General features: G+C 60.6%; 2 protein-coding genes and 2 long non-coding RNA genes across 4 annotated transcripts; all 4 read left to right on the top strand.

The window, feature by feature from the left end:
- The first annotated feature begins 3,627 nt into the window (after window positions 1-3,627).
- LOC116578263 lies at window positions 3,628-7,039 on the top strand. The gene is made up of 3 exons (XR_004280795.1): window positions 3,628-4,290; window positions 4,851-4,958; window positions 5,394-7,039. It is a non-coding gene; the product is annotated as an uncharacterized LOC116578263 (long non-coding RNA).
- A 23,277-nt stretch (window positions 7,040-30,316) lies between these two features.
- LOC116577549 lies at window positions 30,317-32,228 on the top strand. Its single transcript, XR_004280533.1, has 3 exons — window positions 30,317-30,404; window positions 31,336-31,424; window positions 31,880-32,228. It is a non-coding gene; the product is annotated as an uncharacterized LOC116577549 (long non-coding RNA).
- A 17,140-nt stretch (window positions 32,229-49,368) lies between these two features.
- LOC116576942 (nascent polypeptide-associated complex subunit alpha, muscle-specific form-like) lies at window positions 49,369-53,982 on the top strand. Its single transcript, XM_032319496.1, has 3 exons — window positions 49,369-52,873; window positions 53,002-53,282; window positions 53,609-53,982. The coding sequence occupies exons 1-3, from the start codon at window positions 52,440-52,442 to the stop codon at window positions 53,980-53,982; spliced, it is 1,089 nt and encodes a 362-aa protein (XP_032175387.1). The 5' UTR covers window positions 49,369-52,439.
- A 143-nt stretch (window positions 53,983-54,125) lies between these two features.
- On the top strand, window positions 54,126-60,335 carry CBX4 (chromobox 4). The gene is made up of 5 exons (XM_032320906.1): window positions 54,126-54,311; window positions 54,458-54,501; window positions 55,640-55,705; window positions 57,901-57,967; window positions 58,230-60,335. The coding sequence occupies exons 1-5, from the start codon at window positions 54,243-54,245 to the stop codon at window positions 59,640-59,642; spliced, it is 1,659 nt and encodes a 552-aa protein (XP_032176797.1). The 5' UTR covers window positions 54,126-54,242; the 3' UTR covers window positions 59,643-60,335.
- Window positions 60,336-68,243: the final 7,908 nt, after the last annotated feature.

Raw genomic sequence — 68,243 nt, 5'->3', positions numbered from 1 at the left:
AAAGTCAAACCAGCTGTTTAAAAATGTACAGTTTGGGGGGCACCTGGGTGGCTCAGTGGGTTAAAGCCTCTGCCTTCGGCTCAGGTCATGATCTCGGGGTCCTGGGATCGAGCCCCACATTGGGCTCTCTGCTCAGCGGGGAGCCTGCTTCCTCCTCTCTCTCTGCCTGCCTCTCTGCCTACTTGTGATCTCTGTCAAATAAATAAAATCTTAAAAAATAAAAATAAAAAAAAATGTACAGGTTGGTGGCATTTAGCACGCAATGTCGTGCAACAGCAGCCCTCTACCCAGTTCCAGAATGTTCTCATCCCTCCAGAAGGAAACCTCGTGGCCCTGAAGCAGTGTCCCCTTAACCACCAGTCTGTCCCCGGTGCCCACAGATCCGCCCATCCTGGATTCTTCGTATCCTAAGCCATTTTTTAAAGGAGCGAAACGGAGATCGTGGGGACCCAGGCCGCATGCCGCTAGCCACATGGACTGGGGCATGATTCTTCATGTCTCTGGGTCTGTCTCCTTGTCTGAAAAATGGGCCTCAGAATGGCTAACGACGGGGCTGTCGTGGACACAGAGAGTGGCCCATACAGAGCCCTGAGTGCGGCGTCTGCCGCTGGAAGCCTCGGTGTGTTTTGGCAGCCGCCGTCATGGGCTTCAGAGGCCGGGATGATATGGGTCAAGGACAGCGGGGACCACGGCAAAGCAAAACCGAGAACGGCAGACCTGTGCTCCAGCGGCCACAGCCCGGCCCCGCCTGCACCTGCTCCTTCCTACACTCCTGTCCGGAGTGGGAATGCAGACCTGCAGCGTCGGGGGGAGGGGTGAGCCTCGGCAGGGGACACTCAGGAAGGAATATTCTGTCACCAAGCAGGGATGCAGTGGGGACCAGGGGCACCTGAAGAAGGAAGGCCTGGAAGGGGTGACAGCGGGTGTGTCCAAGGTCACAGTGAAGGGGAGTTGGGGAAAGGAGGGCCAGGCCTGAGAGCAGGCAGGCAGGGCCTGACGACGGTGAACAAGTGTGTGGCTGCTTCCTGTCCTGGCTCCCCTTGCGGGCGATCCATCAGCTCGGCTGTTACTGTCCCGGCCGGCGAGTGGCCATAAATGGGCCCGGCACCCCCGCCCCCTGCAAGCGGCCCAGGTTTTATGTTGTAAGAACACTGTGGGGCGTCTCAAACACACCGCTAATGACAGACATCATGAAGCAATAAAAGTGATGGGGCTGGTGGGAGGGGGCCGGCGGGAAGGGAGGGGGCCGCCCGTCCCCAGCTCCCCCGGCGGTGGCGGCAGGAGCTCTCCGAGAATTGATTAGTCTTGGACGTGCTGACCTTTTTGTTCTTGAAAAATTGCTTTTGAGCAGCTGAGGCAATAAAAGTAAATTGATTCGGAGAGAACGGAGGATGAAATTTGCGTTAGGCAGGGAGGGGCGGATGAACCTCCCGTGACGTCAGCACACCCTCCTCCCCGCCCCCCAGCCCCTGGGCAACAGGAGGGCGGGACCCGAGGCGCAGGGGCAGGCTGGGGCTTCCCCAGATGTTGGGGCAGAGAAATGAAACTGAGAGTGGGGGGGGGGCACACAGACGAGACAAAGTGGTGGGGGGAGGGGTGACGGGAGGTAAACACCAAGGGGGAACGCAGGGGACTGGGGCAGACCGGGAACGGAAAGGGGGGGGGGGCGCCAGAGTCGCAGCAGGGAAAGGGTCTCCCTCCAGCACTCCCGTGCCCTACCGCCTCCTTGAATCCCCCACAAAGCCTGATTTTTGTCCCCACTTTGTGGACTGAGGAACTGAGGCTGGGGAGATCAGGAAGGTCACCTGCTCAAGGTCACCCAGCTGAGAAGTGGTGAAGCCCGCGGAGCCCCTCCGAGGCCAGGCAGAACTCCAGAGGCGGGCCCTTTAGCGAGTCCCTGTGAGCCCCGGCTCCACACTGAGGGGGTACCCTGGACCCAACACACCCCCCCCCCAGACTCGGGGGCAGCCCCCGGCATCCAGAAGCGGAGGCTCCGGACGCAAGCCTGGGGTCCGGGGCTCCTGGGTGGGCACAGTCGTGATGTCCCCGCCCCGAGGCTGCAGCCGGAGCCTGGGGGAAGGTGACAGCAGCCCAGGTCTGTGACAAGAGCTGTGTGCAGACGCGCCGCTGAACGTGCTGTCACCCCGAATTTCAGCCCCGCAGCCACCCAAGTTCCTCCACCCTGGAGGCCCTCCAAGTTCCTGGGACACACTCCCACTCCCCCATGTGGTCTGAGATCCGGGTCTGGGAGTTAAGCTGTTGGAATCCTGTGACTTTTCAGTGGGAGCGAGTGGCCTCGCGGATGAGTGAACAGCACAAGAGAACAGAGCGGGCGCGGCAGAAGCTCCCCTAAAACGCAGGCACCCCAAGTGGGGAGAAAGCCCGCGCCTGCCAGAGCTCTGCGGGCGATCCTGGGGCTCCAGCAGCCAGGTCCCCCGTGCTCCCTCTGCCCCCAGCAGACCCCACCCAGATCAGTCAGTCCTGAGTAGACGTTGCCTGGATGCCACACCCTGACGCAGTTCAGCTACAGCACCCGGCTGCCCCCAGCACCCCCCTCCCCCCGCATCCCCCCTCCCCCCGCATCCCCCCTGCCCCAGAGTCTCCTACCTCCCCGCCCCCTTCCCCTCTGTCCCCGCCCAGCCTCAGGAGAAGGCTGGGAGGCTTTGCTGCCTCTGCTTCGCAGGGAGGGAAGACACTTGCCAGGGCGGTGTCCTGCCTCCCTCTGTGCAGACACACCGCCGCCCATCGGAACACCCCATCCCACCAGCAGCTCCAGAGGGGCTGCCGGTGCTCCCGGTGCTCCCCGCTCATCTGCAACCCCTCCCCCAGGGGGCTGGAGGGGGCGGGCAGGCCTGGGGGCGCCTGGGTTGCTGGGCAACAGCGCTGTTGCCCCTGGAGACGCTCCCACACACGCCCCCCACCTCTGTCCCGGAGCCGGGGTGGGGGCTGGGACCCTGGGTGCCTGAGCTGCAGGCGTCAGGTGGGGGCGGTGAGGAGGGTAGCCCCGGGGCTCCTCCAGCCTTCTGGGGCGGCGAGGGTCTCTCACACCCTTGCCCCCCGGTGAAGGCTGGGAGCCCGCGGCACCCACCCGGGCGCCTCCCCCGCTGGGCGCACACCCCTCGAGGGAGGGAGGGCGCAGGGCAGCTACGACCTGCGCTTCCCAGCCGGGCTGCCGTCCGCCCTGTCTGTTTGCCAGCAAGCGCCCCCGGGGGTGGAAAGGGGCATTTTTTCACGGAGATGAGCTGTTTCCTTACGGGGAAACTGAGGGTTCTGCCGCAAGCTAGGGCGAGTGCTGGGACTGGAACCCAGGCTGCTTGACGGCCAGGTTCCGCGGCGTCTCCCGCTGCCCACTCCATTGCTGGGTCCGCGGGTGACCCGGCGGGGCCCTCGCCCTCTCTGGCTGTCCTCCTGCACCTGTGGGAGACTGGATCAGAGCGCGGCACCCAGGGAGCAGGCCCGGGCCTGGCACAGGGCCTCGAAGCCACTGCTTGGCCCCTCCTCCCTCCTGGAGCTGCCCTGGCACTGCCAGAGCAGGAATCAGGTCTGACGGGGTGGGGGGGGTGGGGGGGGTGGGGGGGGTGGGGGTGGGGGGGTGGGGGGGGTGGGGGGGTGGGGGAGACGACATGCAGAGGTCAGCCCTCGGGGCTGTGCAGGCTGCCTTCTTGGGTCTGCTGGGTGCTCAGGCCATCCCACTTCCTCCGGAGCAGAGGGGCAGCTGGCGGTGCTGGGCATGTGTCCTTAGACTCCAGGGTGGTGAGCTCTGGAAACAGGGGCCCCAGGCAGCCACATGCTGGGGCGGGTGATTTACGGAGGTCGAAATTGAACCCTTAGCTCCCCTCCCCTGAAGGCCGGCGCCGGGGGAGCTGGAAGCAGCCGCTGGGAGCAGGCCCCCTCCCCTGTCCTGGCTGCTTGTCCAGCCTGTGGTGTCCAGCCCTTGGGGCCACGGCAAGCCCCCCTTCGGGATAGCTTCTGCCAGACTCCAGGAGTCCTGTGCCCACAAACCCTGGGGGAGGCCGGCCCAGTATCCAGCCTGTGAGATTTCATTCCCCAGAGGTTCATTCAGGAATTTTCTGTCTCAATTCTACTGTAATAAAATGCGAATTCCTCTGAAAGCATCACGGGGCTCAGAAGGGGTCCTGCCGTTTTCAGACATCGAAAGTGGCGCTGCCGTTCCCCCAGCAGGTTTGTGACTCTTGATGAATTCACGAGGGACCCCCTCCGGGAAAAGCAGGCCACCCGATCCAGGTCAGGCAGCCACGACCGCATTTGTCTCTCTCCCCAGCGCCCCAGGTTGGTGGAGAGGAGATGGTTCTCTGTAGGGCCACCTTGACTCAACCTGTGGTGGCCCACGCGCCGTCCACTGCCCACATGTCCTGGCTGGTGGCACGAGGCGGAGAGGTGGTCAGGAGTGCGGGCACACTGACGAGGACGGAGGGGACTTGAACCTGCACTGTAGGCACGGGCGAGGGAGCGTAGGCCCCCAGGAACACTTTGGGGAAGTGGCAGGTATTGCTTCAAGCCTGGTCTTGGGGCTCAGCAGATGAGTGCACTGCTGGCTCCCAGCTTCACCTGTCTCCCCCCGCCCGGATCTGTAGGATAGAAACTGATAGAAACGAACACAGAACCTCAAACCAGCTTTACTTCCCACAGACCCCCCGCCCCGGGGCACAGAGCACCCACAACTCGCATTTTGGAGGGATGCACAGTGGTCTGCCATGGCTGAGAATAGCGGGAACCGCCTTTGGGCATCAGTGGACAAGTCACATGAAAACCCCTCCTGTTGCTTTGCAGCCTTATTCAGGCTCGGTCTGGGTTTGGGTTTCACTTGTGCATTCAATTCTCCCTTCCAGGCTGGACCACGCAGCTTTTCCACCAGATCTGGGCATCTCCTTCCCATAACCGTCTCCATCAGCAGCGGATGGGGATTTCCCACCCGAAAGGCCATCCCGGAAGCAACGGTGAGGTTCTGGGAGAGGAGCCCGATCTCCGTCGGGAGCACGGAGAGTCTGTGGCACCGTGTGGGCAAGCAGAGCCCACCGGAGACGTGGCAGCCCCAAGCTCTGTGCTGTTGCCCAACGTTCATTGAGCGCCTCTGTGAGCTGATACTATCAGTGTTGGGGGGACCTGCAGAAGCTGAGGAGGGTCCCTGGTCCCCGGAGGAGAGCCGTGATGGCCCGCTCTTCCGGGTGAGGGGTTGTGGTGCAGCGAACAAAGACGGGGGAGGGCTTTCTGCCCCCACTGCGTCCTTTATAACCCCACCCCCACCATACGGCTCTTCCAGTGGGGGTGGGGGGCTGGTTCTCGCAAAGCAGGCACATGTACAAGTTCCCCGAAATACCCACCGAGGGAACACCGTGTGGTCACAATCAGAACCCCGAGCCCATTTCGTATAGGGTTTCAAAAACACGAGGATCCCAAAGACTTCGTGTGAGTCCATCCGCATGAAACGTTCAGAGGAGGCAACTGTGTAGAGCTGTGGAGACAGAAAGAAAACGAGGGTTTGTCCAGGCTGGGGGGAAGGAAGGAGGTGGGAATGACGGACGATGGGCACCGGTGGGCACCGGTGGGCACCGATGGGCACCGATGGGCACCGATGGGCACCGGGCACTTCTGGAACATTGAACGTGTTCTAGAATTCCGTCATGAGCGGTTACACCACTAAATGCCACTGAATTTTGTACTTTTCAGTGAGAGAACTTGGGGTGTATTAGCATCTCAGTAAAGCCATCGGAGATTTTAAGTCCCAGGGGAAGATGTTCCTGATGGTGTTGGCCAGTGGTGTTTCGTGTTTGCGTTTCAACCGTATCTCAATAAAGCTCTTTCTTCTTTAATCCCCACACAGGAGTGGACGCAGTGAGAGGACCAAGGAAAGACACCAGAACATGAACAGCAGCTTTGTGTGGGGGAAGGAGTCGCAAACGGCCAGGCAGGATCTGTCCAGAGTCAGGTGGAGGCCCCCACGGCCAAGCCCCGGGACCAGCCCATCCCTGCCCCAGGCAGGACCCTATGACTCACCCACGAAGGCACAGAGCGTCGGGCAGCCAGGGGTCAGCTCCTCCCTGGGGAGGGAATGTGGCCCGGCCGGCCGGGCAGGCAGGTGAGGCGGGCCAGCAGGTATGGTGGGCGGGTGAGCCCCACTCGGGCTGGGAGCTTTGGTGGGTTCCCCTCGAGGCAAACGGGCAGGGAAGTCAGGCAGGAGACCGCGGGAACTACCCACCAAGCGGGCGGGCTCGGCACTCCTCCCTCCTTCATTCCCGAGGAGAGTGGTCACCCCTGGCAGCCCAGCCTGGCCTGGTAGCCTTGCCCAGCAGCAGAGCAGGGAGGGTTTGCTCACGACCCTGCAGGACAGGTCAGGCGGCGAGGCTGGTGGGGGAGGGAATCCACGAGGGACCCGGCCTAATTCTCACACCAGACGCCCCGCAAAGCCGCAGCCCCCCTGAGTTTCTGTTTTGAGGGTCTGGAGCCCAGGGCTGTGCAAGAGAGCAAGCAAAGTGAGTCACGGTGGGTGGTTGGATGGGCGGATGGACGGACGGACGGACGGACGGGTGACATGAGACAGGGGTCCTCCACGCCACCTCCGGCTCGCAGCAGGCACACAAGGCCTTGTAAGGAGAAGTGCCCGGGGAGCAGGGTCAGCACTCCAGGCGTTGCCTGAGTCACTTGGTTATTCCTGGCCACGGAGGACATCCAAGGCAGGAGTGGGGCTGAATGAGGGGCCGCCGGGCCGCCGGGAGCTTGGTGAGGCCCGTGGTGAGGAAGTGCAGCCCCGGGGGGCGTGGAGGGAAAGCCTGGGAGGAGGTTTGCAGAAGGCACCTGGGCGGGCCGGGGGTCAGTGTTCCACACGGGGGCCCGCGTCCCAATCACAGACACGCAGAGCCGACGTCTTGGCCTGCTCGGAGCTGAGGAGCTGGTCGGCCCTTCTCACGTCCCGGCCGACTCAGGCACAGAGATGTGACCGTGCATAAGGAGCCACAATTATCCCTCCCTTCCACTGCCCTGTCTCGGTCCTGGCTGGTGCGGGGGGAGGAGGGGCAGATTGGCACCCCCCCCACACCCCACACCCCCAACCCTGCTGCCTCCAGAGTCCGGGGGAGCCCGGGGGGCGACGGCAGCAGCCAGCCCTGCGTGGAAAGCTTGCAGCGGGGACCAGCAATGGGCTCATCTCTGCAGAGAGGGGAGCCGGGGACCCGGGTTCATACGCCAGCTCTGCCTCTCCCTAGCTGTGTGGCCTCAGGCAAGTTAGCTCACCTCTCTGGGCCTTGGCCTCCACTGTGAGATGGGAACAAAAATACTGGGTCTGAGGCGGTCCGGGCGGCTCAGCTGGTTGAGTGTCCAACTCCTGGTTCCAACTCGGGTCATGATCTCAGGGTGGTGAGACCAAGGCCCTTGGCGGGCTCTACGCTCAGTGGGGAGTCTTTCTGGGGTTCTCTCCCTCTAACCCTCCTGCTCTCTCTCTCTCAAATAAATGAATAAAGCTTTAAAAAAAGTTATAAACAGGCAAAGGACTTGGCATGTATTTGTGGTTAACAAGGGGTGGCTGTTGTTATCTCAAAATTGTTGTATTATTAGTAGATGAATGTTCTAGCATCATTTTATTACCGTCCGGTCTTCACGTCTCTGATCCCGGCGAGGTCTGTCCCCAGCCCCGGCCCCCCGAGTCCCTCAGCCTCCACCCCCGCTCCAGGCACTTCATGCCTGCCGGAGACAGAATATCACAAGCTACTTATGATCTAAAAGATTTTGTCCCCAAATCTTTTCTGACTTTGGAAAAAACTCTCAGTATCCTGCCTGCCTCTGCTTTAAACTTGGCCACTAGCTTTGTGACCGTGGCTGTCCCTTGCCTGGCTTGGGTGACATCCAGTGCGATGGTCACGGGTCCTTGGGGGCTGGTGCCTTCCCCGGTTAGGAGGCAGCCAGGAGAGGGGGCTCAGGAAAGCCCGAGGAAAGTGGGGTCTCGGCCTCTGAGGCCAGGCAGCCTGTTTTTGCATCCCTGTTCCAAAAGGAGCCAGGACAGCAGCCCCCGGCCTGCTCACAGGCCTGGAATCCCCAGCGAATCCGGTGTCTTTGGGAAGTTGGACCCAGGCTGGGGATGCTCAGGGGCCCTCAGTTCCCAAGGAGGGACTGAACTGGGGTCAGACAGTCCATTCTGACCCGGGAATAGGGCGAGGGGCTCTCCCTCTGTGAAGTGGGGTGACACCTCCCTGCCTGTTGAGGGCCGGCCCCTTGAGGGGCGTCGAGATGCAAGAAGGTGTATCCGGGCTGGGATGTGGCCGGCAGCTGGCTGGTCAGGTCCCCAGGCTGCAGGCATCCTGGAAAGGGCTTGCCCTGGGGAAGGGCCAGCTCCTCTGGGGCAGTCCTGGGGTGGTGTGGTCGTGGGTCAGGGGTCAGCACACTGACTGGATTGGAAAATAAAGGCCTCAAGGCCTGGCCTGCGAGAGTCATGGATCTTCATGGACAGGAAGGTCCCAAGGGCCAGGTGGTGGCCACCCACGTCCCGCTTTGGGAAGAAGGGGCTGGGTTCCCGGCAGAGGCTCGGCTCTTGGCCCCTTCGGGGAGCTCCTACAGTGCAGGAGGAGCCTCAGCCAAGGGCACGTGCTTCCCAGGGTAGTCGGCCTCCGGCGGGCCCCAAGCAGCGAGGAACAAGCGTCAAGGCCCTGCCCCCTCCGCCCGGCCCAGCCACGGAGCTCCCCAGGGCCGGCTGAGCCTTCCTCGAGAGAGACCCCAACCACGGTGCCTCCTGACCTCACGCCTCCCCCTCACGATCGGCTTCCTGGGAACCCACCCTGCACGCGAGGGACTCGACGGGACTCGAGAGAAGGGGCCCGCGGAGGAGGCTGGACAGAGCACAGGGGCCGCCGAAGCCTGCCCCCAGTCCCACGCAGACCCCTTGCTCAGTTTCCCCAACAGCACAACCCACCCCCCAAGATTTATGTCCATGCAGAACCTCGGAGAAGGAGGCAACAGGGTCCTAGTGCATGAAACTAGTTTGAGATCCGGGATGAAAGCCTCCTGGAGTCAGGACAGGCCCTAAAGCGAGGGACGTCCATGCGAAGGGGACGCAGAGACTCGCAGACAAGGCCATGTGAAGAGGGCGGCCCGGCTGCGCCGAGCCTGGGGACCCCCTGCCCCCAGAAGCTAGGATTCTCCCTCCAGCGTCCAGAGGACCCCCACGATGGTATCGACACCTTGACTTTGCACTTGGGCGTCCAGCCCTGGGAACAACCTATCCCTGCTGTTTCACACTCCCCGGTGTGCGGCGATCGGCGGCTGCAACCACGGGAAGCAAAGCCAGCGAGTGGCCACGTGTCCTGCACGAGCCGCCCCTCCCCCAGATCTTGAGCCACAGGGCAGGGGCGGGGGGCGTGGGGGGGTAGTTTTATTTTGAGGTGCTCTGCAGGCTTTGGCAAGAGAGAAACGGCATGGGATTTAACTAATAGTCGTGACTCCCTTGCAGCTGTCACCGAGCATTTGCTGGGATGGGAGAGGGGACACACGGCAGGGTGACCAGCCGCCCTGTTTTAGCCCCGAGAGACCCGTGGTGGCAGCAGCCCCCAGTCCTCAGCAAGCAGCACCGCAGGAACCCGAGGCCCTGGCAGCACAGCGGGCGAGACAGCGCGGTTGGGAAGGCAGGAGCAGGTGGGTGTCGAGAAGGGAAATGCAGGGGCGCTGGGGGGCTCAACCGGTGAAGCGTCGGCCTTCGGCTCAGGTCATGATCCCAGGGTCCTGGGAATGAGCCCCGCACCGGGCTCTCTGCTCAGCGGGAAGCCTGCCTCTCCCTCTCCCTCTGCTGCTCCCCCTGCTTGTGCTCTCTCTCTCTCAGACAAATAAATGACTCAAATCTTAAAAAAAAAAAAAAAAAAAAAAAAAGGGAAATGAAGACAGTTGCGTCAGCTCTGCGCAATGCCCCCGTCCTTCTGGCAAAGAGGGAACACGCTTGGTGACGAGCTGGGAGACAGACCTGCGTCGGGTCACCTCGGGGATTCTGCGTGCGCGTCAGATGCTCTAATGTGTGCACTTAGGATGTCATCGCACCGTGTGAAGAAAAATGGTGAATTTTACGCTCACAATTTAAATTCTTTTAAGATTTAATTTATTTGACAGAGAAAGAGAGTAAGAGAGCACAAGCAGGGGAGCAGCAGGCAGAGGGAGAAGCAGGCTCCCCACTGAGCTGAGCAGGGAGCCCGATGCGGGACTCCATCCCGGGACCCCAGGATCACGACCTGAGCCGAAGGCAAGCGCTTAATTGACCGAGCCAGCCAGAGGCCCCCTAACAATTTAAATTCCTGATGTTTCTTGACTTCGAGTGGCCCGAGCAGCAAACAGAGGAGCCACGACACGTAGAGAGAGTACACACGGGAAGAGGGAGGAAGCGGATGTCCAGCGCCGTCAGCGACACTCTTCTCCCGGTCTGGGGGCAGGAGTCGTCCACACCAGCCGCAAGGCACGCAGGTCAGACGCACCCCAGCAGCCGGTAGATGAAGGACCGAGGTTGGGAGGCGTGGCCAGGCTGGAGCCGGTATCCCATGGAAGGCTGGAGGGTACCAACCACGCTCTGTGGGACACCCTGGGAGACACGCCCGTCCCCCGCGTGGTGACAGTGCCAGCGACGGGAGGTTCCTCTGCGGGACGGGGCCGACAGACGCTGGAGCTCCAGGGATCCGAAGTGTCAGCACGGTCCCCCTGTTTGAGTGGGAGCCTCGGAGGGCCGAGTCATAAACGTTGTCCTGGCCTCGGTCTGGCTCAGAGCCGGTCCCCCGGCTCCGCGGAGCACCCAGCACCGTTTCCTGGCCCCTGCGAGTATCATGGGCTTTGCACACGCCTTGCTGGGTTAACACACACCCGCATCCGTTCGCTCGTCCAAGGAGTACGAGCTACTGTAACAAGGAAAGCACGAACTTATGAAAGTGTGTCCCTTCCTGCGCTGACCGGAGTTACAGCCCCCCGAAGTCCTGGCCCTCGCTCCCGGAAGGTCGCGCGGCAGGTCCCGCGGCAAGGGAGAAAGGAGGTCACAGGCAGAGTGAAGGTTCCCAGTCGGCTGCCTTTGAGCTGGGGAGACGATTCGGGGTCATGATGGGGTCCGCCGGGATCACAAGGGTCCTCAGAGGTAGAGAGGGGCCGCGGGGGCGGCGAGGAGAGAAGACGTGAGGGCAGAAGCGCTCAGGGTGATGCCACAGGAGGGGCACGGCCAAGGAGCCCGGGCAGCCGCTAGAAGGCGGAAAAAGTAAGAAGGTTCTCAGACCCTCCCAGGGCCTCTGGAGGGATCACAGCCTGACTGACACCGTGCTTCCAGCCCAGTGAGCCCCACGTGGGACCTCCGACGTCCAGAACTACTGGAGAATAAACGCGTCTTCAAACAACTAGGTTCACAGCCATTTGATACAGCGGCGATAGGAAACAACACGTCCCTATCCCCGGCCACGACAGTGTGTAAAAGGCCATTTTTCATCCTGGGGGAAAAAGCAGAAGTTGGTACCTCCTGTGAAGACCCAAAGTCCTCGGCGCTGGTGGTCCCTGTCCTGTGGATGCGTCTTGCGCTCAGAGCCACGGACACACAGACCAGCCCGGCAGGGACCACCCGGCCAGGTGTGACGCCCGGGCTGGGGCGGAGTGGCACGGCCCCGGATCGGCGCTCTGTGGTCCTTCTCTCCCACTGGCACCCCGCGGTGTACCCCTCTCCACATGGACAGGACGCCCGTTCCCTTTCCTTGTCTGGCCCCAGGGCTGTGTTGACTCTCCTGTCCTCCGACTCTCTGCAGTCTGGGGGCCTGGACTTCCGGACACCAGCGTACTGACTGCTCCGCCAAGGTCATCGTGTTCTTCGAACCCCACGGGCAGGAAGCTGCCAGGGGTCTGGAGGTCTTGGTAGGCTGTGTGCTCCCAGAGGCCGGAGGGTCACCCTAGGATGTTCGTAAGGGCCTGAAGTCAGGGGTGTGCTGGGGCTTTAGAGGTAGAGGACACATGGTCGCCCCGCATGCCTGTAGTCCCCAGGAAGGACGCATGGCGGACCCTTCTGTCCTGGTGGTGGCCCATCCCGCCCTGGGACTCCACGAGAGGGGGCCGGCTGGGTGAGGACCCGGAGCAGGAGCAGGTCCTGCAGCTGGGGGACCTCTGACCCTGCAGATCTGGTGAGTTTCGAGGTGGGGGCAGGGGAGAGGCCCCATGTCTGGCCGGCAAGCCCAGTGTCGACCCCAGGCAGGCCTCGGTCTGGAAACCGGCTCCTCCCGCGCTCTCCGCTGGGGAGGCAGAGACTGGCCATCAGACGCACCCAGCGGGCGCTGCCAGGTGCGCTGGGGCAAGTCAGGCCCAGTGAGAAGGTCAGGTGTGCCTAGCAGCAACCCACCGTGAGGGTTCCTCGCAGCCTAGAGCAGCTGTAAGGTGGGAAGCGATCCCCAGGGACCTACTCATGGCCAAGGGGGTGTGGGAGCAGCGCACGACCATGAGGTCCCCGGACACTGTCCCACCGTGCCTCCTGGGAGCTGCTGGTCTGACTGTGGGACAGGGTGGTCTCTCTAAGGTGCCGCTGAGACGCCGGTTAGGAGCTGTGAAGTCATTGCCAGATGCAAGGGTGCAGAGTTCCCCCGAGGTCGACAGCTGTGGTGGGGCTGTGTTCCTGGCTGCGGCCGGGAGCCAGGAGGGGGTAAGAAGAGGGTCCCCATTTGGTATCACTTCCAGGGACCCCCTTGGAGTATTTTTGCTTTCCAGCCCCCGGTGAGTGTAGAGGGCCTGATTCCCACAAGGAGACACTGCCACCAGGGTTCACATCAGCACCTCGGCTGGTGAGTCACCTTGGGCTCCTGTGCCAAGAGGCCCGCCAGCGAGGGACGGCGTCACCCCCCCAGCAGGGTCACCACACTGGCCCGTGGGGAAGAGAGAGCATCGGCTCTCCGTGGGGCAGCGAGGACTAAGAGTGGACCCAGGAAGCTCTGAGCCTGACTTGTTTGGGTAAGGGGCCTTCGCAGACGTACCTAAGCTCCGGAGGGAGAGGGATCCGGATTGCCCGGCTGGATCCGGTCTGAATCCGGCTGACCACAGTCCTTGCGAGAGGGAAACGAGCCGCACATCACAGGGGCATGGGGACAGGGGCATGAGAAGAGAGACGGAGACCAGAGGGACGAGGTCGCAAGCAAAGGACCATCCGCAGTTGCCAGACGCCGGAAGAGGCAGGAGGGACCCTCCCCCGGAGCCTTCAGAGGCCGGGCAGGCCGGCAACACCGACTTCAGACTTCCGGCCCCCGGGACTTCGCCAGGAGAGCCCTGTTGTGTGAAAGCCCCAGTGCGCCTAGTCTGTTGCAGCAGCCCCAGGAAAGTCGTTCGGGGACCAAGCAGGGCTCCCGGTGGGTGGGCTCGTTCTAAGAAGTGGATGCTGGGGGTCCATGGGCTAGACCCCCACCTGCCCGGAGCTGAGTCCCTCCCCACGTGCCGCCCTTGAGATGACTGTCTCTGTATCGTTGTAGGGACCGGGGGGCTGGGAGGGCATGGGGCCGGGTTCAGGGCTCCCTGCGGGGTCGCCCCAGCTCCGGAGCCCCCACGGGTCAGCGCGGCTGCTCCTCCAGGCTTGCCCTGTGCCCAGTCCTGCTTCCCCGCAGCTGTCCGCTCTGAGAATGCTCCCCAGTGAACCCCCTGCACCCCACCCTTAGCCTCCAGGAGCGGTTCCCCAGAACCGACCCATAACGGGGGTTATTTCCACCCGAGGAGAAAAGGTTGCATTATCTCATAAAGGGTGCTGGGATGCGCCAGCACCACCAGGAATAAAAGTCGTATCTGAACCTCACGCCGAACCCTGAGGAAACTCCAGATTTCAAAGATTAAAAAACCCTAAGGGCTCTACCAGAGAGCACACGGGGATTTCAAAATAACCGTTCTGAATTTCACTCCAAGACCAGAAGCCGTAAAGGAAAAGAATAATAATTTTTATTACAAGTTTTATTTTTAAATCTTCAGAGTAAAACCCCCTGTAACCAAAGTCAGAAAAAATTGAAAACCGAGCAGAAGATTTTCAGTGCGTCACAAAGGATCAGTCTCCTTAAAAGCAACAGAATTACGAATCAATTTTTAAAAATTAATAACTCACCCATAAAATGGCCGAAGGCTCTCACCAGGCCACAGATAATGACAGACACGTGGCTCTGGAAATTAAAATTCACGGAACTTCACTTTTTTGTTTTTACGAAGTAAAATTCTCATAGCAAGATTAACCATTTGAAAGCCAACCGTTCAGTGGCGTTTAGTGCAACGACCACCCCATGCATTCCGAACACTTCCGTTCCCCCAAAAGGGACCCCTGTCGTCCTTAGCCGTGTCTCCCCAGGCCCCGGCCAGTGCCAATCTGTTTTCTGCCTCTGGATTTTCCCATTCTGGACATTTCCTATAAATAAAATTGTACAGAATGTGGGCTTTTGTGTCTGGCTTCCTTCGCGGAGCGTGTTTTCCGTGTCTCAGCTGTGCCGTGGCAGGGGGCAGAGCCCCGTCCCCGCCCCCGCCCCCGGGCTGCACCCGTTTACCCACTGACCGGTTAATGGGCGCTTGCCTTGTTTCCACCTTTTGATGACTGTGAGTTTTCTGGGTCCCTGTTTTTTTGTTTTTGTTTTTTTATTAAAGATTTTATTTATTTATTTGGAGAGAGAGCACAAGCGGGACGGGGCAGCAGGCAGAGGGAGAGGGAGAAGCAGGCTCCCCACTGAGCAGGGAGCTGGGTGGGGAACTCGATCCTAGGACTCCGGGATCATGACCCGAGCCGAAAGCGGACACTTAACCGACTGAGCCACCCAGTGCCTGTTTTCTTTTCTCTGGAGTCCCTACCTCGGAGTGGAGTCGCCTTCCCCAGACTTCGATTTCCACTTTTCGTCCCAACCAGCCTGGTGGGTCCGGATCTCCCTGACGACTAGTGAGTGCCGTGGAACGTCTTTTCACCGTGCTTTTTGGGCCTTTGTGCATCTTCTGTGGAGAAATATCTATTCAGTCCTTTGCCCATTTTTTAATTGGGTCGTTTGTCTTTTTGTTGCCGAGCTGTTAAGAGTTCCGTATCCATTCTGGATCGTCGCCGGCCCTGAGCAGCCGCGGGATCTGCAGTATTTCCTCTCGCTCTGCCGGTTCTCTTCACTTTCGGGATAATGTGCTCTGATGTACAAAAGTGTCCAATTCTGACGAGGTCCAAATTATTGATTCTTTTGTTACTCATGGTTTTTTTTTTTTTTTTCATAAATGAAAACTATCCTGAAATACAATTTTTAGCTTTTTTATTTAAAGCTTAGTAAAAAGATCAGAAACTCTGATTACACACCGTTTAGGGGGCACACGAAGCTCTGGTGCGCATACATCAGTGAACTTTGGGGGGAACATTTTCTCAGCTTCTGACCAAGTTATGAAGCTTGATCTGTCTCTTCCGCCAACAATTCCAGTTCTAAGAATTCTTCCTGGATACCCTGACATGTGGAGACGTTATGTCTCTACAACTACGTGCTTACGGACATTGCCGCGTTGTTTGTACTGACCTGCTGTGTGGCCCGGGGAAAACCACTCGCCCTCTCTGTTTCTATTCCTTGCCTGCCCTGGGAAAGAAGCCATGAAGGTCGGACTTGTCTAGAGTTACAGAATGCATTCCAGAGCTGGAAGAACCTTCTGTCATCCGTTCAGTCTGCTCCCTTATGGACAGAACCTGAAGCCCAGAGGGCCAGTCACGTATGGGGGTGGGAGCGCCAGGGAGCACCTGCTGGAAGGGAAGGTGGGATTCTTAGTCTCAGCCCCTCTGGGGAGCCGGGAGCTGGGAGCCCTGGGACAGCCTCTAGCTACCTTGGTCATGGATGCTTCTAGAACAGGCTGTCCCCCATTCTGAGGCTTCCAGGACTGAAATGACCTGTCAGGCCCTATTCTGTGGGAGAAAATGTGGTCACCTGAGCAGGGCCCCCTCCTCACACTCCCATGACCCCTGCACTGGTCCCCGGCCTGCTGGTTTGTGTCTTCACGACTGTCTTTCCCCTGTGAGCTCCTGTCCCGAGTGTCCCCAGACTGAAGGCCCGGCTAAGGCAAATTGCCAATGGACACTCGAGACATGTAAGAATGGACTATTTGAGCTACACCGAGACTCCAGGATAGACAAAACTTTTTCAGCATCATTTTCTTTCTTTCTTTTTTTTTTTTCCCCAGCATCATTTTCAAGATGAAAAAAAACAAAAAACAAAAAACAAAAAACCAGGCTCGAGTCCCTGATGAGGTCTGGAGTCCAGGCTCCCGGAGCACCCTCAGCATAACCTCATGTGTGCAAGGAGGCTGCTGCCTCTCCGGGCCTCACGTCCATGCTTTCAGCAGCAAACTAAGAAGAGGGGAGGAGGAAGGGACAGCCACAGCCGGAACACAAAATCTCTTCCAGAAACCTCTTGAAATCGCTGCTCACATCTCACACAGCAAACCCCAGCTGCGAAGAGTGTGTGGGGGGAGTGAGGAACTTCAGCCTGGCACGTGGCTCTCTCTGAATAATCGGGGTTCGGTTAGGCAGGTGGAAGGGGAGAGATTGGTGGGAACCACCAGTACAGTCCCAAGGCCAAGCGGGCAGTAGACAGGGCAGAAAGATCACGTCCTGGCACCGGTCCCAGCCACATGGCTTCCACAGAGGGCATGGCCCAAGCCCCCAGAAGCCTCGGGGCCGTGGGTGTCCCAAGCACAGCCGCTCCCTGTTCAGCTGCTCCCAGAACCAGACCAGGCTGGGCTGATCGCGGAGTCTGCCTTTCAAGTTTACGGTCAAACTTGGTTCTTTGGATGACAGCCCAGGGGAAGGCTGACCTTGGAGGGCCAGTCCCTTGGCCTCCTGACCCCTGGGCAGGGGAGTGCCCCCTGCTGGGCCACCGAGCAAGGACTTTGGGGCACAGAGCCGATGCCCCATCTCCCCGGGCCCCTTTCCCTCACCCATCACTCACCACAAGTACTAGGCCTGTTGTAAAAACAAAGTCGGTCTCTGCCACGCAGGGCCCCCCCCTCGAGTCGACCCTGGCTTAGCTCAGTTTTCTACTGGTCATGATGGAAAGCAAGTTCAGCTGTACAGGGGGACCCATAAATGCCAGACACAGGGCTCAGCCCCACATCCTAGCCCTGCTGGTCAGGGCACCCCCTTTCCTCCAGAAGGACCTTCCTTTCTCGGGGTGGGGCGGGGCAGCTTCCGGGCAGGCTGTGGGGGTGTGGTAGATGCGCCTCCCACAGACCCCTCTCGGGGAGCTACTCAGGCTGGGCCCCGGCCCGGCATCCTCCCACAACCACACAGAGGGCTACCATGCAGCCAGCAAGCCCGGCCCAGGCTGGCACCCACAAGACCTGAACACAGCCGCTCCCATGAGTTCCTGAGTCTGCAGGCGCACGCAGCCGTGTCACAGCCGCCCAGAGTGGAAGCAGCAGGGCGTCCGTGACGGAGGAGCGGGCACACACACAGCGGCCGAGCCACACGGCGGGACCGAGTCCGGCCTTTGGAAGGAGTGAAGCTGGGACACCTGCCGCCCCGTGGGTGAGACAGAGCGCCACGCTCGGTGAAAGACACCAGGCACAGAGGGCAGCCCATCGCACGAGTCCACGGATGGGAATCGTCCAGCATCAGCAAACCCGCCAAGAGCGGGTGCCTGGCTACCCGGGGCTGCCGGGGCCGGGAGAATGAGGAGTGACTTCTTCATGGATCCAGAGTCTCCTGGTGGGGTAAGTTCAGGAGCGAGACGGAGCTGGGGGTTTCACAGCCCTGTGAAAGTACTCAGGGCCCCTGAGTTCTAGACTCGGTCAGTTCATATTATGTTATGTGGATTCCACCTCAGTTTAGAAGGTAACATCAGTGGTGCTCGTAGTATCGGTGCTTAGTAGCATGGGAGGTGCTAGCAGTATCAGTGTTTAGTAACATCGGTGCTGCTAGTAGTATTGACGCTTAGTAGCATCAGTGGTGCTAGTACTATTGATGCTTAGTAGCATGGGTGGTGCTAGTAGTATCAGTACTTAGAAACATCAGTGCTTAGTAGTATGTGCTGCTAGTAGTATCGGTACTTAGTAACATTGGTGGTGCTAGTAGTATCAGTGTTTAGTAGCATCAGTGGTGCTTGTAGTATTGGTGCTTAGTAGTATGGGTGATGCTAGTAGTGTCAGTGCTTAGTAACATCGGTGGTGCAAGTAGTATCGGTGCTTAGTACTATGGGTGGTGCAAGTAGTATCAATGCTTAGTAGTATGGGTGGTGCTAGTGGTATCGATACTTAGTACCATCAGTGGCACTGGTACGAGGAGTCTTGGGAGTAACACTGCGGCACCAGAACCTTCAGTCCCACCCCAGGCAAGACCCGTCAGGCCCAGGAGGCCAACAGAGCAGCGGCGCTCGCTCACCAGCAGCCCTTGCGCAGGCGCAGGGGACCCCAGAGGCCCTCCTCCCATTCGGAAGCATCTGAGAGACTCTATCGGTGGTGGGCAAGTTGGAAGAACCAGTAGGCGACAGAGGCAGGTGACGCCAACAAAAGGGAGGCACTCGGAGGGCCAGGGAGGAACACCAAAGCCGTAACCACGCGATGCCGCGTAGCCGGGTGTTGGACTTTCACGAACAGTCGTGATAATGCAACCGCTACTGCGCTGCGACTTTAGGACCAGCCGGTAAAGCAAGCTTGAACGAGGACTGGTTACAGAGCGGACGACCGGCCTCAGCAGCCTTGGCCGTGTGGAGCAGCAGAGCTGCAGAGGGAGGGTGTGGCGAGCAGAGGGAGCCACGGAGGGCAGGGGTCCGAGACCTGCTGGGACGGTGTCCCCTGAGGATCTGGAGATAGATAGGGTGAGACAAAGTGCCAAGGGCAAGCCACAGGGCCATTCCCAGAGGGTCCCCCTCCGCTGGCAGGGGTGGGGGGAACCGGGTTCAGTCATCAGCCATCCCGGCAGGTGCGTCTCCGCGGGGGTGCAGAGGGGAGGCGGGACTGTGCATCGCCTCCCGGGTCTGCACCTCTCCCAGTTCCGGCAGCCACAGCTGCCCACAAACTTGATGTCACCGCCAGGTCAGCAAGGGAGCAACCCAAGCTCGACACGGCCCAAACCGCACCCCCGTCTTCCGCACACCTGCTCCACACGCAGGCTTCTCCGCCTTGACCTTGAGCCGTCCTTCCAGGGGCTCAGGCTCCTGTAACACTGGAGTGTGTGGGACCGCCTCCTTCCGCTCCCGACCCCAGCCCACCAACCGATCCTGCTGACTTTGCCTTTGGGGTCGACCCAGAGCCCTCTGCTGCCCAAGGCCACCATCATCTCTTGCCAGGGATGCTGCTGCACGGGTCTCCTCGTCCACCCCAGAGCCGGTCCTCCACGGAGAAGCCCCACAGTCCTCCGAAGCCCAGGTGGGCCCATCCCACTCTGCCCAGAACCCAGAAATAATTCCTTGTTTTGTTCAAGGACAAAAAAGCCGAAGTCCTTACGATTGGCCCCAAGGCCTAAGTGCTGGGGTGAGCCTCCCCATCCTGTCTCTGACCTCCCCTCCGACTCCCCTCCAGCCCCCGAGCCAGCCCGCTACCTCCCTACCTCCCTGCTGACCCCACACTGCTCACACTGGCGTCTCAGGGGCTGTGCGCCGGCTCCTACCGCTGCCGGGACACCGTCCCCTGCCCCTCCAGCCGGCCCTTCCGAGACTTTGCTCCCATGTCCTCTGCTCTGTCCGGTGTCCCCTGACCGGCCCGTTCTCGATGGCACCAGCCCACCCGCCTGCCGCACTCCTGATTCTCCCTCTTACCTGCTCCGGGTTTTCCCGAAGCACTAACGGTATTTGCAGGTGTGGCCCAACTTACATACTCACGATGTCCGCTGTGTGTCTGTCCTGCTGGAATTATGTCCACCCCAGGACGAAGCTCCGGGCAGGCAGGGCTCTTTGCCTCGTTCATGAAGTTTCACAGGAGCCTGCAACAGGTCCCCCACGCAGGAGGCCGGCCCTCAGCAAATATTTGTCAAATGAGCGAGTGAGCAAGTGTGTCATCTGGAAGCAATGGCCAGAATGAGCTAAGGGTCCGCGACGTGCTTGCCTCTGGAGACCGGGCTCAGAGAGGGAAAAGGGGAGGAGGAAGTTTCTGCACCACTAAAAAGATCTGTACATATGGGGGCACCTGGGGGCCTCAGTCGGTGAAGCGTCGGACTCTTGGTTTCTGCTCAGTTCATGGTCTCGGGAGGTCCTGGGATCGAGTCCCCCATCGGGCTCCCTGCGCCACGGGGAGCCTGCTTCTCTCTCTCTGCCTCGCTGTCTCTCGTGAATGAATAAGTAAAATCTTTTTTAAAACAATCTGCCTGGACCTATCAAAGCAGCATGGAGAAACCACCCCACAGAGTAAGCCCAGGCCCAGAGGGCTTCACAGGTGAATTCTACCCAGCCCTGAAGGAAGAAATACCACCAACAGTACACAAGCCTTTTCGGAAAACTGAAGAGATAACACTTGCCAGCTTGCCGTAGGAGGCCTGCCTCGATCGCCCTGGCATGAAAACCAGGCAAAGACGTTACAAGAAACGGGAAACTACAGGCCAATAACCCCCGCGAACATGGGCGCGAAGACCCTTCCCTGAGTGTCAACGAGGACAGACCCGAGGGGATGATCTGTCTGACCCAGCGCGATTTCTCTCAGGAATGAAAGTCTGATTTCACATTTGAAAATCAATCGATAGAGCTCACCGTGTTAACAGACTAGAAGGAGGAAAATGTTATGATTATCTCAAAACAGAGGCAGAGAAAAGCATTCGGTAAGGTCAGCATCCATTCCCGAACCAAACACTCCGCAAACTAGGAAAAGAAGGGGCTGTCCTCGCCCTGGTCACGGGCGTCTGTGGAAGACCCACGGCCAAGCCCATCCTCAACGTGGAAGACCCACAGCTTTCCCGGAGGACCAGGAGGGGGACGAGGGGATGGTCCCACCTCTTCCACTCCGTTCGCCGTGCGAGTCTGAGCCAGCGCAAGAAGTGAAAGGGAAAAACACCCTCAGACTGGAAAGGAGGAAACAGAGCTGCCTTTATGTTATTTAAATAGCAGCGGTCATCCACGCAGAAAATGTAACGGAACCTACAAAATAAACCTTCTAGAACATACAAGTGAGTTTAACGAGTTTGTGGGACAAACACCAGTGTATAAAAATCAACTGTCTTCCATGTAATAGCCACAATCAGAAATTTAAAAAGATTTTAAGTATAATTTGCAATCGTTCCAAAAATATAAACAGTCGGAGACAAATCTGGCAGAAGGTGTCCAGGGTGTGTCCACTGAAACGTACAAGTCATTGCTGGGAGTTCAAGGAAGATCCAATAAGTCACATACGCGGCTCATCAGCGGGAAGACCCAGTCTGGACAAGATGCCCGTGGCCCCGGGGCACCTGGGTGGCTCAGTCGCGGAGCCTCCGCCTTTGCGTCGGGTCATGATCTTGGGGTCCTGGGATCGAGCCCCGCCTCGGGCTCCCTGCTCTCGGCGGGAAGCCTGCTTCCCCCTCTCCCTCTCCCCCTCCACTCCAGCCTGCGTTTCCTCTCAGTGCCTCACTCTCTCTCTCTGTGAAATAAATAAATAAAATCTTAAAAAAAAAAAATGCCCGTTGTCCCCGAATCATACAGAATTATATATGGGGTCAGTGGGATCCCATGCAAACCCCAGCAGCCTCTCTTTGATGGAGACTGAGAAGCTGATTCTAAAATTCACATTCAAACAGAGGAGGACCTAGAACAACCAAACCAGTTTGATAAAGAAGCACGAGGTTGGGGGGGCCGGCATCACCCCGTGTCGGGACTTCTCGTGGGGCTGAGAGGTCCGGACGGCGTGACTGGAGTGCGAGGGCGGACGGAGAGGTCGAGGGAGTGGAAACAGACCTGCCCGCGCAGCCACCACTGACTTCTCCCGGAGGGACGCAGGCGATCGGCGGAGGGAAGTTTTCGACAACGGCGACATTTGGATATCCATATGCAAAAAGAGAGCTTCGACTCCTGCCACCCACCATCTACAAAAATTAACTCAAAATGGATCAGCGACCTAAATGTAAAACCTAAAACTGGGAGACTCCTGGGGGGCTGCGGGTCGGGGAAGGGGGAGCGTAGAGAAAAAAATGTTCTGACCTTGAATTAGGTGAGGATATCTGAGATGCGACACGGAAAGTGGGACCCGTCGAAGAAAAGCTTGGTAACTGGGAGTCGTCCAAGTGAAATGTTTGATGAGAACGTGCCTGGGGCTGGGGGAGGGGGCAACGGAAACGAAAATATCCTAAATGTTCCCAAACCGACTGCGATGGTGTTTGCACATATCCGTGAATACACGAAAGATCTCTGGTTCCCCGCTTCGGTGGGGGAAGGTCCCTGATGTAAGTTGCGACGGAGCCAGCTCGCTTTTATAAGGAAAAAAATTAAAACTTCAGCTCTTTGAAACGGAGAGGAAGAGAAAACCACCAGCTAGGAGAAAATCTCTGTAAACCAGACATCCAATAGTATGTGTCGTGAAAACGTGAAGAGAAGTCTCGAAATTCACTAAGTTAAGAGCAGCCCTCTCCGCCCGGCCCGCCCAGAGCGCCCCCATGTAAGACTCGAACGGACCCCTCATCAGAGAAGATGCAGGGACGGCCAGTAAGGGCCTGCTGAGGTGTGGAGGGTCCCTGTCACCAGAGAAACGCAAGCGCGACCCACAGTCAGATCCCACCGCACACCTGTTTGACGGCGGCGCGAGGTCTGGCCGTGCCGGGTGTTGGACTCGAATCCCCACTGTGGCTTTGGGACGCGCGGCGGCTTCTACGTTAGAGACCCGCCATGGTGGGCCATGGTGGCCCTTCTGTCCCCAGGTCCTCAAGGGGAGGTGTAAGTTTGCACAGACTCCAGACCACGCGGGTCCCTAGCAGTGTATTTATAACAGCCCGAAACTGGAAACCAGCCACCCCGGCTGAGCGGGGAGACAAACCGAGTTATTTCCACGCAGCGGCCCGCCGTTCCGCCAGCGCAGGAGGCCAGATCGGGCCGCGTGAGAGAAGCCAGGCCCGGCAGAGGACGCACGGGAGGCTTCCATCCGCACACAAGACACAAAATGCAAACAGATCTGTGGTGACAGCAAGCAGACCGGGGGCTGCCTGGGGACGGCTTGGGGGCTGAGGGGCCGGACGGGAAACGTCGGGCGATGGATGTGTTCACAGCCTTGGCTGTGGCGACAGTTGCACGGGTGAACACGCAGCCGAGGCTTATCAAACTTTACCCTTTACACACGTCTTTGTCTTTTTAAAGCTTTTGTTTATTCATTGGGAAGGTGGAGAGAAAACACACGCAGGCAGAGAGGCAGCAGAGAGAGAGGGAGAAGCAGGCTCCCCGCTGACCGAGACCCCATCTGCGGCTCCATCCCGGGACCCCAGGATCATGACCCGAGCCGAAGGCAGACGCTTAACCCGCTGAGCACCCAGGCGCCCCTGCACGCTTGTCTTGAATGCCGGCTGCACATTGATGGAGTTTTTACAAGGAAGACACCCTCCCTTTAACAAGTGGGACCACGCAGAAGTCAGCGACAAGAAACCCCTATCGCGTCCCCCACCTCCCGGCATTCCCGTGTCCCCCAGGTCTCCAGAGTCAGCGGCCGGTCTGGGAACTTCACACCACAACACAGGCCTGTGGGGGGGAGGCTTGCATGGGGATCAGGCCGCGTGCCTTCTGTCTGTTGGGCTTTGTTCCCCTTGATGCAGGATCTGAGGGCCATCGCCGGTCTCAGTGGACACACACGAAGTCCCTCCCCAGTCGTGCTGCCGTGGCCGTGGCGTGAAGGTACTTCAGTGGACGAGATCGCCCCCCCAAAGACGCACGCTTCGCTCGTTTCCAGTTCATTCCTGGTTCTTGCCGTGGATCTGCCTCCCATGATGCCGGATGCTGACCGGTCGTACATGTGCATCGCACACGCATAAGCACACACGCAAGCACACATGTCCTCCTGCATGCATCCTGCCTGCACACGTACGGCACGCTCGTCGTACACACACACACCCACGGCCGTGCGCCCATACAATGCACACATGCGTAAGCTCACACGTCCATACATGTACACATACGCACACGCGTCGTACTCACATACACACGTACACAAGCATCCATGCACGCTGCGGGGAGAAGGGCACGTTCCCTGTTCCTGGGGACAACCGAGCAGGAGGACCCAGGACGTGGGCGGGGTTTGGACTGGAGGCCCCAGAAAGCAGAGGGCAGGCAGGTGGGCTCTGGATGGACAGGTCAGCCAACACAGGTCCTGGAAAGGGCCTTGGGGACCCCCGGCCTGCTGTGACAGCCTCTGCTGCCTCCTGGCACCTACGTGGTGAGGCCCTGGGGCTCCTGCACCCCACACCCCAGCACCCCTGGCCACCACACCTCGTTTCCACCCTCCCTGCTACCTGCAAACAGCAGGGCTAGGCCACCAGGTGAGCAAAAAGGACTGGACCCTGCTGCCTCTCCCCTGCCAGCATCCATTCTAGGAGCTCTGATGCCAATTTCTTCCCTGCCAGATGTCTCACAGGGCTGTTTTGGGTGAACGGTGTTAACACGTCAAATGGGAAACTTCTTTTTATGTCTCCCCCCTCCTGAGACTCTGAAGACCTTAATTGGAGAAGGCTCTGGGGCTGGTGGGGGCTGGTTTGGCCTGGCATTTGCAGACCCGCCAGCCTCTAAAAATTGTCTGAAAGTCAGAAAGGTAAAGGGACCTACAGAGAGAGTGTCGTCCACCTGTCCCTCCAAGCAGTTGGCAGCCAACGTGGTAGATGACACAGGCTGTCACACCCAGGGCGACCATGAGGACCACTGCAGACACATACACCCCACACCACTGTGAATCGATCAGGATGGAATCCAAATGTCCAGGCAATCCACGGGAAGGCGAGGAAAGAGAAACTGAGGAAACAATAGAAAACCAGCACGAAAACCGCAGACTTAAATCCCAACACTGGAGAAGTTCCTTTAAATGTAAATGATTTAAAAACACCACTTAAAAGGAAGAGATTGGCAGAGTCTGTTTTTTCAAATGACCCAGTGACACGCTGTTCCCAAGAAACTCACCGCAGACTCAGCAATGACCCTTCACAGAAGAGGGCAGGCACACATGGCCAATGACCTCGTGGACGGGCGCTCAGCTTCATGAGCCGTTAGGTGAATGCGAATTAAAACCACAATGAGAGGGGCGCCTGGGTGGCTCAGTGAGTTAAAGCCTCTGCCTTCGGCTCGGGTCATGGTCCCAGGGTCCTGGGATCGAGCCCCACATCGGGCTCTCTGCTCAGCCAGGAGCCTGCTTCCTCCTCTCTCTCTGCCAGCCTCTCTGCCTACTTGTGACCTCTGTCTGTCAAATAAATAAAGAAAATCTTTAAAAAAAAAAAAACCAAAACACAATGAGATATCACCACACACCTGTCGGAAAGGTTCAAGTAAAAAGTAGGGACCATGCCAAATGCTGGCGAAGACACAGAGAAGCCGGACCCCTCAGGGAGCACCGGTGGGAATGGAGAATGGTGCCAAACCTCAGAAAAATGGCTTGGCAGCTGCTTCCAAAACAGGACATGCGGGGTGTCTGCCCTGCTGGCTCGGTTGGAGGAGCCTGCCGCTCTTGATCTCAGGGTTGTGTGTTCAAGCTCCACGTGGGGTGTAGAAATTACTAAAAAAAAAAAAACAAAAAAAACAAAACTGAACAGGCAACCACCATGGGGCTCAGCCACTGCTCCCTCCAGCCTTCATCCGGACGCGGAAGCTTATGGTCACACACGCACCGGCCACCTCGGTCCTAACAGCGAAACCCTGGGCACACTCGGAGGACCTTCGGCCGACAAGTAGGTCAACTGGGGTCCATTCACACATTTACGTAGCTTTCTTGAGACAACGGAGAGCAGATCGGCGATCCTGGTGGAGGGGGTCGGAGGCAGGTGGTGTGGAGGCACGGGAGGTCCTGGCGGTGCTGGAACCCGTCCACGTCCAGGCTGTGGGGGGGATCCGTGACCCCTGCGGGCGACAGCAGCCTGTACATGGAACACATGCACACAGACTCACCAACACGCACACACACGCGAGTACAGCCGACCGGGAAGCGTCAGTAGGATCGGTGCCTCGTCCCGACACCCGTGTCTCGCTGTGGTTTTGTCCGCTGCCCCGACGTGCGTCTCTGGGCAACACGGGGTCGCAGGTGCCTGGAATCACTGTTGTTTCTGACAACGGCACGTGAATCTACGAGTATCTCAGCATAAAAAGCTTATTTAAAAAAATAAACAATGAACGAAACCAAACCCAACTCCCCCCGGACTGGGCTGTGTTTCGGGTCCGCGATCCGATCGGCGTGCTCCTGTCCCGCTCCACACCCCACCCCCACGTCCCCACCCCCGACTCCTCACCCCGAGCTCTTCCCTCCCTTCCTTGTCCGTCCTTCTGTCCTTCCTGCCTGAGGCTTCTACCCGCGATTCAGCTCAAATCCAGGCAGAGGATCCCAGAGGCCACTGCATACGGGCCCGGCCAGGGGACCGGGCTGCAGGTACTCTGGTGGGGGGAGGAAGCAAGGCCGGCTGCCGTCTCTGGGGAAGCCATCCTGTGCCCTCCCCCAGCGTGTCCAGCAGCCCGGGCACCCAGGAGGCCGGTGGGGGCCGGGGGAATAGTCACTACCTGTACCTGTCGAAGGCTGACAACAGGGTAGGGGGTGGGGGGGGAGGTGCACGGCCCTGTTGAACATACAGCAGGGAGGCTGTGGTCCTGGAGCCCCACCCCGTCCCGGGAGGCAGCACAGGGGCATCTAGGTTTCTGTTAGGGACTGTGTCTACACTGGGTGAGGACCAGCACTGTGTGTCCCACACTCTGCGCCTGCAGAACCCAGCATCCAGACCCTTGGGGGTGCCGACTGGGGGATCCCCCGACCGGGGCCTGGAGGTGGGGGCAGGGGTGTGTGCCAAGAGAAAGGAGAAGGTATCGGCCGCACCCAAGGCCCGGATGGCTTCAGGGCAGAGGTTCCCTGGTTTTCCGACTTTTCTTTCCAGTGTGCGGAACTCCCCAGCCCTGGGCCGGCAAGAAGGGCGGAGTCCCGGCTGAGGAGTCCACCTGGGGTCCTTTAGCCCGGCTTCGGCCTCCAGGCCGGCTCGGGACTGCTTCTCTCGCTCCTCTGAACCACAGTTCACCGCCCTGAGTGCATCACAACCGCCCTGACGATTCTGTACGAACTGTCTCCCCAGATTCTGATGCACATGGTCTGGGCGGCCCTGGTTATGGTATGATTTTAAAGCTCCCCGTGGGCTGGCCCAGGACCCCGCTCCAGGCTCCGGGGTCATGGCCACCTGGGCCCCCCCAAGTTACCCGGCGGGCCCGGGCCTCCGCGTGCTCATCTGTGAATGGGGAGCCACGGCCCCTGCCCGCCAGGGACATCCTGAGGCGTAGGGAGAGACCAGGGCAAGTGTCGGGCAGCAGCAGGGAGCCAGCAACGAGCCCTCCGGCCCTCCCCGCCCTCCCCCGCCCGTCCTGCCCGGAGCTGTCCGCATCCGTGCCCCAGAGGCACCTGTGCTAAGGCAGAGCTGGGACCAATGGCCCTTCGTTCAAATCCTGCTGCCGCCGGGTTTTTCCAGCTTGTGTGTCGTGGGCAAAGATCACGGGAGGCCCTAAATGTGGGGAGCTGTAAAACTATGAAACTGTGAACTTCAGACCCGTCCCAGACCCAGTCAGGAAGGAGCCTCCAGGAGGAAGAGTCTTGCATTTCCATTTTCACCAGAACACCAGGCACCGGAGGCAGCCTGCCGGATTCCTGCGGAATGGCAGATGGGGTCCGGTGTCTGAAAACTCACACCCCCAGGCCTGCTTTCCGCTCTGTGAAATGGGCCGATAACAATGACCTCACAGCACTAAACGGGACAAAGGCCAAGAAGGCAGGGGCAGGGGCAGGCCGCGGCCAGCAGGAGTCCTCCTCCTCCCCTTTCCCACCCCCAACTCTTGGTCCCCGCAGATGGCCTGTGGACACGGCCAGCGTCTGGGGCCGCTGAAGCCCACTCCCCAGGTTCCTTCCTCGGAACTGCACTCCTAGCCTCTGGCCTGCCTCCCGGACAGCCGGTGGGCTGACTGCGACACGCTGGCCTCAGCCTCCCCTTCCCTGGGCCCGTCCGCCCGCTGCACCCAGAACACAAGGGTCTCTGCTGCCCTCGGCCGGGGAGATAGGCGCGGCCCCCAGGCGGGACCCGTGGGAGAAAGGGGGTGGGAAGGAGGGGAATGGGCAGGGGAGTGGCGGTGGGGAGGTCACCCCCCCCTTCCTCTTCTCAGTCCCCGTCCGGATTCACTCGCCATGGGGTCTCGGGGACAAGGGCTTCGTGGGGACTCTGGTCTGCCTCAGAACCTCCCAAATGCTTCAAGTGCTTCCCCCAGGCCTTCCCACGCTGTACCCGCTGCTCTGCGCGTGATCCCCGGCTGCATCTGGGTTTAAGGGCGTTGCTGAGGACCAGAGAGCAGGGGGAGAGCGAAACGGGGGTGGGGGTCTGCTTGGTGGGCCGCAGGGTGAGGGCCACAGGGCCCTGGAGAGCGGGGTGACAGGCCGGGGCCAGAGCCCCATCCCCTTCTGGAAGCCAATACTTGACCTTCCGTTCCCGGCGCTTCACCTCTCCCGCCAGGAGTCGGAGCTTTGCCTGCATTTAAAGAAGCCCTTGAGGGCTCAGAGGAGATTGCAGCCCGCAGTTTAGAAAGTCCTACAGCCTGAGCAGCCCGTGGCTTCCATCTGGCTGTTCGGGTTCCAGGAGGTCACCAGAGGCCTCCCGCCAGTTCAGAGGCCCAAGCCCGCCCTCCAGGGGAGAAGGGTCCCCGGGGAGGGGGCATCTGCTCCCTGAAGCCTGGTCCGGGCCGCTCTGGTCCCTGGCCACCTGGCTTAGCCACCTCTTCAGCCCAAGCCAAGCAGAGCCCAGGTGGGCAGACCTGGACCCAAACCTTCTTCCCGGCTAGGAGGTCCCGGGCAGTCGCTTAGCCCAGTCACATCCTTGGACAATTACTTCCTGTTCAGCAAAATGGGCTCTGCAGCTCTTGTGGAGGGTAAATGAACCTGACCTGCTACCGAGCCAGTTGTCGCGCACACGGCCAAAGCAAAGTATCACCTGGTGTCGGGAATGACCCAGGCAGACTCCGTCCTCCAGGTGTGAGCAGATCAGTCCCCGCAGGTATGTACAGACCAGTCCCTTAAGTCCCTCCAGGTGCGAGCAGACCAGTCCCTCCAGGATACTTGAACCCCAGTGTCCAAAGCCACTCCGCACCCAGAAGGTAGGGCTGCCAGACGAAATATAGGACACAGTTAAGTTTGAATGTCAGATACATAACGAATCATTTTTTAGTTATAACTATGTCCCAAATTTGCATGTCACTGTTTATCTGAAACTCAAATTAAACTGGGTGTTCTGTATTTTTATCTGCAAAATCTGGCGATCTTAATTGAAGGATATCCAGTAACATGGGGTTTGGTTTTGGTTCCTTCAATCCTCTGATGGGAAGAGGCGAGATAAGAAAATTAAGAGAAAAGCAGGATACAGATCTATAAATACACTGTCATCATTACTTGTTTTTAAATTTTAATGTATATTCACATAGAGAGAGACAGCAGCCCAGACGCAGTCCTGGCAGAGGCTGAGATGGACCCCGGGGGATGGGCAGCCCCGTGGGGGGGCCGGGGGGGCGTGGTGGGGGCGGGTGGCAGGCGAGCTCCAACCGATCCGCTGCGACTCACCCTGGACCCCAGGCTTAGAGGCAATTTTTATTTCTTTCTCCCACTTTTAAAAATTTTCCAACGTTAAACAAATTTTTTCCTAACCTTTTTTCAAGGAACACGTCTCACTTGATTTAAAAACTATTTTTAAAACAATCACTCACGTGGAAACTGCTTTTCCGTTGCCGCTGCATTGTTAAGGGGCGCCGGGTGAAAAAAAGAACCTTCACGTGTCACCCTCTCGTCCTGACGCATCTCAAACGCCTTCTAAAGCCGCAGGTGCCGCCCGCCCCCAGCCCAGGCCGCCAGCAGGCTTGACCCCGTCTCTGGGGAGTCTGAGCTGTGGGCATCCGCCGCCCATCAGGGTGGGGCCCTGGTGCTGGTGACCTCGGGGCCCCGGGTGCTGGGGGGGGGTCACTCCGTGCTCCCCCACCCAGGCCCGCCCCCGTCCTCCCGCCACATTTCAGAGCCTCACACTTTGTTTGCACGGTTTCCTAACCTCCCTCGCTCTTCGCCCGTCAGTACTGCCTTCCGCACGGCCGCCCCCAACGGCCATCCTCACGTCTGTGTCTCCCTCCCCTGCTTCCGCGAGCTGCACGGTAAAGAGCGTGTAAAGTCCGAGGGGGCACTGTCGGCCTCCCGGCAGGAAAATGGGTGAACGTGGATGTAGCAAGGCGCCGTCCGCCCTGACTCCCGCAGTCCCTCGGCACGGCCGCGGCTCTCCTCACTGCTGTTCTCTGTGCTGCTGGGTTATGCCGCCTTCACCGGTGAGTGGACATACTGAGGTTTCTAGGTGCCCACTCGGGGTCTACCTTTTTATTTTTAATGCATCCTGCCCCGATCCCACTACCATGGGGGAATGCACACCTGTCCCTTGGAGCTGGGCGTCCCGGCCGAATGAGCTTAAATAAGGGTCTTGAACGTGGGACTGGAGATGACCTGGGCTAAAAGCTGTGTCGCTCAAGGTTCCCATGCAGAGAACAGACGCCCCTCCCGCTGCTTTTGGCAGAGAATGAAGCGAGGCAAGAGGTGAGGGCCAGAAAAGCAGGCAGGACCTTGGCTCCCGCACGGTTCCCAGGACACGACCGAGCCGGCCTGCCCCGTGTGGAAGCAGGAGACCAAGAGACCTGAAGCAACAATCCACGGCTCCGCGAGCCCCGTGCCCGGCCCCCGGCCCCCGGCTGGATTCGCACCGGCCGCCGAACAGCCGACCCTCACCCAGCCTCTCACAAGCCCGCAACCCGCCCCAAGAAGGCGCCCCGTGCGCACGCCCTGGGCCTGCCCCGGGGACAGAGCAGCAGCGCGGCCCCCGCATGCCGCCCCAGCTCCAGACCCCGAGGATCGCGCCTGACGGGCCGCCCCCGAGCAGCAGGGAGGTCTGGCAGCGCGCCCCACGCAGCGGGTTGGGGAAAGGGAGCGGCATCATGGATGTCCGTGGGAGGACGGCCACCGCCAGCCTAGGAGACGTCCGTCAGGTTGGGGGCGCTCCACTGGCTGGGGGGCGGGGGCCGCATCAGTCTAGACTGTCTTCCTCTCCTCCTCAGCGAGTGTCACTCGCTCCATCTGCGGTCTGGAGAGGGCGAGGGAGATCATTCAGGTGCCCCGAAAAGGCCCAGAATGAGGGAGCCCATGACTGCCCCCATGGTCCCTGTCCTGGGCAGTCAGTGTGGACGCCCTTCTGCTTCCATGACCTGACAGGTTCCAGAAGGCTGGGCAGACCGCTCAGAGTCCAGCCGGGCCACGGGGATGACCTGCCACGGTTCGGTTCTCAGGAACTCCGCCAGGCGGTGAGCTTCTGGGTTGGGACTCTCAGCCTGGGAACGGGCAAACGGTGGGCCTCGGGGGCCCCCTGCACACACCCACCAGCAGTCACCGATTCAGCGCAGGGGCCGTTGGAGTTTCTGGGAGACCGTGAGTTTGGAGGACCTCCGCCCGGGCTGCATGTGAGGGTCACCTGAGGGGCTCTCGTCCAATCTCGGGGCCCGGACCCCACCCCAGGCTAATCGAATCTGCCCCTGGAGGAGCCGGGGCAGTCAGCGAGAGAGGGTCGCGGGTCACGGGAGGTTGACTGCTCCGGCGTCAGCCTGGGGGCGGGGGTGGACTGCGGAGGCAGCGGGGACCAGAGGCCAAGGACGGAGTCCGTGCGGGGGGAGGGAAGGAATGGGGGCGAGGCCATGAGCGAGGCCGGCTGCGGGCGGCGGGAAGGACGTGCTGTTCCCACAGGGGACATCTGTTTTCTCAGAGAGGGGACGGTTTCAGCCGGTGTTGCATCGGGGACAATGCTGACTGCCTGGCTCCCCAAGTTCACCCGCACCCTGGGACCCAGGAGGCTCAAAGGGGCAGGCGCTCCGACGGGACCTGAGATCGTCAGCGGCAGCGAGAGGCTCTCCCTCCGGCTCCATCCGAACAGCAGACACTGTGGAGGAGGCTTTTTAACTGCTTTATCATGTTTGGGGAAATCAGTGCATGGTGGTTTTACACTAAATTTAAAAGCTCAGAAGAGAAGGGTGCCCAGCTGGCTCATTCGGAAGAGCGTGTGACTCTGTCTTGGGGTGGTGATTTCCAGCCTCACGTTGGGTACAGAGGTTACTCCAGAACAACATCTTAGGGGCACCTGGGTGGCTCGTTCTGTTAGGCGTCCAACTCTTCGTTTTGGCTCAGGTCATGATCTCGGGGTCATGAGATCGAGCCCCGCAATGGGCTCTCTGCTTAGCTCAGAGTCTGCTGGAGGTTCTCTCCCCCTGTCCCTCCCCAAAAAAGCTAAAAAGAGAAAAATAAAAATCACCAGACACTACTGCCCAGAGTTGGTGACAAGGGGGTGACCATCTCTCCAGGTACCTCTTTGTGCAAATGCACACGCACATAGAAGATGCACGTGTGCAAACTTGCACGCCTATAGACAGCGCCAGTCTGCTCAGTTCCCATCTGTCCGCAGCCTGAGCGAAGAGAGGGTGGCAGAAGCAGGTGTACCTCAGCCTGACCCAGCGACAGCTAGACTCTCAGCCCTTCGTAGGTCTCAGGTCTTTGCGGGGGACAGCATAGATCTTATAGACGCTAATGCTGCGCAGCTTCCCTGCTGGGCAGCCATTCTCCCCCTAACCTCCCAGTGACCCGAGCATAGCCCTGTTCCCCCCAAACATCCTGCAGATGACCTGGTCTCCAGCATTTCTGGAAAAGCCATGGCCAGAGTGGACGCCTCCCCCATACCCTGGTGCTCGTCCTGGCGTTCCAGACCATCTGGCTCATCTCGCTCCTTCCCACCTGACTCTGGACTGGCCACCCTCCTCTTTTCCAAAGTGGACCCCCCATCCGAGCCCCCGGAACCCCCCACCCCCGTTCTGTAATTCCTCTATTCCAACTCCCTCCTGTCATGAAATACACACACATCCTTGACCCCCATGGCCCCTCTGGCTGCAGCCTCCGCTCACCTGATGGACAGCCTGTCCTGAATGGTCACTGCCTGCTGCCCGTGTGCTTGTGTGTGCACGTGTGTGTGCATGTACATGTGTGTGTGCACGATTTGTGTGTACATGTGTGCACACATCCGTGCAGGTGTGTATGTGTGTGCGTGCATGTGCGTGCACGTGTGCGTGCGCGTCCCGTCCTGTGACCACTGTCTGCTGGCCGCTGCTGCTGACACTGCTCTTTCCACGTTCCCTGCTGGCCCCCAGGGCCCTCCTCCGCTCCCCTCCGGGACCCACGAGCCTCCTGTTCTCCTTACACTGGCCTTTCACGGTGGCCTCTGCCCCGTCCCGGAGCCGGCCGCCCTCCGTCACACGTCCCTCCGGACCCTGTCTTTTGTTCCTCTTTCTGCTTTTTGCACTTCGTCCCGGTCTATGGCTTCAGTATGTCCTGGAACAAACGACAGCGGACGGCAGCAACACGGTGCGGAGAGCTTCCTGCTCTCCCGTTTCTCACTGACCCAGGGCCACGTCCCATCCGCTTCAGGACCCCACCCCACCCCCACCCCACTTCGCACACCCCATCCAGACGGGGCCAAGCCTCTGACCCAGATGGTTCCCAAGCACCTGCCGGTCAGCCTTGCCCCCTGCCCTGGCTGCCTCAGCTACACCTGCACAAGACCATGTGCCCTCTGCTGGCCTCCCTGCTCGGCCGGCGTCACCCCCTCTGCCACTGTGGCTCCCAGAGCCTGTGACCTCTGACCACACCCGACTGGGGCGGGGACAGATTCAGTCCGTCCCGTGGCGGTGACCTGCTCTCGTCCCGTTCGGGTCCACCCCGGCCTCGGCTGCCTCAGCAGTCTCTCCCCAGACTCCAGCGGGGAGGGGGGCACCGCTGATCAAGCACAGGGTCACGGCTTAGCTGCGATCGGCATCGGGTGAGCTCAAAGAAATCTTGGAATCTTGAGGACCGTGATCCCCGAAAGTGTGTGCGAGCTGGGGGCTTCTGCAGACAGAGTCGGGGCTCAGGGGCGGCCCGCCGAGGTTTGAGGGTGCCCCAGCGTGGAGCTAGCTGGGTGCTCTTCCTATTGTGCTGGGGCCCAACCCAGCGAAGGGGTCTTGGATGAGTGTCCCGGGGCAGCCGTGTCACCAGAGTGAAAGGTAGGGACAGAGCAGAAACTGCTCGTCTCACAGTTCTGGGCCCAGATGCCGGAAATCAGTGTGCGGGCAGGGCCGTGCTCCCCCAGAAGGCTCCGGAGGAGAACCCTGCTCTGCCTCTTCCAGCGTCGCTGGCTGCTGGCGGTCTTCGGGCTCCCAAATTCCAGGTGCATCTCCCCTGCACCGTGTCTCTGCTTCCAAATCTCTGTTGTCGTGAGGACACCCATCACCGGGCGCCAAGGGCCCCCCAACACCCTCCTCTTCACCCGATTCCAACTGCAGAGACCCGATGTCCAAACAAGGTCCTTTCCTGCGATCCCGGGGGGACGTGAGTGGGGGGAGGCAGGAGTCAAGCCAGGACCGGGGCAAGCCAGCCGCGGAATGGGAACCCCCGAGTGAAGCGCACAGGAGCAGCCTGGGGAGTCCCAGGAAGGGGGGAGGGCGGGAAAGACAACAAAGCAAGAGGGACGAGGACAAGAACAGGGACCCCAGGATGAGACATCCTGAGGGCAGAGTTCACGGCCGGGGAGGTCAGCACCACCAGGACTGCCCACAGATGGCCTGGTCCCGCGGCCCCATGATGGGGGACGTCTGCGTTTTCATCCCAGGCATCCGGCTGCCGAGAGTCCTAGCGCGTCCCGTCTCAGCGAGAGGCTGCCCCGGCCGGGCCACCCGCCCCCGGAGAGACACATGCGCAGACCATCCTCGAGGACGCAGCCTGTAATTACCCCAGCTGCCAGCAAAAGGCATCCACTTAAATGATACGCAGGCGCTGGGAGAGGAGGCCGGCTGGCCCGGAGCTGCTCCAGGAGGCGCCCCCAGACATCTCAGAGAGGCGTCTGCCCAGGCCGGCTGACATCGGCGGCTTCCTGCCCGTAACCAACGCCCTGACCAGCGCCTGGAGAAGAAACTCAAGCTCCAGCCCCACCAGACAGCCTACGAGCCTCCTAGGATGCAGGGAAACTTCTGTGTCCCCAGACGGGGGCCACTTGAGGGAGCCCGCAGGTGCAGGGTACAAGTTATGAATGTGACCTTCCAGACCCGGGCACCCAGGTCAACAACCCCAAGGGTGCCTATGAAGGCCACCACCCATGCTGGCCCTGATCGCATTTTCTAGGTCGATCTGGGTGGGCCTCCCAGGGGAGGTGGGCTGGAGGCAGCCTCGAGGAAGCCTTCTCGCCAAACCTTGTGCCAGTCCTGACCACACCGGGCAGACAGACGGCCACGTGACCGCTGACACCGGTCCAGCCCCTGCCCCCACCGCGCACTGCCTCAGGCCCCCAGGACATAAGCCAGAGCAACGGCTTCGGGCAGCAACAGGCCAGACTCTGGAGTGATTTGCTCAGCTGGAATTTGGGAGTTATCTCCCTTGGCCCCAGACCTGCTGTCCCGTGCAGGGCCACGAGCCACATGCGGCTGTCGCCCGCCCATGGAGAGGTGCCCACAGTGTACAATCCACACCAGATTTCCAAGACCAAGAACAACAACAACAACAAAAATAAAGTAGAATGTCTCACTACCGGTGTTTGTGCCGGGAGACAAGCCGTAAGAGACTCTCAATCCTAGGAAAAAACCGACGGTTCCTGGAGGGGTGGGGGTGGGGTGGGTCGTATCTGGGGTTCAGACATTACACAGGGGATGTGGCGTGACGAGCACTGGGTGTTAAACACAACGGACCAATCACTGACCTCTACCTCTGAAACTGATAATACATTTTGTACGAATTAATTGAATTTAAACTTAAAATTAAAAAAACAATAATTTTATATTGATCATGTGTTGGAATGACAGATATACTGGACTAATAAAAGATATTATTAAAATTCATTTTACCTGTTTCTTTTCACTTTTTTTTTTTAAGATTTTATTCATTTACTTGAGACAGAGTGAGGAAGAGAGAGAGAGAGTGACCCACATAAGAGAGAGTGACCCACTCCCTGATCCGCTGAACAGGGAGCCCCACTCAGGGCTCCATCCCAGGACCCCAGGATCATGACCTGAGCCTAAGGCAGATGCCTAACTGACTTAGCTGCCCAGGCACCCCTTCTTTTCATTTTTTAAACCATTTTTAAATTATTGTTATTATTATTTTATTAGAGAGAGACGGAGAATATCTCAAGCCGGCTCCCTGCCCAGGGCTGATCCCGCATCCCTGAGATCATGACCTGAGCCGAAATCAAGAGTGGGAGACTGAGCCGACTGAGCCACCCAGACGCCCCTCTTTTCGCTTTTTTAACGTGGCCGCCCGGAAACTTTGCAGAGGAGGCCGCGTGGTATCCCTCCGGTAGGACGCCGACTTTGAACCTCACCATAAGGAGGAACGTCCCCTGGAGCTCCAGAACCTCGTGGGGGAAGCAGAGCGCCCCGTGGCTCCCATCTGCTAAGGGACCATGAGTGATTCACGGGGCCTCTCTGAGCCCCACTCCCCCGGAGGCCCTTGGGAGCCTGGAATGAGCGGCACAGTGGCCGCCCCACGCATGCGTTTGGCACCCAGCCCTCGAGGTCAACACCAGGGTTTACTTCTCATTTAATGCTTCTCTTCCAGAGCTGCCCACGTGTGCCTACCTGCCTGCCAGTGTAAGAGTCCCATCAGCCCCCACGGCCGTGATGAGGGCTCAGCACCAGGGCAGGTGTGAGGGCTGACCCGGCGTGCGCAGGGGAGGGACGCCCAGGAGGCAGCGTCTTCCCCGGGGGCGGGCCACGGAGCGGGGGGTTCGGCCGGGGTGGGCACGTAGTGTGCCTGGCACACAGTAGGCGCTCAGTGACTGCGGGGAGCACAGAGCTGGGAGGTGGGTTTGCAGCCGGAAGGCTGACCCTCAGCCGCCCTGTGAGGTCACTCGGTCAGCCTGGGCTTTCTCGTCTGGGGAGTGGCGAGATTAAAGGTCATGGCTCTTAGGAGGAGTGCCGGTGGGAGTGGAGGGTCCCAGGCCAGGCCTGGGATGCAGGGCGACCTCCGGAAAGGTCCGTGCCCTCTCTTCTTGCCCTGATCGGGAGGGCGCACGGCCTGAGCAGGTCAGGGCCCAAATTGGAGTGGTGGGGAGGGTGGGGAGGCTGCCCCACTGGGAGGGGGCTTCGCTGGGGGAGCAGAGGGATGGACCAGGCCGAAGAGGGAGGGCCAGGCAGCAGGTGGGTGCCGGTGCCCAGCCCAGAGGGACTGGGAGGTGTGGACATCAAGCAGCGACAAAATGGTATTTGGGACAGATTCACCAGGGAAGACGAAAAGCAAAGGGGCCAGAGCGATGGCACTTGGCCTAACCCAGCCGTGTGGAGATGAGGGCAGGACCCAGGGCAGGAGGGAAGGGCCAAGAGCAACCCCAAGAAGACTATGTTTCCAGACCTTTCTCTCGACACATGCGTTTAGGGTTCTGAAGGACTGTGCCTCCACTTCCTGACTCCCTGTCTTAGCCTGCCCATTCTCTGGCAAGACCCTTCCGTGAGTCTCCGCGTTCTCGGGGCCAGGCAGAGTCCCCTCACCTATAAAAGGGACAGTGAAGGTCTCCCGGGCTGGGCAGGAGCACTGAATGGTGCGACGTGATTGGCCGCCCTTCTACCAATCAGAAAAGGAGGCGGCGCCTGGGTGGCTCAGTGGGTTAAAGCCTCTACCTTCAGCTCAGGTCATGGTCTCAGGGTCCTGGGATCGAGCCCCGCATCGGGCTCTCTGCTCAGCGGGGAGTCTGCTTCCCTCTCTCTCTCTCTCTCTGCCTATTTGTGATCTCTGTCTGTCAAATAAATAAAATCTTAAAAAAAAAAAAAAAAAGAAAGAAAGAAAGAAAAGAAAAGAGGCTGGACTCCTAGCTCAGATCCGGGAGAACCGAGGCTTTGGGGCGGGCACCCCCAGGGTCAAATCCCAGCTCCACCCCAAACCCAGGGGCTTAAAATTAATAGCAGTTTAGTGTCTCGGAGTTCTAGAGAACAGAGGTCAGAAAGGCGTCCCTAGGGCTGTGCTCCCCATGACCCCTCCCGGGCAGGACGCCTCTGTGCCTCCCTCGGATTCTCGTGGCTCAGGCGTCCCCAGTCTGCCTGACCGAGGTGCCTTCCCCTGCAGATTCGAGAACGTCCGTGTGCATCTTCTCCTTGTCTCTCTCTTACGAGGACACTTGTCATTGGAGGTAGCCCTTCCCCCAACCAGGATGATCTCCAGGATCCTTACCTTAATTACATCTCTAAAGACCCTCATTCCAAAATGAGTTCACATGCTGGGGGCTACAATTCCACCCACAGAGTCTACCCGTGGCCCCCTCCAGCCCAAATTCACACCCATCTCATGAACAGGAAACACCGCTCACACCCTGTTGCCTAGTGTTCAACTCTCTTTGCCTCAGTTTCCCCCCCAGAGCCAAGAGCAACTATGACTACCTCGAGCAGTGGCCTTGAGTCACGGGAGCTCCCCGGCTCCATGCTCGGTGACGACCAGAACCGGCGTGTGCTTCGTTCCCTCCGGACCGCGCCCCACAAACCCCAGGCTCTCCCCAGGGCTGGCCACAGGCGTGAAGGGCCAGAGAAGGAAAGAGAGCCCCGCGGAGCACGCCTTCCAGCTAGAAGGGTGACGGCTCATCTGGGGCGGGGCACCCTAGGTTGGGTCCCAGCCCTGCAGCACCACACAACCAGTTAGAGCCCCGGTTTCTCCCTCTGTGAGAGAAGGATACGGCGTAGCTCTCAGCACTGGGCACGAACTGAATGACGCGCTGCCACCCCAGGCACATAACACAGTGGGCCCGGTCCCTGCCACAGGCCAGCAAGGGTCTCCCCGCAGCTGGGAGGCACCCGGTCCAGCTCTTGTGGGTTCTTAGCGCACCCCCTCTTCTCTTCTAGCCAGGGACAGGTTGTGCGTTGACACAGCCCTGCCACCCAAGCCACCCAGGCCGTCCCATGTGCCCAAGGCTGACACTGGGCTTGGTGTTAAAAGCTCCGCTTCCCACACAGTGAGCTGAAGACCCAGGCAGATGACACAGGTGCCCCACTCCTGACGTGCTTCTCCGAGGGGGCTGCGGTCGGTCCAGCAACAGGCCCAAGTGCTTTCTTCCTTATGGCCCCGTCCAGCAGGCCAGGTCCCCCTTGCCTCCCCGGGCCCCACGGCCACCCCGTGCCTGCTCTGCCCAGGGCTGCCTGGGCCGAGATGGGCTCATATCCGGGAACCCAGGGCGTCCATCCAGATCCCGGAGAGAGTGAACGCCAACTGAGGATGAAAGCCTTCCTCCAGAACAAGGGGGTGCAGCTCACGCTTCGCCAGCCTCCGGACAGGTGTGCTCAGCTCCCCTGACCCCGGGAACCCTCATGCTGAGCGGGGGCTACAATCTGGGCTTGGTTGCCTGGGGGCCTCCCCGTCCTCACCATGACCATAAAAACAGTAAAACTAACTAATAACGACCGAGCGTTGTGCCTCACTCCTGACAGGTGCGGGAAGTTCCTGGCCTGTCCACCCACTCAGCCTCCAGCACTGCCCACCAAGCATTTTATCACCAGCCTGCTTTTCAGCACGGGGACACGGAGGCACAGGGCAAGGAGTCAGTGGCGCAAGGTCAGAGGACAGCGAATGTCCCGGTGGGGAGGCACGGGCCCGCAGTCTGGCTCCCGGAATCTGCATTCTTTAGCGCCAGGCTCTAGTTTCCGTGTTTGACTCTTCACGTCCATGTGCTTGGAGGACGATGAGGCTTCTGAGATGCTTCTCAAAGGAAACCAGGTGGAGAGAAAGCCCTGGAAGCCCCGTCCTTCAAGTGCCTCCTCACATCCAAGGAACTCGTCCTCTGGCCCGGTCTGAACCTGTTATCAGACCAGGATATAAAAGTCTCCCCATCCCCCTGCCCCAAACCTCCGAAGGCCTCCATAGTGACTGGACCGATTAGATCAATTAGATCAGATGCAAACTCAGTCCCAGCCTTGCGCGCAAACTGCCTTTGTCCTTCAGAATCCACTCCATCACCCCACCCCTCCGCTCACACCGTCCCCACCCCTGCCTTCATTCTGGCCCTTGAACACATGCTTGCCTCAGGGCCTTTGCACCTGCTGTCCCTCTCCCTGGAACAAACCCTCCCCCTATCTTTACAAGGCTGGCTCATCCTCAACGTGCAGGTCATAATTCATATGCTGGCCTTCTCTGACCACCCAATGGAAGCGTCTTTTACGCAAACGCCAGTAAAGAACAAAACAAAACAAAAGGAGAATTCTTTCCCTCCAGCAAGAAGGTCAGGGCTGGGGCTGGACCAGCCCCTCGTAGGGGTTTAGTGGATACAGAGGCCGGAGGAGTGGATGTGAGCCGTCCTGGGATACAAGGTCCCCTCGCCAGCTGGGAGCACAGAGAGAGAGAGTAGCACAGGGCAGCCCCAAGGATAAGGAGGCCTTTGTCCAGGGCCCTGGAGCCATTTGCCCTCAGGACAATGCCTCAGAGGCCTGGCATCCTGGGCACTGGTGTAGTCTATGTGTCCCCCGGGGCGGGGGGGTGGTGAGGGGCCCAAAAGTTCCCCATGCACAGGCCTGCTTGCCCCGTCACTATGGCCTCATCCAACAGGTCGGGCCTCCCAGTGCCTTGCTGGGCCCCATAGCTCCCCTGTGCCCGCTTATGGCGCGCCGGTGCCCGGCTCTCGCCCCCCATGAGCCCCGGGCCAGCGGCTCTCCTCCTGTCTCCCTGCCTTCTTAAGGGCTACCTGTGGAGCTGCGACCGTGCCTCATTTTATCTAATATATTCCATCGGCTCATAGCGATCCAAATGCCTTCCTGTTGGAGGTGCCAGTAAACAGTTAGCAGACTCCCAAACCGCTCTCGAGGAGAAGGAATATGTGTGTGAGTGATAGAAAGGACGCGTATCGTGTAATTTACACATCATAAAAAAACATGCAATATTCCGGGCCCCTGGGTGGCTCAGTGGGTTAAAGCCTCTGCCTTCAGCTCAGGTCATGATCCCAGGGTCCTGGGATTGAGCCCCATGTCGGGCTCTTTGCTCCGCGGGGAGCCTGCTTCTCCCTCTCTGTCTGCCTTCCTCTCTCCCTACTTGTGATCTCTGTCAAATAAATAAATTAAACCCTTAAAAAAATTTTTAAAAATCCATACAATATTCTCCCTTTTTAGGGCGCCTGGGTGGCTCAGTGGGTTAAGCCTCTGCCTTCGGCTCAGGTCATGATCTCAGGGTCCTGGGATCGAGTCCCACATCGGGCTCTCTGCTCAGCAGGAAGCCTGCTTCCCTCTCTCTCTCTGCCTGCTTCTCTGCCTGCTTGTGATCTCTGTCTGTCAAATAAATAAATAAATCTTTAAAAAAAAACATTCTCCCTTTTTAAGATTCCTTATTTATTGCTTTATTAGTCAGAGAGAGAGAGAGAGAGACAGCGCGCACAGGCGGGGGAGCAGCAGAGGAAGAGGGAGAAGCAGGCTCCCCGCCGAGCGGAGAGCCCCCACCGGGCTAGATCCCAAGACCCTGGGATCATGACCTGAGTCAAAGGCTCTGCGTGGGAGCGCCCGGCCGGCTTGGTCCGTAGCACCTGTGACTCTCGATCTCAGGGTCATGAGTTCAAGCCCCACGCTGGGTGTAGAGCTTACTTCAAAAAATGATTAATCAATAAACCAACCAATAAATAAATCCACGGTGCACGATTCTCCTTTCAATCACCGTCTCAAATCAAGACAATCAGTAAAACAAAAAAATCGAGCCACGATTTGCAGTGTCTGCCTGTGTCTGGGGTGTAAACGTTCCCACCACAGTCCCTCAAGCTGCCAGCGTGAAGCCGCCGGACACGGCGTTGGGACAAGAAGCACAGTGGTCACCGCAGCCCAGAAGACGGCAAGCACCTTCAGAAACATGGTAAGAATACAATGGCGTGAAATCATGAGGGAGAAATGAGTTTGGAGCCCTTGCTACCTTTGTCCTTCGTACAATTTACTTAACTGTAAGTTTATATAACTGAATTTTTAATAACGTTGTGTTGGACAACTAGGTCACAAAATTTCTGAAGATCGGGCCATCGGCTCTCGTGAGCCAGGACGAGCCGGCTCACGCATATCAGTGGCAGCGCTGTCTTGTCGCTTCCAAAAGTTCCACTTACTCCACACCCACCTGACATGTACGCACTGAGCGTCTACCGTGTGCCAAGCCATGTTCTAGATGCGGGGGACACGTCAGAGAGAGGAGGTGAGCTGGACCCTGTCCTGTGGACTCGTGTGCCTGCAGGAGAGAGACCAGGAGCATCGGCAGGACAGAGGACAGTCTCCCTAAGGAGGGGAAGCTGGTGCTCCAAAAAAGGGCCCAAGGAGACCGGGGTCACAGGGGACCCCAGGAGCAGCACGTTGAAAAGATGACGTCAGGCTCTCTCGTCTGGGCTGCCGACCTGCCATCCCACAGAAGGGGGAACCAGAGCTTCTGCCCAGCTGTCAACTTCATAAACCGTGGGCTTGGGTCAGTGAGCAGACACAGGGAAATGCTGCCAGAAAGGAAGACCCGAGCTGCTCCTATCATTCTCAGGGCACGACGGGGCTACTACAGAAAGCTCCCCACCCAAACAGCCTGCATCCCGAAGGGGAAATTCTTCAGTAGAAGAGCTGAGGAGAAGAATAGGGGTGTGGGGGGACCCTGTGTTCTGGTAGCTTGAAGACACGTGGAGGGAAGTTCATTAAATGCTAACAAGTTAAAACAACAACAACAAAAAAACGACATTTGAGCAAAGACTTGAAGGAGAAGGGGAGGACCATGCCGCTATCTATTCCAGACTATGGTCACAGACAGTGCAAAGGTCCTGAGGCCCCAGTGTGCCTGGAGTGTTCGAAGATTCTATGTGGCTGGAGCAGAGTTGCAAGAAGGAAAGTCCAGGGCGCCTGGGTGGCTCAGTTGGTTGGGCGACTGCCTTCGGCCCAGGTCATGATCCTGGAGTCCCAGGATCGAATCCCACATCGGGCTCCCTGCCCATCAGGGAGTCTGTTTCTCTCACTGACCTCTCTCCTCTCATGCTCTCTCTCTCTAATAAATAAATAAGAAAAAGTTAAAAAAAAAAAAAAGGAAAGTCTGAGGACAGTAAGGCAGAAGATGACAGCATCAGGTCACACGGGGCTTTGGCAGCCTTTGCAGGGGTGTTGAGCTGAGGTCTTATCTCCTTTTTGCAATGAAGAAACTGACGCCTGGAATCACCAGGTAGCAGGTGGGAAGGTCAAGAGAAGGCAGGTGGGTCTGGCTCTAATGATGCTGTTTGCTTGCCATCCCATGGCAGAGAGACTATCAGTAGGTGTCCAATTGTTTGGGGTCTCTCCCTGTCCCAACAGCCCTCACTGAGCCGGCCTGAGGGTCCCATGAACCAGACCCCTCGATTCCCAACACTTGTGATGGGGCGGCTCATGGGGCAGGGACAAAGCGGGGTGACTGCGTGTGTCGGCGCCAGAGCGGGCAGCATTCCAGCAGGCGTGGGGACGGCCAGCCCCGTTGTGCCTGGCCCCAGTCAGTCCCCACCTCACTCCCCCACGCCACATGAGTCTGGCCATCTTGGCCAGAGCTGGACGCCTGACCAAAGGGCCACCACTAGAGTCTCCCCCAACAAGATGGCAGGATGATGGGGACAGCTGGCCACTTTTGAGGCTCTGACTGCTGGAGGGAGCTGGACTGGTGGGCTCGGGGCCGGACACTGAGACCAGAGAGGACGAGATCGGCGTCCGCGGAGGAACAGCAGACATTGGGCTCGGAGCTGCCTTGGGTGGGGACATGGCCAGCGTCACAGCGTGGGGCGAAAACAGACCCACACTGATTTAATGCTCTGTCACCTTGTTCCTAATTTTTGAACAAGCGGCCGCACGTTTTCATTTTTGCCCTGCAACGTGGACAGATGGCCCCAGTGGATGCGCCTGGGGCTGGCAGGTGGTCAGGAAAACCTGATGAGGGTCCCCCCGGGGCAGGGCGCTCTGGGTGAAGGTCCGGGGAGGCGCGTGCTCTTTGTGCGCCTCAGGACACGAGCCGGAGCGGGGTGTGTGTGGGGGGGAGGGACACCTCCATGTGGCCTACCACAGGTCAGCAGAAGCAGGGTGCTGGGGGGCCTCCTGCCCCCCGGGACTCCTGCCCAGCGAGGCTCCTGTCTGCGGTGCTCTGGGACCGGTGAGGAGGGCCAGAAGCCGGCTGTTCTGAAACACAATTACAACCAGTAAGACAGGCCTGTTCAATACTCTATTGACAGATTCACCTTGGCAACCTGGAGCCCAGCTCCTCCAGAAGCACCTCTCCCACACGCTCTCTGGTCTTAAAGGCGCACCTCCCTCCCCTCCCAGCAGGGCCCTGGGCTTTGGCTGGGACCCAGCAGAAGATGGGGGAGGGGCAGGGGGACTCTTCCTGTTCAATGAGCAGCCGCCCTTCCCCTCTGCAGGGGGAACCTCCTCTTCGATGACCCCCAGGCCCCAGGCCCCCAGCCCTGGTCTCAGGAATGTCACAACAAAGTCCTTGCCCACCAGCAGCTGGACTTGGCAGAGATGGACCACCCTCTCAAGGGGGTGCACATAGAAATCCCAAAGTGGCAGGTGCGGGGGCGCCCGTGGCAGGCGGGGGTCAGGGTCTCTGCATCGCAAACAACCAGGCTTCTGATGAGTGATGTACAAACAGCCTCATCCACGCCGCTCAGAGACGGCGAGCCCCATGTCTGCAGTCTATGTGCAAAACCCAGCCTTGCCTCTCTGGGAACCTGGAGTTGCCCCAGAGCTGGGACACGCCCCCCCCGGGGTGCGCACGGGGTCCCACCACAGAGCATAGCGCTGCTTCTTGATTCCTGCCACGGGGGAACCCAGCGACCAGGAGCGGCCCCCCTAGGTCAGGCTAAGACGCCTGCAGCAAGTGATCGGGGGGCTACGTCACCCCGGTTCAGTGGCTTTCACACCCTGTAGCATTGTATCCATGACCGTCCACCTGTCTGTCTTTCTGGGCCTCTTTGGAGAAAGAAGGCTTAGTGTACACAGGAGTGTGTCTTCGCCGGGAGGTGGCAAGGAAGGGCAGGGAAGAGCAGCCTCGGCAGAGCGTGGGAGTGAGTGACCCCCGCACAGCCCCGCGGACATAGCGGCTGGGAAAAGCCGTGCTTCTCAAAATTCCAAGAAAGGCTTCTCTCCCACGTAGACTTCTGTAGCGATATTCCCCTGGTCCTGCGCAATATTTCTTGGCGTCTATGGGACTCATTCTTCATCACCGGGCCAAAAAAGGAAATCAGTAATCACCAGTCGGTTCAAAAAGGGAAAGACGTTTTCTCTCTATGGATCTGTGTCCATGAGATTCTGCCGTTTCTTTGGAATAAAAACAAACGAACGAACGAAGGCGCTACCAGCTTCAAAAGCAAGGGGATGGGGGTGGGGGAGGCCTGGGTCCGTTTCTGAATCTTCCGATCTGAATGAGTCAAAGAATACAAAATCACCCCATTATAATCATTACTGTCAAATTGCGGGCAATCAGCTCACAGACACAGGCCAGACGGACATCGGGAGAAATCTGTAGAGCCAGAGCCGGGCCTCAGCCTGCAGACCGGGACTCTCAAAATAAAAGGACAGACAGGCAGGCCTTGTGTTTCTAGGTCTTGTGTTCCCATTACTTTCACATGCTTTTTACTTCAACGGCATCAGACAGAAACCGGCATTCCCAGCCGAGGAGAAGTCGTCCCCAGGATGCCTACAGGTACCAGGGTACATAGGCAGGTGAGCGTTCTGGGCCCCCCCAGAACCATCAGTCCAAGGCCAAGGGCTGATTACCTACACCCACCCGCAGGGAGAGCTGGCAGGCCCCGCTCACCAAGTCTCCCCAGACGTGGCATTCTTGAAACTTCTCCCAGAACTTTCATGGGCCCTGGGCACTGCTCTTTTGGTGGATCCTTCATCCCTAAAAAAAGTATTAAAAATTGGGGCGCCGGGGTGGCTCAGTCAGTTGAGCAGCTAGCCTTCAGCTTGGGTCGTGGTTCCAGGGTCCTGGTATTGAGTCTTGCATTGGGATCATTGCTCCGTGGGGAGCTTGCTTCTCCCTCTCCCCACCCCCTCCCAACACTGATGCTCTCTTGTGCTCTCTCTCCTCTCTCTCTCAAATAAATAAGTAAAATATGTTTTTAAATGTATGAAAAATGAGTTTTTAACTGCATTGGTATACAGGTAAACATATCAATATTATATGCTAAGACATTGTCTTTTTTTTTTTTTTTAAAGATTTTATTTATTTATTTATTTATTTGACAGAGAGAGAGAGAGAGAGAGATCACAAGTAGGCAGAGAGTCCGGCAGAGGGGGCGGGGAGCAGACTCCAGGCTGAGCAGAGAGCCCCATACGGGGCTCCATCCCAGGACCCTGAGACCATGACCTGAGCCGAAGGCAGAGGCTTAACCCACTGAGCCACCCAGACGCCCTAAGACATGGCCTAAAGGTTTTTCTTCTGATTTTAAAAGAAATTAGACGTACAATGGAATATTATTCAGCTTTAAAAAGCAAGACCATTCTGACACCTGCTACAATACGGATGGCCCTTGAAGGCATGATGCTGAGTAAAATACGCCAGACAGAAAAGGACAACCGCTGTATGACTCCAACTATATAAGACACTGGAGTAGTCAAATTCACGAGACAGAAAGTAGGACGCTGGGTACCAGGGGCTGAGGGTTTCTGTTTGGAGTGATGCCGAAGTTGCGCGGGTAACCGGGGTGATTCTTGCCCAACAATGTGAACATGCCCAGTGCCGCTTGAAAATGGTTAAAATGATAAATTTTATATTACACGTATTTTTTAAAAGACTTTTTAAATTTGACAGAGAGAGAGAGAGAGAGAGAACACAGCAGAGGGAGTGGGAGAGGGAGAAGCAGGCCTCCCGCCGAGCAGGGAGCTGGATGCGGGGCTCCATCCCAGGACCCCAGATCATGACCTGAGCTCAAGGCAGATGCTTAATGGACTAAGCTACCCAGGCGCCCCAATATTACACGTATTTTATAATTTTTTTAATAAACGACTTTCACGGAGGAGGAAGAGGAGAAAAGAAATTAGACCGCTTTAGGGGATCCCTAAAAATACTTCCGGCCCTGGCAGCCGGGCCGGGTGGAGCAACCGCCCTGCCCCAAACTCGGGGCTGGCTGGGCCTGCGCACTCCCTCCCTACGCCCTTTACCAGCCCCACACGCATGCGCACATGCTACATTGGCCTCCTACCCTCCTCCATCAGTGACTACCTTAGCCCAGAAAAAAAAAAAAAAAGAAATTCTGAACTTTATCTGGAACTTCAGTGACTATAAATAATCTCAAGACTTAGTCCAACCTAGCTGCTGCCATTCTCAAGGCCACTGTCCCCACCAGAGGAAGAACTGGGGTCCCTTTTCCCTCCTTCGGGTATCTCTTGGGGAATTAGCGCTCCCTCAGCCTGCGACCCAGGAAGCATCCCTTACAGGGAAGTATAAGGGCACTTTTAAGAAGTGGCATTTGGGGAATTCTGGGTGGCTCAGTCGTTAAGTGTCTGCCTTCGGCTCAGGTCATGATACCGAGGTCCTGGGGTGGAGCCCCACATTGAGCCCCACATCAATCCCCACATCGAGCCCCACATCGGGCTCCCCGCTCGGCGGAAGGCCTGCTTCTCCCTCTCCCACTCCCCCCTGCTTGTGTTTCCTCTCTTGCTGTGTCTTCTATCAAATAAATAAAATCTTAAAAAAAAAAAAAAAGACATTTGTCAGGCACAGCCACTCTTCCATCGCGAACCTCCGTTTGGAGAAGAGAGTCCCTGGCGGGGCTTCTGCTCCAGGCTCCCCTTCCCAGTCAGGCTGGCTGGGCTGTTGGGGACACCTGCGCTGTCATACCAGTTTGCTTCTTATGGGCCCTTGGACAGCAGAACAAGGCAATTTGGGATGCTCTTGACCTGTGACCTCCTTGAAAAACCTCAAACCAAAGATGCACAGACGCTCCTCCTGACTTCTCAGTGGGAGGGGAAGGGCCTCGGGCAAGGGGCGCTCGTGGGAAGCAAGGGCCCTGGCCACTGAGGATGCACTGGGCCCTAGGTGTGCAGGGCCTCCCGAGGTTCCAAGTCGCCCTGGGTCCGCTTGTTTCTGGCTGGAGACGCAGCAGCCTCGCTGCCAACGCGAGGGAGGGGGGCGCGGGCTCTGCAGCGAGACCCCCCTCCTCGCCTGCCTGCGCCTCTCCTTTCCACTCCCGGAGAGGCTGGCAGGGCCGCCCTGGCCCAGGCCCCAGCCGCCCGCCAGCCCGAGGGGAGCCCGCCCCCTAGGGGAGGGCGCGGCGGGTGCAGGCTCTTCGGCTCCCCTACCCCGGCCCCGCCTGGGCCGCGGACCCGGCAGGTGAGGCGGCGGCCAGGGCCCCCCGGGAGCCTAAGGGGACCTCTCGGGGGTCCGCGGAGACCGTCCCTGGAAACAGCCCTCGGGAACAAGTTGGGGAAGGGGCTTCTTGGGCAGACCTGGGGATCCTTCCAGTGGTGGTGTTAAGGAAGGGGCCCCCCACCCACGTGGATCAGGATTCGGGAGGGCGGGGTGAGGGGTAAGGAAGGCCTGGGTGATCGCGCCAGACGACCTCGTCATCGGAGTGGGGGTGGGGCGGGGACGGGGGTGGGGGGGCTGGACCTGGAGGGACGAAGTTGCGCGGCAGACAGACTCCGCTCCGGAAGTGGCCAACCCGGGGGCCCGAGAGAGAATGTATGGGACTCTGGGGTGCCTGAGGCGTTACCGCCCGCCCCCGGCCCCGGGCCCCGCACGGCAGGCCGAGCTGTGCTGCGGCTGGGCCCTCCCGGCCGCCATCCCACGGTCACGGGATCCCCGAGCACCCCCTCTGTTCGCCCCTCGATCCTTCAGGGACACCCCCCGCCCCCGGTCCGGCGGGGCTCGCCGCGTTCCCGCCCCTGGGGATCGATCGGCCGGCTGGCGACGCGCGGCCGCGGCTCCCGAGCCTGCGCCCCCTCCCCCGCTCGGGCTACGCAGGACGCGGCCTCCGAGCAGCGTCCTCGCCGTTTCGGGCCGCGGCCGGGCCCCGCTCCCCGCCAGCCTGGGAGGCGGAGACGCACCGGGCCCTTCCGATCGCGCCCGCCCCGCCACGCCGGGGTCGGCAGGGGGACCGAGCGCGAGCCCAGCCTCCCCGGTCCGCGGCGCCCGGCCCCCCACCCCACCCCCGCTCCTCCCCGCCGCGCCGAATGCCCTCGCGGGCGCGCGCTTCACCCTCGGCGCGCCGCCAGGCCCGGCGGGGGGCGCGCGGGGGGCTGGGGGGAGGGCGGGGTGGGGTTGCGCGGCGGCGAACGACCACTTCGGGGTCCGCCGGGCGATTCTAATCCCGTTCCCGGCGTTGCCGCAGCCGCTCTCGTTTGGAAAAAGGAAAGAAAGAAATCCGCCCTGCGTGTGGGCCCCGCTGGGTTCGGGGGTGCGACGGGGGCATCCGAGAGCAAAACACAGGGCGCGGACGTGGAGGGGCGACCTCGCGGGCAGGGGAGGCCCGCGGGGAGACCTTGGGCAAACCAACCCCAGATGAGAACACAGCGCGCAGAGGCCGTTGTGAGCGCGCGGCGGCGGCGGCGGGCGCTGGAAGCGGCTCCGAAGACCACGTTTGAAATATGGATCCCGGGGGCGCAAATGGCCAGACCGGCAGGAGCCCCGCGACCCAGCCTGTGGCTGGGGGTCGCGTGGGCTTCTCCAGGCTGGCGGGGGCGGGGGGGCTGCCCTGACGTGGGGAGGGGTTGGGCCCGCGGTCGTCGTAGAACACTGCCCGTCGCGCTCCTGCGCCTGCGACCCCCGCGGGCCGCCACGCCGAGGCGAGGCCCCGCGGGCGCCAGAGTGGCCCCGGGAATGCCCAGGACCTGCCGGGGGGCCACGACCTGGCGGCGTGCCGGGCCCATTGCCCCGCCCGCGCGCCCTACCGGACCCTCCCACCTGGCGCCCCAGCTTCAGCCCCGAGCAGCCCGCTGCGGAGGGACGCCCGGGCGTCAGGGGCTTCGCCACCCGAATGAAAGGCGACCTTTCGCGGGCGGTGTCACAAAGAGCGCACACATGGGGGTGAGGACACAGAGGGCGGAGGGGCGCCCTTAGGAACAAAGCCGTCCCTCCGAAGGGTGCGGGGGACGGAGTGCAGGGCTCCCACACCGCCTCCCGGCTCTTCTCCTCCTACCCCCCACGCACAGTCCCGCCAGGTCAGCCACCGCTCAAAATGCGAAATTACAAACGCCAGTGCTGACGTCAGAGACAAGTTCCCCAACTAAGAGCAGAGGAGAGAAATGAGCCCTTGTTAAAGCCCGGGTAGATTCTGCAGTCGTTATGCTAGTAAATTCTCCTTGGCTGTCGGAAACCCACCTCCGGGGACCTAGAAAGCCACACCAGCTCGAGAGCTTCGCTAGTCTAGGACTGGCCCGGGAAGTCACAGGCGGTCCCTTCCGGGCAGAACTCAGACCTGGGGCTCGTGGGCGGGAGCTGGTAACTCCGTGCAGGGAGTCCATTGACGGAGAAGACTTGCAGAGTCGTTGATTTCCCTGGGTTGGGGTGGCTCAGGCCCCATCAGGGACCCAGAATCGCATCACCCTCTGGCCCAGGGCCATTAGAGTCTCTGGCTTCCCGGGGTCTAGTCTTTCGACCCTCTCCCCTCCACGAGGGAGGCTGCGGCTCGGGCAGACAGCATCGCTCCTCACTTGGGGCCCCTGAGGGCCCCTGGGGGCCCCAGCCTGAGGGGGCACCCAGAAGGCTTCTGCCCCTCAGCGGAACCCAGGGGCGCAATCCGTCCTGGCTGGAAGGAGGCAGCGCCAAATGCGCGGATCAGCGACCCTTCTCCGGGGTTCCCCAGGGGCTCGGGATATCCCGGGTCGGAGGCAGGGGCCCCAGCTGAAGGCTCTGGGAATCCCGAGTTTAGGCTCCACTCGCCTTCAGTTCCCTCAGATGGGTCAGTACCGGGTAGAATGGTAGTGGAGCCCATCGGGGAGGCTTCCCTGGAGGGGCTCCCGGGACGCCTCAGGGGGGCTTCCAGGGCACTCCCCGCTCCAGCCGGCACCCCCAGATTCTGTCTTTGCCTCCTCCACGCAGCCCATTGGTGCTTCCGCGGACCTGGGCTCCTCCCCACACCCGCTGGCAGATGAGGGGTGGTCTAGGGCCAGGCCAAGGTGAGGCTGGGGCTCTAGGACTCGGCCTCTCTCCATATCCGCCCCCCCCCCAGGACAAAGTTAGTAACCGCGCGAAGGGCGAGTCGCCGTGTTCTGCCGGCGCCTGTGTATTTCGGTCACTTGGTGCAGAGAGGCCTAGAGCGGGGGTGGCCGCGGGCTCCCGGGGGTTCTGAGGACCTTGGGGGAGTCCCCGCCCGCCGTCGGGGGCACTTGGCGGCCGCTCGCACGACCACACGGGCAACTACAGAAAAGATCCGCTGTACTGGCTGGCGAGAGCCACCCTCCTCCCCAGATCGGCCACACGCCCAGCCCGGCTCGTGCGCAAAGTCGCCGACGGGGTACCGCGTGCGGCCGCGTGGCCCCCGAGGTCCCGAGCGCGGGCCGGGGAGGTGCGGGGGCAGAGGGAGCCGGCCGCGCAGGGCGGAGTCCAACGCCCCTGGCGGCGCAGAGGCTGCAGCAGCCCGACCAGGATGGCGCGGAAACACCCACTAGAGACAGATTTTCCAGGGGATTTTCTAGTGAGGGGGCCGGCGAAGTGTCGGGAAGCTCAGCCCCTCCCGGGACGATGGGGCTGTCCGGGACAAGGTCGCTGCAGACCTCGCACAGACTGAAAGCGCCTATGGCCTGGCGGTTGGCTCTACGTGTAAGGGTGACTGTTGTGCTGACAGCGTTTCCCGCGCCAGCCTCGGGGTCCCTGCCCCCTCGGCAGTTAAGTTGCCCCACCTGAGAGCTCTCCCCCCCACCCCCGGCCAAGAGTGTCAGGATAAAAGCCCAAAACACAGGAGAAAGACGTTCTCCCTGTGTCCCCCCTCCCCCAAACTCCGCCTACCCCAGTTTCTATAAACCCCGAGAGCCCCCCCTCCGACCCGAGCGAGGACTACAGGCAGGCGTCGGCCCCATTTAGCCCCAGCCGGCCCCCCACCCCACCCCGACTCCTCCAAGAATCTTGGGTCTGTGCCTCGAGCCTGTCGGAGAGCAGTCACTGCAGACCGAGACCCTCTCTCGTGCCGCCCGAGGCGACCCCCCACTCCCAGAACCGCTCGAAGGGAGGAGCCACGCTAGTCGTCGCCGGCAGCGGCCGAGCTGGAACAGAAACGGCCACCGCCGCGGGAGCTGCGAGGTGGCGGTGGAACGGTGGAGTCAACGCGTGCGTCCTTAAACACCAGACTGTCTCCAGGCTTCTCCTGGATTCCCGGGAGAACGCGAGCCCCGAGCATGCTTTGGGGGTTCGCTTCGGCCCCTCTGCCCTCCCTGGGTCTCTCAAGGCCCCGCGCGGTCCCCACCCAGCATTCTGGGACGTGTGTCAGGGCGGGAGCCGAGACCCGGATGGCTCTTTGCCCGCCCCCCTCGCGCGTTCCACTCTCGCTCGGCGTTTGCTCTTTTTCTTTCTCCTTGGACGCTCAGCCAAGGGATTGCGCAAGCTTCCTGCTCCCGGTCCTTCAGGGGCCAGGAGCGGGGGGCCCAGACACGCCCCAGGGCGAGCGCGCCCGGCCCCTCCTGCACCCTCTCCGGGTCCCCTCCGCCCTCGCCGCGACCCCAGCGAGCTCGCGGCCCCGCGGGCGGCGCCCTCGGGAGGCGGCGTGGAGCGCAGCAGCTCCCCCAGCCGGACGCCGGAGCCGCACGCCGAACGCGCCGTCTCGCCGCCGGAGGTGCTAAACTTCACACTCGGCGGCTTCTCGGGAGGGCCTCGGCTCGGCTGGCTGTCGGGGACCGGGGACACACGGTCCTGACGGCCGCTTGGCTCCTGAGCCAATGCGTTCTCCGGCTCCCTGCGCAGCCTCGATGTGCCCCTGCTCAGCCTGAACGTCTCGGCCCTCCCCACTCCCGCCCGATGCCGGGACCCCACCGAGTCCCCTCGGTCCCCCAGGCAGATCCGGACATGCCCTGCGCCCCCTCTGCAGTCGCCCCCTCTCGTCCAGCTTGGCCATGGGGCTGGGGCTAGCGCGGTCGCTGCTGGAAACAAGGCAGCCCGGCCCTGCCCCACCAAGGAGAGTGCCGGGGGGCAAACTGGGAGCCGGCGGGGACCTGGGGTGGGCTCGGCCTCGGAGCCCCCTTCCGGTAAGGTTCCGGAGCGCTGGGGCCCCAGCCTGGCTGCTCCTCCGTCCTCCTCCTCGCTTTTCCTTCCCGCTCTCCCTGGCGATCCCGGGAACCCCGCTCTCTCCCTCTCCCTGCCCTTTCCCTCCCGCCCTCGCCTTCCTAAATGCCCGGAGCCTGGCGGGGCGGGGCGGGGCGCGCAGGGTGGGGGGCGCGAGCTGCCCCGGCCCCGATTCTGCCCCCTGCCGGCGGCTCCCCGCGCGCGCGCGCGCGCGCGCGTGTGTGTGTGTGTGCACATGACGCAATTCTGTGCAACTGGAAACTGCAGTGGATGCTTCCGTGGCCCCCAGCAGGGGTCCCCGGGCGGCGCACACCGAGAAGGAGAGGCGCAGGGGCAGGCCCAGGCGCCGCGCTGCAGGCGAGGGGTCGCCGCCGAGACCCTCCCGGCCGTGTCAAGCTCCCCACCCGCCCTGCGCCCCGCGGCCGACACACCTCTCCCGCCGGGTCCCGCTCCCTCCCTCTCCCGGGCCCGCGGATCCCTCCCCCTGCACCTCCCCGGCGCCCTCCTCCTCCGGCCCCCCTCCCGCGTCCTTCCTTCTCCCCCCCGCCGCCCAGGCCCGGGGCCTCCGGTAGGCCCGGCTGCGCCAATCCCGGCCGCGGCCCGCCCCCTGACGCCGAGCTGGGCCCGGCGAGGCCCCGCCCGCTGACGTCCGGATTTGCATGAGTTCTTGTGCAGCCGCGGCCCGGGCTCAGTTGTCTGAGCGAGCGCGAGCCGGGACGCGGGGCGGGCGCGGGCAGCGGCGGGCGGGCGGGCGGCCGGGCTGTGCAAGGAGCGGCGGCGGCGGCGGCGGCGGCGGCGCGGGCGGCGCGGGCGGCGCGGGCGACAGGGGCGCCTCGGCCGGGGCGGCAGCGGGGCGCCGGCGGGAGCCAGCAGCGTCTGCAGCCGCGCCGGCCCCCCGCGCCCCGGCGCGCTCCGGCTCGGCCATGGAGCTGCCAGCTGTTGGCGAGCACGTCTTCGCGGTGGAGAGCATCGAGAAGAAGCGGATCCGCAAGGTAGGGCGGCGCGGGGGCGGCGGCGAGGCGGCGAGGGAGCGGCGGCCGGAGCAGCCCGCGAGGAGGCGGGGAGGGGGTGGGGAGGCTGCGGGCCGGAGCCGGGGATCCCGCGGAAGCTGATGGAGTGCTGTCTCTTCCCCCCTCAGGGCAGAGTGGAGTATCTGGTGAAATGGAGAGGCTGGTCCCCCAAGTAAGTGGCGGCGGAGGGGCGGGGGCGCCGGGTGCCGCGGCGCGGGGCTCCCGGGCTCCGGACCGCCGAGCTGGTGGGGTGGTGGGGGGAGCGGACGGGAGGCGGGGTGGAGGTGGGGTGGAGGGAGGAGGGGGTGGGGAAGTCGGTGGCAGGCACTGGGGAAGCCGAGCCGCCGAGCCCGAGCCCGGCGCCCTGTGTTGTGCTCCGCTCTCCGGGAAATGCCATCACTAATTTATGCACTAAAAGGAGCCGGAGGAGCTGGAGAGACGCGGGGCCGAGCCGGGGAGGCCGGCGGAGGGAGGGAGGGCGCAGGCACTGACTGATGTGCAGCAGAAAATGGCTCCTTTCCCCTTTCCCTCCACCGAACGGCTCCATATTGCAAAACCAAAAAAAAAAAAAAAAATTAAAAAGCGACGAAAATGCAATTGTGTGCCTCTTCCCTCCTAGTGGTGCGGGGAGAGGAGGAAAAAAGGCAGAAAATGTTGGGAACTGTCACTGCGCTTTTGGTGGGGAATTTTTTTTTTTTTAATTTGAAATGCGAAGGCACCGGATGGAGACAGACGCGCACGCACACACACACACACACACACACACATACACACACACACACAGAGGCATATTTTTATATTGCTGAGTATTTGGGGGTGCTTGCCGTGACACCGGGCTCCAGGGGTGCGAGGGGGTGTGCGGTGGTGGGGGGGGCTGGCTGATGGTGATCGGATTAGGGGTCAAATGGAGAACAGCTGAAGCCCTCGCGGAGACTCGGGGTTGGGGACGGGAGGGGGACTGCGACTTTGCCTTTCGGCTGCTTTGCACGCAGGGTTCCTGGTGAGCAAAGTGGCTTTGGAACATGTCGCAGTAACATGCTTAAAATTCTTGACAACTGCAAAATAAACTGCTAGTTTCGTTTTCCTTACCCCTCCCCTTTCCTCCTGCCCTTGTGTGTTTATTTTGACTTGGGGGGGGTGTCGGGGACCGTGTCAGGCCTGCAGAAATCTCCCCTCCACCCCCCACATCCACAGCTAAATAGCTTTCGGTTCTTGAAGACAGAGTAGGGCCTTATGTCATTCCCCACCTGGAGGCCGCAGAGCTGGCTCGGTTTTTTTTACGCCGTGTCCCCTCCCTTTTCCCTTGCAAGATATAACACGTGGGAACCCGAGGAGAACATCCTGGATCCCCGGCTGCTGATCGCCTTCCAGAACAGGTGAGCGTCCCCCCGCAGCCGCCGCCCGCAGCCGTGACCGTATATGGGAATGGGAGAGGGGGCCACGCTGCAGTGGGGAAGAGGGGAAGGGCCTGGAGGGGGCCGGCGGGAGCCCCCTCCCCCGACGGGCCTGCACCCGCACGGCTGCGGCCTCGGCTTCTCTTCACCAACGTCCTTGGCGGTTGCGGCAGCCTGGGGGTGGGGGCGGGGCGGGGCCGGAGAAGGCGAGGCTGGTGTTTTGGGGGGAACTGCGAGGAGGGTGCGTGCGGGTGGCCCTGCCGCTGCCCGGAGACTTCGGGGCGGCTTCTGCCCCACCCCCCGGCGGGCCCCCCTCTCTGCGCAGCCTTGGAGCCCCACCCCCGGAGCCTAGGTGTTGCTTTCCTGTGGCCACTGGCCGCTTGGCACCAGCACCTCTCGGGGCAGCTCCGAGGGAGCTGGCGTTGTGAAACCGCCGGACGTCACGGAACTGAACTTAACCTGTTGGGGGCTGGAGAAAAGTTGACTTGGCAAGGCCCTAACCACCCTCCCAACCTTCGATCCCCCCTCACCCAGGGAGCTTGGGCTCCGCAGGGGGTAGAGCCTGTCTGGTGCTGGGTGCCCTTTGCACCCCCCACTGGGCTAGTCGGTGGGTGTGGGCCCCCATCCTGGGGCAGGGGGAGCTTGGCCCAAAGGGCGTGGGTTGGGAGCTGCCGGGTGGTGGAGGGGTGGCTTCTGACGCGGGGCTCATCCTTGGCGCGCACAGATGCTTGTCGCGCTGCAGCTGCGGCAGCTGGATCCAGCGCCCGTGGCTGCGGTTCTCTTTTTCGGGGAGGACCCGAGCGGGGGAGGGCGGGCGCGGAGGGGAGGCGCGGCCGGAGTCCGAGGAGCTCCGCCACCCCCGCTGCCTTCCATTCCCCCTCCCCCTTTTATTTTGCATTATTTCCTGTGGCGCGTTTGGCGCTAAAACTGAACTCTAGACCCTCGGAGCGAGTGACCGGCGGGGAAGTTGCTCTCCCGCGACGCAGGGGGGCGCCGAGAAGGGATCCTGCCCCGGTTCCACCTGGGAGTTCATCACCCTGTAACCATGTCAGCGGCTGATGCCATGTTGCATAATGGGTCCCCGAAGAATTAGAGCGCAGGCTGGTGCAATGCCACGCAACTTCGGAGTCAGGCCCCGGCCCGGGCCCTCGGGCGCGGCCGAACTCCCCTGGGTTAGCCCCCGGGCAGGGGGGTGCCTGGGGTCGCTGGAGAGCGCCCGCCTGGCCCCGCAGCGGGTTGCAACTTTGGCACGCGTTGGGGGGCGCCCCGTTCTTCTCCCAGGGAAGGCTGGGCCGTGCCGGGACGATCTGAACGCCAGCCTCGGGTCACCCTCCGCCAGGCCGCCGGCGGGAGCCTGGCGGTGGTGTGGGCCGGGGCCACCTCTAGTGGCGTTCATTAACAATTGGGAAATCGAGGCGGCCGGGAGCCCAGCTCGGCGAGGGGGCGGTGCTTCCGCGCACCACCCGGCCTCGCTCCGCCCCGCCGCTCCGCCCAGGCCGACCGGGAGCCTGTTCACCAGGTGGTTGCGAACCTGGCCAGGCCGTGGCCTCCGCGGCCGGCCCCCGCCCCCAGCCCCTAATTGGCTCATTTGCCGCCGTGTAAACAAGGGCGCAGCCCCTCCCCCTGTTTAGGGCCCGGCCGTAGGAAAAAGAGTCCTCCCTTCTGCCGGCGGCACTCGTTATCTGAATCTTAATGAGGTCATTAGCATCCCGAGCCTCTGACGGGGAGGGGACGTGTTCCGCACACCTCGTTTGGGCCTGTTTGCATCCCCTGGACCCCCGGCCCACCTCACTTTGCGCGGGGCCGCGGGCCCAAGGCTGGGGGCGCCAGTGCATCACCCACGCTAGCGCCTGGCTGCCGTCTCCCCCACCTTGAGGCAGAGCTGCGGGGGGCGCCAGCGCAGGTGCGGATACCAGAGATGGGGGGAGCCCTTGGCGGAGCACCCCTGGGGCAGAGGAGGGTCCGTACGAGCACAGAGTGGGGCTCTGGGACCGGTTGGAGGCGCCCAGCTGGTGGCACAGTCGACCTTCTGCCCTGAGCTCCTGATGCCTCTGGGTCATGTTGGCCTGGCTGCTCGCAGGAGGGGGTGGGGGGAAGGCGTCAGCGCAGGTTGGACCTTGGCAGGAGGGGAGGCCACCCGGAGGCTAACCTCGCTGCCCTCTGTTCCCTCCCCCCAGGGAGCGGCAGGAGCAGCTGATGGGGTACCGGAAGAGAGGGCCGAAGCCCAAACCGCTGGTGGTGCAGGTGAATATGGTCGCTGGGCGCGGGCCTGTCCACTCGTCCTCCCCTTGCCATTGCCACCTGATCTGCCTCCGGGCGCAGAGGGCAGGGAGACTTTCTCCAGAGCACCCAGTTCCACTTCCTTTCCTCTTGACCTCCAGCTCAGGCCTCTAAGGCAGCCGCTGACCCAGCTGCGGCTGGGACGCTCCTGGTGCGGGAGGCTTGCCCTGGGGCTGGCCTTACCCTCTTCTCACCTCCCGCTCGCATCCCTGCCTCCTTCCCCCAGGTCCCCACGTTTGCCCGTCGCTCCAACGTGCTGACTGGACTTCAGGACTCCTCCGCAGACAACCGCGCGAAGCTGGAGCTGGGCGCCCAGGGCAAGGGCCAGGGCCACCAGTACGAGCTCAACAGCAAGAAGCACCACCAGTACCAGCCGCACAGCAAGGAGCGGGCCGGCAAGCCCCCACCGCCCGGCAAGAGCGGCAAGTACTACTACCAGCTCAACAGCAAGAAGCACCACCCCTACCAGCCGGACCCCAAGATGTACGACCTGCAGTACCAGGGCGGCCACAAGGAGGCGTCCAGCCCCACTTGCCCGGACCTGGGCGCCAAGAGCCACCCGCCCGACAAGTGGGCGCACGGCGCGGGGGCCAAGGGCTACCTGGGAGCTGTGAAGCCCCTGGCCGGTGCGGCCGGGGCTCCGGGCAAGGGCTCGGAGAAGGGCCCTCCCAACGGGATGACGCCGGCCCCCAAGGAGGCGGTGACGGGCAACGGGATCGGGGGCAAGATGAAGATCGTCAAGAACAAGAACAAGAACGGGCGCATCGTGATCGTCATGAGCAAGTACATGGAGAACGGCATGCAGGCCGTGAAGATCAAGTCCGGCGAGGCGGCCGAGGGCGAGGCGCGCTCCCCGGGCCACAAGAAGCGCGCCGCCGAGGAGCGCCACCCCCCGGCCGACAGGACTTTCAAAAAGGCGGCGGGGGCGGAGGAGAAGAAGGCGGAGGCGCCGTCCAAGAGGAGGGAGGAGGAGGTGCAGGGCACCGGCGACTCGCAGCCCCAGGACGCCGGCTCCCGCAAGCTGTCCCCATCCAAGGAGGCCTTCGGCGAGCAGCCCCTGCAGCTCACCACCAAGCCCGACCTGCTGGCCTGGGACCCGGCCCGGAGCGCCCACGCGCCCTCCCACCACCACCACCACCACCACCACCATCACCACCACCACCACGCGGTCGGCCTGAATCTCTCCCACGCGCGCAAGCGCTGCCTCTCCGAGACCCACGGCGAGCGCGAGCCCTGCAAAAAGCGCCTCACGGCGCGCAGCATCAGCACCCCCACCTGCCTGGGGGGCAGCCCAGCCGCCGAGCACCCCACCGACCTGCCCCCTGCCGCCACCCTCCCGCAGCCCGAGGTCATCCTGCTGGACTCGGACCTGGACGAGCCCATAGACTTGCGCTGCGTCAAGACGCGCGGTGAAGCCGGGGAGCCCCCAAGCGCCCTCCAAGTGAAGCCCGAGGCGCCCGTGACGGTGGCGGCGGTGGCAGCTGCGCCAGTGACAGCGGCGGAGAAGCCTCCAGCCGAGGCCCAGGACGAGCCCGAGGAGCCGCTGAGCGAGTTCAAGCCCTTCTTTGGGAATATAATTATCACCGACGTCACCGCGAACTGCCTCACCGTCACGTTCAAGGAGTACGTGACAGTGTAGCTGGAGGGGTTCGGAAGGGGAAGCGCCATCCCCGCGGGTGGCCCAGCACCTGGTGCCTAGGGGCGGATTCCTCCTCTCGCCCGCCACGGGAGATCCGGGCCTGCCCCGGTGCGAGGACGCCCCAGCCGCAGCGTGCGCGCCCCTCTGCGCCCGGCTGTCGGCTCCTGGCTGGGGCCCGCCCCCCGGCCGGCACTGGCTTTTTCCACGCGGTGCCTGCGGGTCTCGCCCCCGACCTGCCCCATCCCCGCGCTGGACCTCCCCTCCCTCGTGGACCTCCGGGACTGGCAGGGCAGCCGCGCGCCTCGGTCTCAGAGTAATAGTATTATATTTTAACCGTGCTAACTTGTCAAGTGCAGACTTTACTCCCGTTTGTACGTGGTGTTATTATTGAAATGTATTGTTTGAGCTCAAAAGGCCCGGCCACCCCCTTCGGGCTGATATATATATATTTATTTGTAGGTATTTATATATTGAAATATAAAAACCTAGATTTATGGAGTTTCCTCTAGATCATGTTATATTCTATATCAGACAAACTATTTTCTGTTGACCTTTCTTCCTGTTCATTCAGTATTTCAGCTGATTTCATTTCCTCCCCTTCCTGGAACTGCAATACCAGTAACGTTGGTATATATTTTTTGATACCGTACACATGGATGTGTTGTTTCTATGTGCAAAAAAAAAAAAAAAAAAGTTTGTTTAAAAGCTAAACGAGCTCTCTAGAAACTGCTGCTACTAGAAATGTCTAAACTATAAGCTTCCAATTATTACCTGCTTGAATGTAAATATTAAATGGAGATGTTGAAGGTGCATTTTGGCTGTTTTGAGACGAGCGCAGGCGGAGCGCTTGAGGTTCGGGAGGCGGCCGGACCCCTCGCCCCACCCCACTCTGCACTTACACCTTAGGTCTGGGGGAGGAAACCTCCCTACGTCCTGCGCTAAAGCTTGTGCAGAGGCAGAGCGGAGTGGTGGCACGGGCCGAGGCGCCCGCGCCAGAGGAGTGACCCTGCTCCCCGGAAGTCGAGAGGCGCTCCAACCGAGAGGGGAATTCCTGCGGGGGGAGGGGGTGTCAGCGTCGCCCCCGCCCCCAGGGCTCCCCAGGCGGGCGGTGCCCTGGGAGCTGGTAGACCCGGGGAAATGCGCGGTGGGGGCAGGGGGGCATGGGTGCTCGAGCGGCGCAGAGGAGTGGGTGGGGCGAGCCCCCCCCCCCAGCCGCGCGCGCAGCACCCGCCCGGCACCTGCTGATCTTTGCCCCCCACCCACCCGGGGCGCCACACCCCCAGGCGTTGGCTCTGGTGGGGCAGGGGTGTTCTTAATAATCCCTGCCCGGTAAGGCAGGTTCAGCGGGGAGGGGACCCTCTCACCCTCCCTAGCGTCGCTTGCTGGCATCGCTGGCCCCGCCCCGCCCCGCCGAGGAAGCCGCCGAGGCTCTTTCTCTGCCAGGCTCTCTCCCCGGAAACCACCAGGCCAGAGGCTCCGACTGGAGGCGCAGCGAGCGCGGCCAGGGCAGGGGCGGGGGGCTTCCTGCGTGGTGGCGGGGGAGGAGGAGGGGAGGAGGCTTGGCGAGCAAGGCCTGCCCACCCCTGTTTCCTCCGTGAGCGAGGGGAAGTGCGGGACCGTGTCCCACCCGTCCTGCGTTGGGTGGCAAGGCTGGGGCCCTTGGTGTCGCGGGACAGGAAGGGGTTAAGGGCCCAGAGGGGCCGAGGGGAGTGGGCCGAGCACCAGGTTCTCTCCCTCGGCCGGGCCGGGAAGCCGTCACTCGGGGAGGCGGAGGCCGTGGCCAGCTTTCTGCAGACGCAGCGATCTGCTCCTGGCTGGGGCGGCTGGGCAGGGCCAGGGGCCGCGGGACGGGGGCCCTGTGGGCGCGGGGCTGCTCCTGGCCCCCCAAAGCCCCTTGCCTGCCTGCCTGGGCCGGAGGGCCAGAGCCTGTGCAGGGCGCCAGGGCGGAAGAGGTCAGCGCCGTTCAGAATGGGGAGGGGGTGGTGGCGAGAGAGCCCGGCGCTGGGAAGGCCAGGGGAAGAGATAGAGGGCCAGGAGGGCGGGAGGCCTGAATGCGGACAGTGTGGCCAGTGTTGGCTGCAGGCCACCACGGCTGGAGGTGGGGGAGGGGAGGGGGAGGGGAGGGGAGGGGGGAGGGGAGAGAGGGAAGGGAAGTTCTAAAAAAAAAAGAAAAAAAAAGCCGTTGGGAGTTTCTAGCCCTGGCTTTTGTGAATTGTCCCTCCCACTACCCCCATCACCCCAGCCCCCTTTAGAGTGAGTTAAACACTCCCCCCTCCCCCCGCTATGTAATGAATGCCCTTTGCCACCCTGGGAGTGGAGGGAGGGGTGATCTGGACTGCTCCTGGCAGACTGCCCGCTCTGCACTAGAATTGGGCCTGTCCTTCACTGGCTGGTACACAAAGGCGCATGCCAGGCAGGGATTTCGTCTCCCTGTTTTTCTGGTAGGGAAAAGGGAGCACTCGGGAGCGGGAAGGGGAGCCCTTGTTCGGGGCTGCACAGTTTGTGACTTGCAAGTGAGCCTTAGCCCCGAGGGTGCCCCTCCTACCCGGTGGGTGGCCTCTGCCAGGCTGAGCCTGAGGTTGGGGGGCAGAGATCAGAGATGGCACTTATGGGGGGGTACAAATCGGTCCATAACCATGACCATTCGAGGGAAGGTGTGGCCTGCTTCAGCTGACCGGAAGCCTTGAGAACTGCTGTGGAACTTCTGGGGGAGGTCCTTGAGGAGGCCGAGCCTAGGTGGGGCCTGGAGCCTGAGGTCGCAGGGCTGACAGTGGGACAGAGGCAGATGGGTAGGTCAGGAGGGCCTGCAGGGATGCCCGACCTGGTGCCGGACCCAAGAGAGTCCAACACCCATTCTGACCCCAGGACCCTGTCATGTGCTGAGCATCTCATGCCATTCAGAACCCAGAGGGTTTGAGATTCCTTGGGGGTTGAGAGTCTGAGGTTCTGCAGGCAGAAGGGCTTCTCGAGGCCGGACGGCAAATGCCGGGTTCTCTGCTGATTCTGGAGCCAACTTGCCTGCCCCACGAGCCTGCAGAGAGGTACTCCACGGGGACGTGAACTCAGGGCCTCCGGGACACACGTGTCCAAGGTTGGGAACGCTCAAAGAGGGTCAGGAGCCCTGGCCTGGGGACAAGGGAGAAGAGTCCAGTAGCCCTAGTTCCTCTGGGTGTAGAAGGGTCCTTCCTAACTGGAGGCCTCAGCGTCTTTCGGTGCCCAGCCCTCCACAAGCAAAGGGTCCTACACCCTCTCTTTGAGCCCGAGTTCCGGAGAGAGAAAGCAAGCAGGAAGCTGGGACCTTAACCCTACGTACTGGGAAACCCACACTTTATTGTTTTCTTTCCTTTCTGAGGGGTCTGAGCATTGAGCATGGAGAGCTGGAGCTGACCCACCACCAAGACGGGGCCTCCGGTATATCCATTCACCCCGGGAAGCGGGTCCCTCCTGCACCAGCCAGTGCCCAGCTCTAGCTCTGCGCTCCCCGCAGCATGTAGGCACCCCAACTCATCGTCAGGAGGTCAGCCTTTCAGGGTTTTCTCTGTCATCCTTGGATCCCACTGGGGTGCTCTGGAACTAGGGTTGCAAGACTGAGCACAGAAAAACCGAGGATACCTAGCTGAATTTGAATTTCATACGGACAACGCGTACTTATTTAGTATGTCTCATGAAATATTTGAGATAGACGAAGACCTAAAAAATGCATTGTTTATACAATTTCGGATTTCACTGGACATCCTGGATTTTATCTGCAAACTCTATCTGAGACCTGACTAGCCAGCATGGTCGGTCCTTGCCCACAGGGACGTTTCCGGCCCAGAGGAGAGAGCAGGTGCCGAGAGCTGAGCATCCTGGGGTGCCGGGAGCACCGTTATCATGATGACAGCGAGAATGCTGGCGGGGCACGGCGCACTTGCCACAGGTCTTGACTGAAGGTTAGGGAGAGGTACACCTGGGCCACGACTGGACCAGGGAGGGAGGGAAAGCCTGAACTGGCCCACCTAGGGCTCCGGGCGAAGGCTCCTCCTCACTCCCGCCCACCCCAAACAGCCAACTTCCAGAACATTCAAGGAGGGCAGAACTGATCTAGTCACAGGACCCATTCCCCTCATCAGGAATCCGGCCCTTTCCCCCTCTCGGCTTCCTAGTCCCCTTCAGAGAGGAGACGTGCTCTGAGGATCTACTAGGTCAGGAGAGGGCCTTGAGCGCTTCTGGAAAACCCCCCTAAGGAAACATCTAGGTTATTTTTTCACCAGGAAACATTAAACATGCCTTGTCAGATGCAAATGCCTTCCAAGGACTCTGGCCTGGAGCCTCAGCCTTGTGACAGGCAGGACAGGTACCCCGGGATGTGTACCTGGAAACTGACTGCCAGCCTGCCCACCCTCCCTTCTCTGTAACCCCGTGGGCACCTCCAGGGCTCGGCATGCTGCCCTCACCACCTGCTTGCTGGGTTCCCCATTGACCTGGGACCTCATCCTCAGCCCCTCCAGTTTTATCCTGGTCACTGAGGATGACAGCAGGACACGAGGGAGTCAGGACACGAGCCCCCAGGAGCCAGACCAAATCCCCATGCATTCTGAAACGAGTCTCGTCTATGGTTCCCTGTTAGGTTGCCGCTGCCACGAGAAGGTAAGAGCTCTGAAGAGGAAAGAGTTATTCCTGGACATCGTATCCGTTTCCTGCAGCCATCCTTCCGAAGTCACTGTCGTGCGTCTCCCCCCGCCCTCCATGCCCTTCTGCGCCTCCCTCTTCCCTCTGCAATTACTGAGAACAGCTGACACTCAATGCTCACGGTGCGTGGGGGGCTCTGGGGAGCACCACATTCAGTGCTCACCCACCTTCCGGAGGTGGGTCCTGTCGCTGTCCCTGTCTTGCAGACGGTAAGATGAAAGCTAAGGCTTAGAGGCTTGAGTAAGCTGTTGGGTCCAACATCCAGGGGTTCGGAGATAGACTTACCCATCTCCGGGAGCCAACCTCTCACTTTCCAGGGTGCCGCGGGCCCTCAGGAGGTCCAGCTCGAGCCCCATCCCCTGCCTGAGGTTGCCCTGCAGTATTCCCATCTTCACCAAGGCCTCAGTGTTTACCGCCTCCCCCCAGATCGCTGTCATTTCAAGCCACCGCGAACTCGCAGGTAGGGACCTCCTCCCTTCTCCAAGTAGACAGCCTTGAGCACCTCGGGAGGCGAGGGGGGGAGTGTGTTATGCATTCCCAAAGCTTGTGCACAGTGCTTAGATAAATGCCTTGGAATCCGATGTCTTGTGTGTACGAGCACTGAGTCGTGTGTGTGCGTGTGTGTGTGTGTGTGTGTGTGTGTGTGTGTGTGACTAGACAATGACGCGTATTCCCAAGCTGTAAGTCATAAACAGGGTCCAGGGACCAAGGACAGCCCTGAGCTGTCCCCGGGGCCTCCGTGCTCAGGCTGCAGAGCAGAGGCGGGGGACTCAGGCCGTTCCATCTCTGCCCACTGGCCAGGGCGGACATACGCACATCCTTGGCAACCCTCGGGTCCTGCCACCCCCTCCTCCTTCGCCTGATCCACTCGTGAGAGTTTCAGGAGGCTCTAGGTAATCGTTTGGTAATTGAATTTAGGGAAGCAGACCCTACGGATAAACTTGGAGACAGCTCCAGGAAGAATCACGGTTTAATTTCCGTCCTTCACTGGTGGGACACATTACACGGGTCCTCGTCCCTGTGTGTTTCATTGTAACACACGGCTCGGGGCGGTAGAGAGAGAGAGAGGCTTGCCGATCCCGCCGCACTTACGCACACGGCGTAAGGACAGGCAGAAGACGAGGCCCACGCCCCTCGTTGATTTTCATGCGTCTTCACGGGAGCTGCGTGGATAAGACCTCCCACACGGTAAGGACTCACCGAGTGTCACCGGCCATCACTGTTTTGCTTAACCCGTTCTCCACAAGTTTTCAGACCTGGGTAGGGGCAGACGGACAGCCTTACCCCAGGCGGTCCACGGCACGTGTGCGTGTGAGCAAGTGTGCGCGCGTGTGCGAGCAGGTGTGTGTGTGAGAGCATCAGGGCCGGAGGAGGGTCACAGCAACGCAGCCTGGACGGGGAGGGACACCTCTGTTTTGCTGCCCGGGCGGAGGATCCTTTCAAACGCGCCCTGGAGATTACTATTGCCAACGACGGGCCCTATGCCTTTCAACCTGCGCCAGGTGTAATGTAAACCCCCTGGATTTCCTCCCTTTCCTGTTGCATCTGAGAAATTCTTCACTAATTCCATGGTATCTGGTTTCTCATTGTTTCTCTCGGCTTTAGACAGCCCCTTGGGGTGGGCTTTGGGAGGGTGTGCTGAGTGCTCTCGGCGGTCCAGAATGACAGGGGCTCTACCCTCACTGCGGCCTCTGCCCTCCAGAACCTCTTAGAAACGGCTGCTTGGGGCAGTCAAGGCACCATGGGCCGTAAGGCCCTGGGGAAAGGTGCAAATGTCCATCCCCAGATCTGAGAATGGTCTTGGGCAGCCACTTCCCTTACGCCGAGCGGCATGGGGACGGAGAACAGGACAATCACCTTAAGCTCTGTCCTGACCCAATGCTGAGGGGACGCGGATGCCGCAGGATAGTGGTGTGCCAGCCAGCGTTTGCGGAGGTAGCGCTGGTTAGGGTTGAGGACGAGGAGTGATCCAGCGGCGGGTGCAGGAGGCCTGGGCCATTCCAGAGGTAGGGGTGGGGGGGACCATCTATTCTCCTCTGACTCTCTCTGGAGGAGGTGGGGTTACAAACCCATGTGGGTGTTGGTGGGTGGGGAGAGAAGAACCCAGAGCAGAATCCCTCCTAGGAGCAGCGGAAGTGAGCATCCTTATAGCTGCTTCCTGCTTTGTTTTTCCTGCTCCCGGGGCTCCTGCTGGTGCTGAGCCAGGAGAGGAAGCACCAGGCCCGGCCAGAGAGATGCAGGGCCGACCAGCCTTCTCTGTGTCTCTCCACCACCACGACCCACCCCGCCCCCCATCCCGCCGTCTCCTCTCCAGGCACTGAAAATTATTTATGTTTGCAAATTGCTTTTGATTCACATGAGTTATTCCTCTTGCCTGCCAACAGGTCTGGGGATGGGAGAGTTCTCCAACCGGCGAGCTGGGAAATCAGGGCGACAGCGGAAGGAGCACCCATGTGAAGTCAGGAGTCCTGGGGTCGGGTCCCAGCTCTACCACGGCTGTGCCCTGCCTTCCCTGCCCAGGCCCCTGGTGCCTCATCTGCAAATGAGGGGGTGGCTCTGAACTCTCCAGAACCCAATGGCTTGTGGCTCTGATGCTCACAGACCAGGATGAAGACAAGTGTCTGCGGAGGACCCATCCGGGTGGAAAGTCCTTGGGGCAGGTCCAGGAGAGAAATACACACGAACACCCCAATAACCGTCCTGATCAGGAACACAGGCAGAGCAGGACCTGCTCCGTGGCAGGCAAGTCGAATCACCTGCCCTTCCAGAGGAATGGATTAGCCCGCTGCCCGTGGGGTCACGGACTCCTGGAAGCTCAGAGCAGAGAAGGGCCATGGAGTTTGAAGCCCTTCACTCTACAGATGGAGAAACGGAGCCCCCAAAAGGATAGAGCCAACATCCAAGTGAATTACTGATGGTTCTCTGCCCACGAGTGGGTGTGTGTCTTCCAAGAAGGACTAGCGCTCACCCAGTTCACCTATGACAAAACTGCATTTATTACGAGGACTAATGACAACATAATTCCAAAGTCAGTGCCATGACCATGAGCAACCGGCCGCATGCTGAGAGCCACGGTCTGGCTTCTGTTCTCTGGACTGTGGTTTGGGGCTTAACCTAGACAGAACACAGGAGCGTCTGGGCTTCTTCCAAGCCAGTGACCACCAAGTGGGCATGAAGGCTATTATGGGTTCAGCTCTCCAAGATGGCATCTGCTAACCTCAGAGCTTTGCGTTGGCTCTGCCCAGGCACAAAGGTGGTATCTGCTCAGCCTTGGATCTAGAGTGTGGGGTCTCTGCACTCTATCCTGGAAAAGGACCTGTGGTGGGCAGAAGGCAGCTCTGTGGTGGGGACAGGGGCTGTCCTGCAGAATGTCTCTCGCCCTGAAACTTATCCTTTCTCCTGGGCTCAGAGGTGCGTTCCCAGAGCATGAGATTCCCACCTGGGTAGATCCAGCTGTCCCACGGGCCTCCCCTCTCCGAGCGAGCTCCCGTCAGTTCCCTCTGCATCCTCTTAGGGAAGAAGCCCCACCCAGGGGCCGCACAAGGTCTTCAGCTGTGGGTTAACCTGGTGTAAGAGTTGCCTACACACATCTCAGTAATTTGGAGAGAGAGAATGGGGACCGGGTGAGTCAGGACCAAAATCCAGGACGGAGGCAGCAGCAGCGAGAAGCGGAAACCAGACAGGACCAGAGAGAAAGACACAGAGGTGAGGAGACCAGAAGGACAGGGACAAGGGAAGGGAAGATGCTCGCAAACAGAAACGGAGACGAGAAGCCAACGAGGAGACCGCGCGCGGCTCAGAAACGCCAGGTCGGAAGAGAACGAAGTCTTGGAACAAACTGACATGTGCCTCTTGACAGGATGCACTGAGGAGGCCAGAACATCCGTCCGTGGCATTGCCACCCCAGACGCAGAGCTGGAGCCTCACCGC

The sequence above is a fragment of the Mustela erminea genome, chromosome 18, assembly GCF_009829155.1.
Source record: "Mustela erminea isolate mMusErm1 chromosome 18, mMusErm1.Pri, whole genome shotgun sequence".
Taxonomy (NCBI): Eukaryota; Metazoa; Chordata; class Mammalia; order Carnivora; family Mustelidae; genus Mustela; species Mustela erminea.
Note: the sequence above shows the minus strand (reverse complement) of the source record. Positions and strands in the feature narration are given on the sequence as shown.

Bases quoted from the DNA above. Each gene is read 5' to 3' on its own strand.
- CBX4 (XM_032320906.1), top strand. From the start codon at position 54,243: ATGGAGCTGCCAGCTGTTGGCGAGCACGTCTTCGCGGTGGAGAGCATC. The intron at 54,502-55,639 runs GTAAGTGGCGGC...TTCCCTTGCAAG, and splicing joins TGGAGAGGCTGGTCCCCCAA to ATATAACACGTGGGAACCCG. The intron at 55,706-57,900 runs GTGAGCGTCCCC...CCCTCCCCCCAG, and splicing joins CTGATCGCCTTCCAGAACAG to GGAGCGGCAGGAGCAGCTGA.
- LOC116576942 (XM_032319496.1), top strand. From the start codon at position 52,440: ATGCTTTGGGGGTTCGCTTCGGCCCCTCTGCCCTCCCTGGGTCTCTCA. The intron at 52,874-53,001 runs GTGCTAAACTTC...CTCCCTGCGCAG, and splicing joins GCGCCGTCTCGCCGCCGGAG to CCTCGATGTGCCCCTGCTCA. The intron at 53,283-53,608 runs GTAAGGTTCCGG...CGTGGCCCCCAG, and splicing joins GGCCTCGGAGCCCCCTTCCG to CAGGGGTCCCCGGGCGGCGC.